Source organism: Macrosteles quadrilineatus, unplaced genomic scaffold (assembly GCF_028750875.1).
Source record: "Macrosteles quadrilineatus isolate MER2022 unplaced genomic scaffold, UCM_ALF_1.0 Scaffold_8__2_contigs__length_117827958, whole genome shotgun sequence".
In the NCBI taxonomy this organism is placed as follows: domain Eukaryota; kingdom Metazoa; phylum Arthropoda; class Insecta; order Hemiptera; family Cicadellidae; genus Macrosteles; species Macrosteles quadrilineatus.
Window position 1 is genome coordinate 30,103,127 of NW_026542601.1, and position 55,483 is coordinate 30,158,609.

General features: G+C 33.3%; 2 protein-coding genes across 2 annotated transcripts in view; both read right to left on the minus strand.

Moving 5' to 3' along the window:
* Positions 1-13,208: 13,208 nt before the first annotated feature.
* Positions 13,209-27,842, minus strand: LOC129001845 (uncharacterized). Its single transcript, XM_054429299.1, has 3 exons — positions 27,711-27,842; positions 14,415-14,726; positions 13,209-13,898 (listed from the first exon to the last, which is right to left on the minus strand). Exons 2-3 carry the CDS (start codon positions 14,723-14,725, stop codon positions 13,694-13,696), a joined length of 516 nt encoding a protein of 171 aa, XP_054285274.1. The 5' UTR covers position 14,726; positions 27,711-27,842; the 3' UTR covers positions 13,209-13,693.
* Positions 27,843-54,377: 26,535 nt separating this feature from the next.
* LOC128999943 (protein yellow-like) overlaps positions 54,378-55,483 on the minus strand; it is a 17,858-nt gene continuing 16,752 nt past the window's right edge. The window contains exon 9 of the mRNA XM_054426734.1: positions 54,378-55,359. Coding sequence (XP_054282709.1) covers positions 55,096-55,359 — 264 coding nt within the window. The 3' untranslated portion in view covers positions 54,378-55,095. The remainder of the gene's footprint in view (positions 55,360-55,483) is intronic.

The following is a 55,483-nucleotide window of genomic DNA, read 5'->3' on the forward strand; positions in this document are numbered from 1 at the left end:
ATTCTAGAAAGAATTTAATGAAAAGAAACTGAAATGTTATCTCATTGAAAGGTAGGTGTAAAAATAGCTAGATAAAAAAGAAAGAGGAATAGGCTATATGATTAACAGTGATAAAAAATGAGACATTAAAATAAGCATGCATATAAAGTAAACAGGAAAATGAAGTACCTATTAAAATAGGCATGCACTGGATCAGGATATATAAATACAGTTATCAAAGAATAGAAACAGGCAGTAAAGATAATAAGTAGAAAGTTGAAATTAATTTAAAGAGCGAGGAAGACATTTTTATAGGAAGTTGAAGTCAAATAGTGCCTAAATGTGATAGAATAGTAGGGATAGAGAAAGTAATGTAGTTATTTGATAGCACAAGTTGATCAGATCAGAATCAAAGACAAATTTAGATTTAAAAAATTGTAATAAAAATCAAAGATAATTAAAAAGACAAATAGCCTTGAGACAGAGAGATTAACTGAGTTACACAATAATCAAAATTAAATACAGTTAAGAGAAGGAAAAAGGAGAATAAAGCAGGTGAATTCAAGGTAAAAGGAAACAAATAAGGATCAGAAATTTAGACAATCATGCAAAGATGAACAATTAGAAGTTAGAGGAAAATATAATTTGGGTTAGTCAAAGAAAAGAGTTTAAGAAAAAAAGTGTATGAGAAAAAATTAAAAATAATGTATTTTACGATATAACTTTTAGAGTAAGATAACGGTTATTTGCGATTGTTTGAGTAAGATATTGAAAAGCCCTGCAGTTACTATTTAAGATTAGTTGAAGTAAGAAAAGGGAGTTGACAGATTAATGACAGACTAGTAAGATAGACATGAAATATAGTAAATGGATTAATTGTGTGTTAAATTGTAGTAAAAGAAAAGTAAAAGGTGGATAAAAGCAGTACTGACACTGCAAAAGAGAAAAGAACATTGATTGATTTAAAAAAGAAAAAGAAATTGATATTATCAAACTGTTTTAAGAAATAGAAATGCAGTAAGTAAAGGAAAAAAACTAGCTTAGAAACAAACAGTGTTTTAGATCAAATGTTTTTAAAGAGAAAATTAAATGTCAAATTAAAGAAAAAAGTAAGAATGTAAGATAAAGATATAAACTCTGGATAGTAGAAATAGAAGTGCATATTGAACCAAAAGATAGGAGAAAAAACTAAGAAAAACTAAAAGGGTAAACAAAATAATTGAAGGGAAAGATAGATATATAAAGAAATATGTAAATAAAACATTAACACTGTTAGAAAGGAAAAGAATGAGAGAAATGTTGTTTAGAAGAAGAAAGAGGTAAAAAAATCTCAAAAATTGGATTGTTTAAAAGAAGAAAATTAATTTATAAATAATATGCAAATTGGTAGTAAAAAACAGGAGAAAATTCTGAACTTCTGATAAAGAAAGAGATCAGTTAGCAGTAACACTAAGATAAAAAAAATAGAATGAGAGAGTCATGCAGTTTTAAAAAAAGAAATAGAAAGTTAAAGATAGGAAGTGCTAAAGAGAATAATAATGAAATAGATATAAGAGAAGGATTGGAATTATAAAAAAAATATAGTAATAGAGGAAGAAAAAGAATAGCTGTATTGGGGATTGGTTTTAATGGTGAAAAATATAATGAGAATGTCATGCAAGTACAGTATAAAGAGCTGTAAACAGGTACAAAAATAAATAACAATTTAGTACCTATCAAAGAGAAGAAAAATAAAATTGAAATTAAGTTGAAATAGATTTAGAAATGCAGGAAAAAAGTAAGAGAGTAAGGCAAAGCAAAATAGCTTTGATAGTGTGATAGTAAAAAAAGAATTTAGATATTCATATGCAGTCTTTAAGAAGAAGGTAAAGTAAATAAGTCATGCAAGTATAAGAAATAAAATCAATTAAGAAAACATGAAATGGAAAATAGGAAGAGTAAAAGAGGAGGATAATAGCCATGCAGCTATAAAAAATGTAATGTTGATAGATAAAGAAAATATAAAATGAAAGAGATTGAATAAGAAGAGAAGGGAAATAATATAAAAATAATCTTCAAAATAGATGCAGTGTAGAAGTACAGGAAAAAGAGGGTGTGAGAAAATAAAGAATATTACAGTGTAATAGCGAACACTGAATTTAGAGAGATTGTAATTGTTATGGAGGAATATCATATGAAAGGAAGACTCAATGAGAAGAAAGATATAATAAAAATTTAAAATATATGTATAAAAAGAGAAGAAAATAGGAAGATAATATAGGAATAATAGTAGTATTACAGTAGTGCTATAAAAAAAATAGAATGAACAATTCATGTAGCTGTAATATTGATCAATAGGTAAAAAAATGTCAATTTAAAGATGGGTTAAAAAACTAAAATAGTATTGCATACAAAAATATTAACTAGCAATGAAAATATAATATGAAAGATAGTAAGAGTTGAAAATAATAAAATTTAAAATGACATGAGATTCATCATGGATCCAGAAAGGAAGGTGAAAAAGTTATAAAATAAGATAAAGAATAAAGCATTGCAACTGTGATAGACAAAATATATTGAGATGACTCAATTATTAAACAGAAGAAAAGAGAACAAAAGATAGGCCTGAAAAATATTGGTACAAAAAGTTCCAAATAGATTTATAAATAGAGGAAAAGAAGATTCATAGAGTGAAATAAAGAATCATATCATTGACACTGTGATAGAGAAAATAGTTGGAGGGAGTCATGCACTTATAGTGAAGAAGAAAAAGAGAACAAAAGATATCTTTGGAAAAATAGAAAAATAAATGTATAAAGGGTTAAGAATACATTTTTAATCAAAGGAAAAGAAAAGTCACAGAGTGAAATAAAGAATAATAGCATTAACACTGTGATTGATAAAATAGATTGAAAGGACCATGCACATATCAAGAAGAAGAAAAGAGAACAAAAGATAGGTCAGAAAAATATAGGTATAAAAAGTTCCAAATAGATATATAAATAAAGGAAATGAAAATTCACTGAGTGAGATAAAGAATAATAGCAGATTGAAAGAGAGAGAGAGAGCAATGCACATATCAGGAAGAAGAAAAGAGAACAAAAGATAGGTCAGAAAAATATAGGTATAAAGAGTTCCAAATAGTTTTATAAATAAAGGAAAAGAAAATTCAGCGAATGAGATAAGGAATAATATCAATGACACTGTGACAGGGAAAATAGTTTGAGGGAGTCATGCACTTATACTGAAGGAGAAAAAAAGAACAAAAGATATCTTGGAAAAAAAATTTGAAAAATAAAAGTATAAAGGATTCAGAATACATTTTTATTCAAAGGAAAAGAAAAGTCACAGAGTGTAATAAAGAATAATAGCATTTACACTGTTATAAATAAAATAGATTGAGACCATGCACATATTAAGAAAAAATGAACAAAAAAGAGCAAAAAACAAAAAAGAAAACAAAAAACAAAGAGAACAAAAGATAGGTCAGAAAAATATATCTATAAAGAGTTCCAAATAGTTTTCTAAAGAAACGAAAAGAAAATTCACAAAGTGAGATAAATAATAATAGCATATTGAGGGGGAGAGAGAGAGCAATGCACATATCAGGAAGAAGAAAAGAGAACAAAAGATAGGTCAGTAAAATATAGGTACTGTATAAAGAGTTCCAAATTGTTTTATAAATAAAGGAAAAGAAAATGCATAGAGTGAGATAAAGAATAATAACAGATTGAGGGGGAGAGCAATGCACATATTAAGAAAAAGAAAAGAGAAAAAAGATAGGTCAGAAAAATATAGGTATAAAGATTTCCAAATAAATTTATAAATAGAGGAAAAGAAAATGCATAGAGTGAGATAAAGAATAATAACAGATTGAGGGGGAGGGCAATGCATATATTAAGAAAAAGAAAAAAAGAACAAAAGATAGGTCAGAAAAATATAGGTATAAAGAGTTCCAAATAAATTTATAAATAGAGGAAAAGAAAATGCACAGAGTGAGATAAAGAATAATATCAGATTGAGAGAGAGATCAATGGACATATTAAGAAAAAGAAAAGAGAACAAAAGATAGGTCAGAAAAATATAGGTATAAAGAGTTAAAAATAGTTTTATAAATAAAGGAAAGAAAATTCACAGAGTGAGATAAAGAATAATATCAGATTGAGAGAGAGAGAGAGCAATGGACACAAGAATAAGAAAAGAGAACAAACGATAGGTCAGAAAAATATAGGTATAAAGAGTTCCAAATGTATTTATAAATAGAGGAAAAGAAAATTCATAGAATGAGATAAAGAATAATAGCAGATTGAGAGAGAGAGCGATAGAGCAACGTGCATACTAAGAAGAAGAAAATAGAAGAAAAGATAGGTCAGAAAAATATAGGTATAAAGAGTTCCAAATAGTTTTATAAATAAAGGTAAAGAAAATTTACAGAGTGAGATAAAGAATAATGGCATTGACACTGTGATAGAGAATATAGTTTGAGGGGGTCATGCACTTATAGTGAAGAAGAAAGAGAGAACAAAAGATATCTTAGAAAAATTAGAAAAATAATAGTATAAAGGTTCCAGAATAGATTTTTACATAAAGGTAAATTAAAGTCACCGAGTGAGATAAAGAATAATATTGACACTGTGAAAGATAAAAGAGATTGAGAGAGGCATGCACATATTGAAAAGAAGAAAAAGAGAACAAAAGATATGCCAGAAAAAAAAAAACAGAAAATTAAAGTATAAAGTTTTCAGAATAGATTTTTAAATAATGGAAAAGAAAAGTCACAGAGTGAGATAAAGAATAATATAATTTACACTGTTATAGATAAAATAGATTGAAAGAGCCATGCACAGTTATTGCACATTTTAAGAAGAAGAAAAGAGATCAAAAGGTAGGTAGGGTAAAATAATAAATATGTAGATATAAAGAGTTTAAAAATAGATTTATAAATAAATTAAAAGTCAGAGAGTAAGATAAAGAGTGGTAAAATAGTATTGGTATTGTAAGAGTAGAATAGAGGTTGAGAAAGTCATGCAGTTAGGTCTTAAGTACCTAGAAGTGGAACGAAAATATTAAATAATAAAGGTAAATATAGAAGGCCAAACCTACGTAAAAGTAAAGGATAAAAAAACAGAGAGGAAGATAAAGAGTACTCATAATGTTAGTGTGATGCATAACTAAATAGAGATACAGTTATGCAGATTTAAAATAGTAGAAGTAAGAGGTGATAAATAAAATATAAAATAGAGGCAAAGAAAGCAATGAAAAATAAATGAAAAGCAAACATTATTAGGAAGATATAAAAACGTAAAAGAACAGTCATAAAGATTTATTAATAAATTGATATTGTGATAAAGAATTGAAGGGAAAAGGAAAACTTTGATTGTTTTATGTTTTAATAAGTATGAATTATAGAAACAAAGAAATTACCTTAACATAGTTTGAAACAAGAACAGTGAGGAGAACATTGACATTGGACAATTAACAGGGTGTAAAATAAAGAGGACAGACAATAAAGAGATAAGAATGGAAAGAAAATGTTTAAAGAATGAAGATAAATAGAGTGGAAACTGTGATGGAGATCTCAAGACTGACAGAGATAGGTAGTTATTGAGAAATAGAAATGGAAAAAGTGAACAAAAGAGTACAAGAACAAAGTAAAGACTGAAAGTTTTAACTAAATATAAAGAGAAGCAAATTTAGAGATGATTACTTTTTAATATTACCCAGATTGTGATCAATTACAAAGGGTTTAGTGGTTTAGATATATATACAGTTTCTTGAAGACAAGTAATTAAGAATTAAATCACATTAATTCCAATAAAGAATTGGACTTTTAAAAGGTAAAAGTCACATAGGAAGATAAGGGAAAAAGGTGAAAATTAAAATCATAGGAAATATGAGATTACTTGGTTCATGCAAATATAAAGGAATGAGAGAAAACAAGATAAAGTAAAAAGGAAATAAGAGATTACATCCTACTAATATTATAAATGAGAAAGTTTGGATGTATGGATGTATGGATGTATGGATGTGTGTTTGTGACAAGTGAACGCGAAAAATACTGGTCGGATTGGGCTGAAATTTGGCATGATGATAGCTCACATTCCCGATTAACATATAGGCATATTCTTATTTCAAAAATCCTTTCGGGCTCCGCCCCAGTGGCTCTGGAGTTTCCCATGTTAACCTTATGAGAAATGGAATTAATGAATCTTAACAGCTGTTTCAATTAAACAAGTTGGTTCTGTTCTATGATGTTCAATAGCATTAAAGTTACAAGGATTACCAACAGGGTGCAGCACTATTATTTCTTTTACATTTATGACAACAGCTAATTTGCAACCAAAAGGTGAGTGAGCGTAGCGAACGAACTTCAACCTGGAGGCGAGTTAGCGTAGCGAACGAGCTAACCTGAAGGCAAGTGAGCGCAGCGAACGAGCTCCAACCTAACGGTGGTTGAGCGTAGCGAACGAGCTCCAACCTAAAGGTGAGTGAGCGTAGCGAACAAACTTCAACCAGGACGTGATTGAGCCATGCGAACAAGATAATCTTGAAAATTAAGAAGTTAAACGGGGCAAAGCCCGCAGGTTACAGCTAGTAGTTCATAAAGGATTGAAAAAGAGAAAGTAAAAGAGCAGTAAAAATATCCATTGGATAAAAAAATAACCAGATAACAAAAGTATTCAAGTAAAAGGAGAAGAGACAAATAATGAAGATAAGTATAATTGACAATGTGGTGTGCAAAAATATTTAGAGCCATGCAGTTTTTAAGAATTAGAACTGAGAAACTTCAGGATAACTGAGAAAACACAGCTAGTAAAAGCAAGAATTAAAAAGAACAAAATTATAGTGTGAAATCAAAGATAATGAGAATAGCATTGAAACCTACCAGAGATATAGAGAGTGGTATCATGCATTACCAACCATTACAAAATGTGAATTAATATAGATGGAAACTACAAAAAAATATGCCCTGTGTTTTAAAAATACTGTAAATACAACAATCAATTTTTGTTTAAGCCAGATAAGTTTAAAGAGATAAAATTAAATTAGGCATGCAATAAATAGGAGGGAAACACAAAGAAAAAATCAAGATTTGAAATACTAAGACTCAGTAGGTAAAGAAAGTAAAGGCAAAAGGTTTTTAAAAAATAGGATGGAATATTTTATGAATAGGGGAAAAATATCACAGTAAGGAAATACCGAATTAGAAAATCATAGTCATATATCATAAAATAAGTGAATGATTATAAATAAGTAAGAAAACAAAGAAAGTGAAGAATATGAAGAAAGGTGTGAAAGGGTTCAACATATAATCCAACTGAGGGAAATTAGTATTATTCAAGTTACCAAACTAACATAGGCTAAAATTGAAAAAAAGAATCATGAAAAATAGTTGTCTTCAGTGCTTGTAGCACATATACATTTTACATCAGTACAAAACAAAAAATATATCAATTAAGTTATAAAAATGCCAAATAATAACAATACTTTTATAGTTTTGAAGTTCTTTGCAACTAAACTATGCTTACCTTACCCTCCAATACTTATAGAAATTTAGTATCTGAACCGGCAAGTTGAAGTACGGTACCTAATAGTATCCAAATAAAATAAAGTTTTCTTTTCGAATTTCCATTAATATCTAAATAGTTATAGCCTATGTAAAAAAGTTATTTTATTCAAGCTAAACATAATTGTTTGGCTCAAGCTATAAAGTACATAAAATCTTCTTAATTAGTAGGAATGTAATGTATAAAACATTGGAATTAAAATCCTCAGTACATAGAGGTGCATTTAATGTGTAAGAGATCAGTTTTTAAGGCTTAGACTAAGTTAGATTTTTAAAGCTTTAACCCATAAAAATAATGACTTGTCAATTAAAGGTACAGTATAGTAGTAAAATAAAAAAAAACATAAAATGAGTACAATTTTAAATACTCTAGATAATTGTTATGCTTGCTTCTTATAATAGTACAATCTTTTAAACTAATAAAAATATATTTCATTTAAGAGTAAACACATTTTCAACATCAACATAGCATGCATGTTTTAAGATAATTTTTGAAAAATACAAAAACTAGAAAAAAGTATAACAACAAATATAACAACATTAATAACATTTTACAATTTATTAACATGCAATTAATTAACATTTGATGTATGCAACATGCATAACAATATTTTACTAATTTGGGAGAACGAAGCAATGCACAGATTACAAAAAACATGCTTTTCTTTATGGTTAACATACAATAGGTAACTGTTTCCAAGAAGAAAGTTGAAATCCATTTTGACATGCTTCTTTTCAATCATGCAAATTAAAACCAATACATTCTTAAATATGCTATACAAAATTGTAGACATGTATTAACAGTTGTTCAATCATAAAAAAAAGTACCAAATATAAGAAATATGTTTATAACTGAGCTGTATTTCTGTGAAATCCACATGAACATGTACATTTTCATATAAACAAATGCATAGCTGAGCAATGCAGAAATTGAAGGTTAAAGATAGGTAGAATAATTAAAGATTTGACCAATGTTTGCCATAGAGTAAAAAGGGTCTCCACACAACTTACTAATCCAGAAACCAAGATGAATGTGCACCAAGATGCATGTAATTAAAACATTATTCAAAGTAAACTGTTTGGATTTAAATTAAGTGGGAGAGGAAAGAACGAGAGAACGACAGAACAGTTAAATTGTAGAAGAAAAAGTATAAAAGTTAAAAGAAACAAAAGTTGGTTTTGTAAAGTATAAACAAGATTGCAACTCATGGCAGTTCATGCAGAAATCTAAAAAAAATAAGTATGACAGTGCATGCCAAGGAACTTGGGGTAAAAGAAAGAAAAGTACTGAAGTATCTTCAAAGGGATTTGTGAATGTTATACAGGGTTGTTGGATTTAAAACTTAAAACACAATATAAATGCTATGAAGTCTAACATTATTGTGAGGCTATGATAAAAGAAACAATTCGAAGGAAAAAACATTGAAAGTTTATAGGCAATAAAATGAACAGAAAAATGAGTACTAAGAGGAAAGAAATTAGGAATTAAAAAGAACAATTAACAGGTGCATAGAACAGAATATAAATAATGTAATGCTTTGCAATGGTTCAAGTGTTAACATGAGAGAAAACCTCTAAAATTAGAAGAAAATATAGAGCAGAATAGTACAGAAAAGTACCTGGAAAGAATGTAGAAAAGCCATTATGATATAAAAACAAGTGTGATAGAGAAAAATTATAAAAAATAGAAAATTTGAAAGAGATTCTGCGAAACTATACATAGCTGAAAATTACATGTAAGAAGTAAAACAGCAAACATTTCTGAATGGAAAATACTTTTAAAAATACGGAAATCATGCAAACATTTGAAAACATACAAACGGGAAAGGTAGTAGGGAAGAAAACATTGTAGAAAGTAAAAAAATATAACAAGAATTTAAGAATTGCAAAAACTTAATGATGTTTTCAAAGAATTAGATAGTAGAAAAATACATTGAAAATAAGTGTATAGAATAGAGTGATTAAAGAAGAGGGAATAGAATAGTGAATAAAGTTAAAACTCTGTTAATGACATGCAGTAAGATATTTAGCATATTATATCTATATAAAATCTTTCAGTATTAATATATTCAATAGTATAGTCTATATAGTCAAGAATATAATTCAAATATTGAAACTTAAGTGGAAGGCCAGAAGTTATAGAAAGTTACATGAATTTAAAATAATTGAAAATCATTTTAGTATGCTTTAAGTATTTAGGCATGCTTTAAATTTGTAATATAAAGTAATAAAAACATTATTGGAAGAAGAAAATAACTAAAGATATAACAGGAGTTGAAGGAGGTTTTTTGAAAGAAAGCATAATATAAAAAAAAGAATTGAATAAAAAATAGAAGAAATACATTTACTATACCAGTAGAGATATACATCAAACCAGAAAATATATTAAAGTATCTTTGAGATATTCACATGCTCCAAATTAAGAGACAATAAAAAGTAGAAATACAGTAAGAAGTAAGGAAAAAATAATGAGACGAATAGATAATCATTTTAAAGAGTAAGTAGTATTGATAGCATGCTCGTGATACCAAGTGTAGTGAAGAGGTCAAGAAAAAACTGTTAAGAAGAGGAAATTAAAATATGTATAGTAAAAGTGAAGAGACAGAAAATTTAGTTCAAAAAATGTTAAGCATTCACATGCACATACACAGATGGTTTTGACAAGAGAAAAGATATTATATAATTATTCTGAGAAACACATTCAATATCTTTATAACTGGTGCATGCATTCCTGTATGAATGAATGTATGCATCATATTATAAATTATAATAAAACAGATAGAGGTTGTAGAGAATTGGATTGCCTAAGGAAGAGATACAAGAAATAACTTATCAGCATGCTCTTAAGAGTTATAGTAAAAGGGTTATAGTTTAAGGTAGAAAAGAAAGGGTTATAGTTTAAGGTACAAAAGAAAGGGTTATAGTTTAAGGTACAAAAGAAAGTAATATAGTTTAAGGTACAAAAGAAAGTAATATAGTTTGGATGGTATCATGCATCATAAAAGAGAGAAATGTATAGCTTTGAAAATATATATGGCAAAACAAAAAAGAACAGATATAGATAAAGTAGGTGGAAAGAGATATGTGTGCTATAAGAAAGTACATTCTCAAAAGCATAAGAATAGGATACCGGTAATCCAAAGGTAAAGAGATAGTAAATTAAATTACTAATTAATAATAAATAAAATATTACAGCATGTTGGTAGCAGTATTGGTAGCAAAAGTACATGTGAAAGTTAATGTATAGCATAAAGAGAATGAGGCTGTGAAAGAAAATATGAAGAAAGACAGTGATTTATTTTTTAAGTGATATAAGTAAAGACAGCATGCTTTGCTTGGATACTTGGGTAAAATTATGGACAGAAAGGAGGCAAACATTAATCGTGCATTTAAATATACAGTAGAAGTAACACAAATAAAGTAGTTTCAAACTGGATTTGGTATTTCATGCATTAAACAAGTGTCATTCAATTGCAGAAATCTGGTAAGGACGTAATTAAAATGTAAATAGAAACAAGTCTTGAGTAACAAGAATAAAGCTTGAAATTGTAGAGGCAGAGGCATGCTGTAAAGTGTTTAAATAAAAAAATGTAAAAATATTTTAAAGATGATAGAAAAACCTTGAATTATGTAAAGTTTTAACAATATAAAAATTTGAAAATTTAAGCAAAAGTATATTCATCAATGTATTTAATCTATCAATCAATTTATTCATTAATTAATTTTATGTATTTCACGGTCAAAACTAAATTCTTAGCCGTGTTAAAAAAATCATGCATTTAGTTTCTTAATATTAAGATACATTAATAGTTGACTATAATTACATTGCGTACTAATACTGTGCTAGGTAAAACTATTCTTAAAAACTTATAGAGTTTTTAAAGAAAACACACATTTATAAACAAATAAAAGTCAGAGTGATTTTTTGCCAAAATCTAGTAAATATTTTAAAGTGATTTCAGAAATTTTGAATTGCAAAATTTTATACACTTAACAAAACTCAAAAGTATCCAAAAAGTCTGAATATAGGATGTATAGTAAATGATAACTTATCTTGTTTTATGGATTTTAAAAGATTGTACTAATATTTTACTAAATAAATCTACAGATTTTCCAAATGGATTTACAATTTTTACAATATTCAATTAAAGTGCTCCTAATATTAATATCACAGTTTTATTTTATGGTGAAATCCCTTTAGTGTAGAGTATAGTTTACAGTGAGCAAAATAATTGCCATAAACATTTAATATCACATAAGCAAAAGTGCTGTCAAACCAAAACCAATATTTCACAAGAACATAAATTAGCTCAGCATGTCGGTAACCAAATAACACAGAGTATAAAGAAGTGTTGTTAAAATCGTAAATTTAGCTCGTGACCCAATCGAGTTTATTTACATGCAGTTGACATTAACAACTCGAAAGCAAAGTGACCTTTCGAAAGCGTTTGTGGAGCCGGCATCAAGCGTTGTATGCGAGAGTAATGGACCTTAAAGTGATGTAACTTTCCCAATACGTCCACGCCGCCATCTTGAGATAGGTTATACAATCTGGAAACACGTGGTATGCAACTGGGTACCACCAGAGTGCAACAGGAAGTGATATGGAATTATAATTTGTAACACTTAATATTCATTGTAGTTGCTCTGTGCCAGCGAGTGATTACTCTAAGCTTGATTTTGGCAATGGATCTACAAGTACAATTTCTCTCAGTAAGCTCAGTGAACCGCTAGCCTATATGTAAACATAACACGGTGGTGGAAACTTCGAAAAGTCTGGTAACCTTTTTTTGTAAAACTTCAATATCATTGAAATGTTAGACTTTTTACAATTCTATATATGTAACAACACAACCTCTGAATAACCCCAACTACAGTATATAAAACGAAGAAAAACAAATAGTTGAAAGGTAAATGTATAAAATAATGTTGTTGTATTAACGGATTTAAAAATCTTTCTAACCGAAAATCTTAAACCAGCTAAATTCTAGAATAACTAAGCACAACTTAAAAACGAAAGATGAACTTCCTAAAAATGTAAAACTATCTTAACATCAATTGCTAGTTGTACCCTGTTATCAAAATAGATAAACAAACTAGTCCCGTAAGCTATCAATTTAGACAAAAATACAATCATAAGGAAAGATATATTAAAAAATATGTGAGCTTATCTTATTGCATTTTCTATGATGTGAAGCGTGAAGGCTGTTTTTGTTGGTTGAAGGTGCTGGCGGACTGCATCCATCTTCCATCTCACGCCAAGAAGTTGAGATTCAAGGTCTGGAGTTTTGAGACCCAATGTGTGCTTTGTAAATCTACGGTAAAAAGTTTGCTTTCAGTTAAGATTCAGTAAAGTATGCATAAGACTGTTTTCAACGTGTAAGTTCCCTGATGTGCTACCGTGACTGATAACGTGATAACCAATGATGCAACAGGAGAGCCTGCGGGTGAAGTCGTCAAAAGGTTGTGATTGCGGCGTCCACAGAGTACAGTGCGGAACCGCCAATTTCACAGGGTAATAGATTTGTCGCACGTTCCATTAAGCACTTTCATTCTCGTCCTGTAGAAAGCTCCAAAAAAAACTCCTCTGAAAGCGTGACTAGAAACAAGAAAGCACTACAAGAGCCAAAACCAAAAGTGAGCCCGAAATGTTAGTGAAACAAGAATAAGAATACAGAACAAGTTGTGTACAAACATTTAATCACAGGAACACAAGTTTACAATGTGCTTGCACCAGAAGAGATATACTACAGGGACATGCCAACTACAACATGCAAAGTCAAGCATTGTCCGTGAAACACTGAACCACTAGATTCACACTGACTAGGTTAAACACATCACAGTCGCTCGCTGCGGTTGACGTTATTTTGTACTGCCGAAGAACGTGTTTGAGACAAGATGGCACAAGATGTTACATACACAGCCATGCGATTAGGAGGAATGGAAACTTAAGGTGAAGCGCTCGTAACATACGTTCACACGAATCTTGTTAGGAATATAAAATGCTGTCCTAGCTGAGTCCCTTGAAGGACACAGAACATTCAAATTCGTTTTGTGTATTTGTCATAAGTCTTGAACGCATCCGTGCGAGACTGCATGTTTAAAAACGTGAAAAAAATCCTAACACACAGCCTTCCGGTACTCCAGATCCATCTTTCAACTTCGCGTCTATTTCTTTATGATCCTGTAGCCGCAGAAGCTGGCTGAAGTGGTGTCCTGTAGGAGATTCCCCTCCTGCAGGAACACAGCTGTGACATCACCGACCTCCAGGTCCAAGAGAGCGACGCTGGAACCTCCTCCGGAGTGTGGACCTCCAGCAGCGACGACGTCCGTCCACTCTGTAGTGTTGGCAACCCTTTTCTTCAGCATCAGTCTGCAAGGAAAGTTACCCTCTATAGCGAAAACCAATCATTCACATTCAAAAAGGTAATTGGCAACTGGATTAGACAAAGCTATGGCACCAGATTGATTAGTTAAATGCTTTGAATGTTAAAAAGATAGGAATCTAGTGAAGAAATAAGGTTACGAATGCGATTGTGTTATTAAGGACATCTTAGGTAGAAAATACACATGGAATAAAAAAATGTGTATACTTGAATCATGAGTGCTCAATAACAGTTAAATTAACCTTTAACTGATTTTTAATATCTGGAAGATATACGATTTTCTTCCCTGTTACATAAACCATACTTTAACTGCATAATTTTAACTATGCAGTCGTTCAAAACCTGACTAACACGTTTGACTGCCAATTGAAATAGAACCCTAGCGTATTGATTACAGCCAGGCTGTTTGGCAATGACTTGTCCTGCAGGAAAATATCAGTTGCCGAACTCCCATTGTAAAAGCAATATGTTATGTGTACGTGTATCTTTCATAAATTGTTTACCTGGTGTCAGGTTTCTCGCCGTAGCCAGAGAAGGCGAAGTGGTAGAGTCCGGGGCAATGGCAGGTGAACTCCCCGGTCTCCAGGCTCCAGCCGACTCCTCGGTCGTTGAGAGGACGTTGGTAGCTGAGCTGACCCCGGGTAGAAGAGGGGTTGACACCGGCGGCGGAGAAGGCGACGGCCCCGCTACAGTCGACGGCGGTGGCTAGCTTGCGGGCGCCGACTACCCCAGGGTTGGGCTCGGCCGGGTCCGAGAGTGATGGGAGTGCAAGTGCTATCAGTAAAATCCCCAAGAGCGGGAGTGACGTCTCCATTCTGAAAAAAAGAGATAGGTTGGTCTTTGGAAAGTAAAAGAAGATATAGGAAATCATGATCGTGCAAAGATCTCTCCGGGCCTTGAAAATAATAAAGTAGGTTTGCGATGGCTGGTGGCAGTGCACCTATCGTATTACCTAAATGGAAATTTAAATTCTTCAACATACCAGCCATCATATTGAGCGATATTTCCTCGTTCTTTCCATTACTATTCAACTACGTCACAATTGTACATGTAAATCATATGAATATGCCCATTACTAGCGTACACCATTACTCACCCACCAAACGACGTTTTAATGCACAAACCCAAATATGACTCAAAGGCCATTGATCTATACAAAAAAACATTGATTTGCTTCAGCTGCGTGACGTTACCTCAATATTGGTTTTGTTCCAACAAGCATTTCAAAAAGACAATGCCCTATTTTCTTCAGTGGGTTTCATTGAAAGAAATAACAGTAGAAAGTCGGAAAATCTATATTAAACCGAGCAATTGTTTTCTGCACTGGTTACAGAGATATAAAAAGTGGACAGTTCTTGTTCCGTCGATAGCTTTCCCCTCCAACAACACTCGGTCACGACGCTCGGCTTCATAACTTCCGTTAAACTGCTGATTACAAAAACCTTTCACTACTTCCCCACAATCATGACACTTTCCTAAACGTGGCCAGAAGTGGAATAATCTCAATGAGTCGGTCCTTGGTTGGAACTGGTTATTGAGATCTGTAGAGTATCCGACGACTTTAGTGTAAAGAGGTTTCCACCATTGCATGAGTATCGGGCAGACGTAAAGTAAAGATCAATAATGTAAACATTCATATAGTCATAATTGAAAAAGTTTGCAAAGGAATGTATCAACAAAAATGATTCTACCAATAATAATGACAAATTAATCGTGTACGCGTAGTTGTAGTTTGTTATGATCAATTAACTTCATTTGTACAATATACCTACAGGAGGCAGTGATTTATAAGTAGTAAGTTATACAGTGTTAACAATGTACTTAACTATTCCACTTTTGAGATATAACTATGGTATTTACCTTGTTTGTAGGTTTGTCATGGTGCAGTTTAAGTGAATAATTAACACGTTTGATAGTTAAGAGGTTTTCTCAGAAACCAACCATAGTTACGTGGGAATGTGACTTTCAAAACAACACAGGTTTGTGGTGACCGAGTTAAGAAAGTAAAGAAGACAACCTTGGGGAACTATTGCACACTAGGAAGTGTTAATCCAAATCAATGCTAAGAATAACTTCTTCAGTTTATTATGCGATTTACCAATTATATTGCAATTATTATTTTAATTTACCGTCAAAATTATTATTTTACCGTCAATTTGTAGGTATTATTGAAATAAAAAAATAGCCCCCTTTACAAATAGATACAGGGATCTCAAGCAAGCAAACACATTTGTAGGATAAACTGTGGTCAAAATAATTGTAAACTATACAACTGATTGTAAAGAGCTGTATGATGGAACGGGGGTACGTTAGTTCCGCATTTGCTACCTACACTAATCCGGGTCCCGTAGGGTGGGTTATAATCCGGTAGGTTAGTTCCGCAGTTGACGGCTTTAAACAATAGATGTCATGAAATTCTAAAGAGCAGTGAAGCGTACAAAAAAGCCAGTCAACTTCGGTGTACCGCTATTGTAACTTATTTTTATGGATTATTTTGATAATCCATAAAAATAAGCAAGTTCTGATTGAGTTAAAGTTGAAGTAGCATGTTTCAGTTGTAGCGATGTCTCTATAGTTTTGTACCAAAGCTGATGCAGATATTTTGTTCACCGATCCCAGCCATTCAAATCATTATCAACTCGGTATGTACCAAAGTACCATTAAACTGTGTATTGCCAGCAACCTGTCCTGTGAAGCCGCAATCTTAAAACTAACAATCACACTACACCAGCTGTTGCTTAAATACGTATATGTTACAAAATGCTAATAACTCCAAACTTGTCCAACTCCAAAAACGCTGGTAAACTAGAAAGATTCTCGCAGTAACATTATACTCTAGCTATGTATAATATAATGTAGTATGTATGTATAGTATAATGTATAGTATAATAACAACACTGCGTTTTTCGACACAAATTCATCCTTTGGATGAAAATGAAATGGCATACGTAGAATTGACTTATTTATACTATGTGTAATGATATAACCATTGATAGGTTTATGTAATCGATAAGGGAATGAAAGTTTATTTAAATATACATAGTAAAATAATAGATGTTTTAATTTATTTTTTTGAGCAGTCTTTAAAATATTTAGTTTGTTTAGTGAAATATAATTAGTTATAACTAACAGCTGGTTGAATAAAAAATATTCTATAGATTTACTCTGAGATTTTGTCATTGATTATAGGAAATCAGTAAGATCATTCTTTAACCATTGCTGTATACAAATCGAAGCTCACGAATCTAAAAAAAAAAAAAAAAAAAAAAAACTTATGAGAATTATTTTACTATTCAACTTTTTGAGGAAAGGTTGGGAAATAACAATGATCACATGTTTTAACTCATCTTGGAAGCTTTTTCTTTACTATAAATTTTGAACTGCTTAAACCATGCCTGAATTAGTAATAGATACACTATATACAGTTTAATGGACTGCTCGATTCCCGTACGTAGGCCGCGCCAACAACTCGTTATTACTAAAAAGTCAAATCAGTATTATTACTAAGGTAATTTGTTTTTAACATTTATGAAACAGGTGAATTTCCTTACATCCTTAACCTAAAATTTGTAGAGTTTGTATCATTACTATTCCGAATTACTTATCGGATACAAGCGTATCCAATCTTTGGATATTTAACATCAATATGTTCAATATTCATTCTACGTCGGCTTTTCGTGAGGCTAATTACGTTTATCTAATGAAGTGTAACCCACCTTTGTCAATATAAATGCGGAACAAACCTACCTACTTAAGGGGTCCACCAGATTCAAATGCGGAACTAACCTACTCATTTATGGTCCTAGGGTCATTATCTGCGGAACTAACCTACCACCCATAGTTGAGTTGTAGATTCCGCATCCGAAAAGTCGGTCACTATCTTCACCAATTACACTGTCATCTCCCCGAAGACCCAAACTCTACAAAAACTACGTATTAACGAGCAGTTCTCCCAGCTATCATGTGACCGTCTGCAACGCCGCCTTACATAACCAAGATAGGGTTACAACCAGTCTGCCCACGTTGGCAATTTTCTTTTGTTTTCGCGGCCCGCGCCCATCGGGCGCTCCATGTAAGGCGTTGGGTAGGTCGGCGCCTAGGCGCGCCTTGGACCTGTCTGAACCACACTTTGACGAGCTAAGCTGGAAATCTTATGTGGAATAAGTTAAAAAAAAAAAAAACTACGAGATTAAAATCAACTTATATATCAATGAAAGTAGGGGTTTATATTTGTTTTTAATGTTCTATCTCAATGTTATACTTTGGAAATATCCTAAGTCGTTAAAATGTCGTCTTTTCAATTTAGAAATTATACGAGTATAAATGAGTTTTTTGAGGACGAGAATAATCCTGTTACAATATTGGATTATTCATCCATAACTAGTTCTTATTTCGAAGTAATTCTATCTTAAAAAAGTAGATGAAAACTGTACAACTATAGAAACCATCTAGCTTTATTCTATAACAAATATTCTACACAGTATATTGTCGGGCAATATTATTTGGTCATAATGAAAATTAAATGAAAACTCGTTTATTTTTTCAGGCAAATTCTTACACTTAACCTGAAGCTACTGTAGCTAGGTTTATATTCAAACTATATATCTCCATTGGTTGCATTGCACATTGAGGAATATTACCATAGAACGAAAATACTGTATTTCGTATTTAAATACAGACTTAACCTCAGATTTAATTAACTAATCATAACAGCTGGCCGAAGTGTCGCAACAGCTGATTGTTTGATCAGCTGATTACAAGAACTGTCTCGCTCGTGCCTTGCTCGTCCTTGGTAGCCGTTATAGTTACTTTCTCTCCCGAGGTTGGGCAAGTCTTTCCTGTCCCTCTAATTGCTTGGTTAATGATTGATTAAGTCAATCAAACGAAACCTTTACAGCATTAGAGAGTTTAATAGATTAGTGTGGTCAAGAATGAAATATTACCTTGGATGACAAATTGTGTTTCTGTAATGACAGATGTATTAAGGGAAAAAATACATTATTGCTTTATCCTTAAGTTAAGCTTTATTCAATGCGTATTTCATTTAGGCCTACTGTTATGTTTTTGCTGTTTGCGTTAAATTTAGTGTTAACATTAGTGTTAACAACAAATTGCAATCAGTGAAATTGAGATAAAAATCAGTGTGCCTCACAAAAACCGGAATATTCTCTGTACGCCTACATGTGTCGCATAAGTAAACAGCCAATCTCCAGGAAATGGTTCTGTGGGGCAAACTAAACAGAAACTCAAGAATTGATTTTTTTTCTAAATCGCTTTGTTAACCATATATCCATATCCATCATTCTGTATTTTCTATATAAAATTTGTTATCTTTAGATTGGTCCAACTGATCTTAATGTAGCATCATGTCAAGGTAAAAGATACCTGTGTTGGAACAGAAATAAGCTTGATCCAATTAAAAGTTTCAAAATGAAATACATTTTATTGATCTAAATTACTGAAAAAATCTGATTTTATGAATATATTTTAATAATCAGTTTTTTCTTTTACAATTTTCAGACGACAAAAAGTTCAAAGAGATAGAATAAAATTGGCTGGACCATAACGATTTTTTGGTTGTAAAATATGGCAAAAGGTTTATCTGTTCAAATGGAAAAACTAAAGAAATTTTCCTATCTGAAAAAAAAAAACTGTTCATTTAATTATTATTGACAACAATGCACGTATGAGTCAGCTATAGCTATGATAGTTAGCACCCAAAGAGTGAATATTCACTTCTTTGCGTGTCTTAGCTATACTATAATATGAGTAACGTTTGCGCACAATGATTTCAAAAACGGCTCCTATGATTTCCTCCAAAAATTGTTAGAAATATCTTAGTTTTAGGCTAAAAACAATATCCAGTTCTGGAAAAATTCGTTTTTCGTTAAAAACTTAATCAGTTTTAAGAAAATATAAATAAATGAATTGTAAGATATGCTTGTAACAAATCATCTACAGTACAGAAGCAAATAATTACTAAATACAGTACCAAAAAGGATAACTCTAACATTGCTCAATGATTATGATTATAAAATACACTTGGATTGTATTACTAACCAAGAGATGATTACGACTATTCAAAAACGCAGTCTCTTAAAACCGCAAAACAATATACACCAGCACTAGACTATTATTGAGTTAAAACTCTCAAGGAAAAGTAAAGGACGTTTTGTAGTTCTCAACGATGCTAATTAACGATTCAGAATGGGTGGTTTTTTTATGATTCCGCAGCTTATAAAATAGAAATGGTATGGACCAAAAACATAAAAAACAATGACCTGAAAATAAACATGTTTGTATTATTATTTCAATGTAGCCTAACTCACAAAAAACGTCCAAAGCAAATGTAGATATTATTAGTATAGATCTTATCCAGTGACGTAATCTTTTATGATTTTGGTCCATACCGTTGCTGTTCTAATATCCGTTCCGCGATGCTAATGCCAAACATGATATCGCAACCAGAGAACACACATAATATTCGTAACTTGCAACAATGCTGGTCAACAGCTGATGTTGAATATCATTTGGAGTTTGTTATTGAACAGAAATTTTTGTTGAGTAAACTAAGAATGAAGAGGGAACGTCTACCGAAGAGAGATTTGGCTTGACAACTTAATTAAACGGGATAAAAGTGCAAATGAAGATGATTTACACGTAAAACAAGTAGGTTTAAGGTAGTCCTATGTTTTAATAAGTTAATATAGAGTTCTAAATTAGGCCTAAAAGTTTTATTTTAACATGTTTGTTTTATTTTAACTTATTATAAATGTGATTCAGTATAAAAACTTCCTGCTTCACACTCGTGTGGATCATAATATGCTCTAGACTCTATCGTAGGCCTTTTTATTTAGGGATTGATTTATATAGTCTAGACTCTAGAGCATAAAAGAAAAGCTACGCCATTTTTATCTCGCAAAACCTTAAATTCAACCTTTGAAACTTTCCAATTGTATGAGGGGCAGAAGATTAAGTACCTACGTGGAAAAAGATAAAGAAAATTTTGACGATTATATGACGATTAACTTTGAATACACTTTAGATTATGAAATTAAATGAAAAATAATTTATTTACACAGGCAAAGTTAGAGCCACATGGCCCATTCTTACACTTAACCTGTACCATACTTTAAAATATGATATAAATATTTCAACAGAATCAGTTTAATATAAGTTCAATAATTATAAGTAAATTATAAGTTAATGTACTCGCACAGATGTTCTCTGAAATAATTGCAACATCTTGTGTGTAATTGACGTACGTATTTCCAATATACAAACCACGATTACTAAAGTCTCATTTATGGCACGTCTATAAGTTGAAGCCCGAAGTGCCTGCCCTCCCCCACCTTAGCTACGACTCTGACAACACCAATAAATAATTTCATTTATAACACATTCTTATTATTTTGAAACGCTCAAATTTGGGCTTACACGACGAAAGGTTTAACGAGTTTAAAGAAAGTGTTCCACGGAATGAACGCAGCCCACGGCCAATGAGAAGTCTGTTATCCACTTGATGTCAAGGCTTTAGGCCAATCACGTAGCCTACAAGGCCTAACATCTAACATCCTCGCTGTGCTGGAATACTAAACAAGTTTCATTACATTTGGCCTAATTTACCATCTGTTTTTGAGACCTTCTTTCCGCTTTCTACGTGATTACCAGTAGACGAATATGTATTACGGACAAGAGTGAAAACAGTTCAATTGGATTCATGATTCGAGGAGAGTGGTAGTCAGATGTCACGTCGTGTGTCATATTTGAAATGATGATATAGAAATTATAGCACTTGGGAAGTTTGATATTCCGTGTTACAAATTAATAATTTGTTTTTGTCTTCTTAACCAAAGAGTTGTCTGTCCTTGTTTTAAAAAACGTCCAAATTCACACACTTCTAAATTAACCTGTATTATCATCATCACTAGATGCGAGTTAACGTAAATTTTTAAGAAGATACATTCAAATAATGATGATTGTATCATTCGTCAAACTGTACAGCACTGGCTTGATTTACTATTTTTTTGCGTTATCATTAGTTATATCAAAGTCAACAGTTAAACCTATATTCCGTTAACCTCGACAATTTAATCAGCACACGAACATGTTCCCAATCTTCACCACATCGATCAGCACCGGTTCAACATAAATCACTTTGGTTGATTATTCATATTCGATTCATTGAAGTATCGAGTCCAAATCTATTATCAGAACCGTTCTACCGTCTATCTGACCTACTGATCTTCCACCCACCCTTGTGCCTCATTGTCCTGTCAAACAGTTGGGCCAATGGTCCATTAATGTCGAGGCAGCCATTATCCAGTTTCACCTCTCCCGCCAGATCCTCGCTTTTCCCGCCGACGCGCCAAATGGAGCGGAAAACTGTTTCGGTAATTACAGACCGATTTCTGTTTTACCGACGTTTTAGAAATTTTAGAAAACTCAATATTTTGTTGGTTTATGTCCAAACTGATCGCAAAAGAAATCACTGTTCTTGTTCATGTCACTGTTTGTCACAGTTTTTGATCAATTGGATTGCAAATACGAAAACGAAAACGCTTAAGTTTTTGTTTGCAAGGGCACAACCAATCATACCGATTTTAAGAACGGTTTATGGGTTGAGTTCAAGTTGCATGGAGTGTAGGAGTATTTAAGGGCAATCCATGCATTTCATATATCTTGGGTTACGTTACAAAATTTCCATTCACTTTGAACACTAATATGTTTACAAAATCATCTTCGGTGTTAACACCTTCCTTCAAAATGATTTTGAATGGAATTTAAACTTTACTGTTATTAAAATACGAGAATTTAAACTGCTGTATTGAATAAACGTCGTATACAAAACTGTTGTGAGACCTACAGCATTTTCACAAAACGATTTCAATCAATAATTTTTTATTCAATGATAAAAAAGGATCTAAATTGTATTTAAACGTCACTTATTACCGGTAAAAAACAATATTACTTAAACCCATTAAAAGTGAATCGATGCAACAAGAATGGTCAAATCAAACTTGACCATTTCCTATTGTGGAATTTCCGCTTTACGTGTTCATTTCACAACAAGTTATTCAATATCAAATATCGTCACGCTTTCTGTGCTTCACTCATTCGTCTTGGCTATTGCAATTCAGTGGAAACACCGGATGTATATTTGTATGGACTCGAACCAATGGTTAATTTACCACTGAGCCTCAATTTCATACCCAAACCTCTCTGGATATCAATAAATACATGCTCGAATACCTCTCGGACTTAAAAATGTTAGACCTCACCAAATCAATATATTTTCCTCATTTGAATATCAACCTTCTCAAAGTGAACACCAATTGCTAACCAAACGTGGAACAAGCAATGTAGCCAAACGAATGTGGAGCAGATATTATTGTGATCACAAGATAAAATGAAAGTGGTATTCGCAACCGTCTTTCTCCGGTGAGTTGCGCAATCGCACATGTTGTAACAAGCAGGTCTGGTCAGCGGGAGACTACTACTCCTACACATGGCGGAATATGATGAAGTTGAGGAAGATATGACGTGAAGCTAATGGGAATTGGCAATTGGTGTGATGTTGAAAGGTAGAAAGTAACCGAATACCTTGTCTTTATCAAAAACCGTTTCTTCGCTTTTGTAAGTAGACGGCAATAGATGTGTTAAAATATCGTTTTCCCTTGGGAATTTGTGTTAATCACTTGAAAAAATTGGAAACCAAATTATTATTTTAGAAAACGTTGCCTATTGAATTCAACAGACCAAATTAACAATGGGTGTCTGAAACGTAATTTCTTTCAGTTCGGAAGTATGTTATATCTCGTGAAAAATTCATAGTACAGTACATACATGCAATCAATCATAATTATAACGTTAAAAAACTGCAATTATCTTTAGTCTCTTTGCTAAACTTAAGATTAATGGTTTTTAATGGATAGATATATCTGGGTAGCGAATTGGCTATAGTGCTCGCCTTCAAATATGAAGGTCACCGGTTCGATTCCCAAGTGAGACCGGTTCTGGATAAGGTTTGGACCAGTAAAAAATTATAATTGTGTTCAAAGGGATATAAAAAAATGTGTATTGAAATTAAGGAACATTCAGGGCAGCTGAGGACTATTTCTGCAATGACGGGGACCGAAATCCACACCATAAACATTCCGAAGGCCAAGAGGTTTCTGTTGACTACTCTGAATAGTTCAGATACAATATGACGGGGAATTAAATTTTGAAGGGGATTCCTCAGACCAGTAGCCAACACAAATCTCATTACACAAACAGTTAATGTATTCTAGTGGCGACTCGGACCGAGTGTTTACTAATGTGAGTGGTTCAACAAAGAGATTACCTTGCAGAAACGACAGGCTGTCAAACGGTACATTGTACAGTAATGTCAAGCCACTTCGGAAGCCGGTTTTTGGAGGACAAGTTAATATATACATATAGGTGGGAGTAATAGCTCAGTGATGTGAAGCGTGGGTATATGGTGTTTGCCTTTAGACGGAGACGATTTTTCAATAGAAAATATTATCATTGCATGCGTGACTTATAACTTTTATTCTGGGGCTTAAGAAGGCCTACGAGCCAATGGGATGGACTTATCACCGGTACTGGTGATTGGCTGGTTTTGAACCCAGACCTCTAGACCTGAGGTTTTGATCTCAAACCACCAAACCATCCGTATTACGCCTTTCTGGTATATTTCGAAGAGATGTAATAGTTAAGTCACGATAAGACTCCTCGACTAAATGACAAAATATTTTTTACGCATTATCTGCAGAAGTCCATACACATATTTTATGTCCCCCGCCACAATTTGCGTTTTTTCGTTGATTTGAAAGGAAATTGGTTAAACCGTATACTGATCTTATCTGACGTCGACATCTGTGACTAGAATCGACATATTTTGTAATATAACTACTCGGACCCTCAGATTTGCTGCTTCCAGCATACTTTCAATAATAAGATATATGTTGAGTGCTAAAAAAATAGGTAGTTAAACAAGGATGGTCTACACAAAATTTGTATTAAGGTTCGTACCGTGCATGAAATAATGGCTAGAAGTTGCCGTAGTGTTTTTGCCGTGTTATTTTTACTGAGATATTATGAAAATTGACCCTTCTCTTAGGCTAATGAGCAATAAATAGTTTGTATTATATAACACACCATCTTTATAAGTCATGAATTGCTAAGCTGCATCAGCTCGAATCATCATCGGGAATGTTGGCACTTTTAAAATAATTATAAAACATACTAATTCTTAGACGTTAAAATATACCCATTATAAAATATGTGTTAGGTTGTCAAACCTTTCACAACAAATGTTTAATACTTTTGTTAAATTCATGAGAAATGACAAAATAAACAAAAGCGGTCCCAACACTGATCCTTGGAGGACACCCACGTTATCAAGTTACTCAACCTAAGTGACTTATGATGGCCAGATATGGCCGTCCCACCACTGCCCCCCCCCCCGCAACACCCTCATGGGGTCACCAAAGGTGAGTGGTCGCCCTTGGACCAAGAGTCCTGGATAGCTGCCCAACGTGGACCTTGGACTCCCGTTCCCTGTCTATCATGTTCCGCAACCATCGTTCCCGTTATTTGATTTTTTTCTGTCTGGCAAATTTGCATTTAATGTAGATGGATTCGAACGAAGCTTTCACTACTTTTAAATTAATGTTTTAAAAGGTACTAATTTCTGTTTGGTACAGATTTATTTGGGTTTGGACGTTTAAATTTGGGTTTGGTAATGGTCGGTTTGAGGTTAGATGACGTTTATACTTTGTAAAGCATAAGGCCAAGGCCAAATATTATTTTATCTAATAGTTTTTGCAAGGACATATCTGATGCAATTGCTTGATGTTGTATATTCTGTTGGTTTATTCACTATTAACTACAAGAAGTTCCCCAACAAAGTTAGATTAACATTCGCAAATTCAATTAATTTATTAAAATAACTTATCTAGGAAGATAGGGCAAGACCTTATAAAGCCAAAGTCTCACATTCTGCATCAGACTTAAAACGAAAGTATGTTTGGTTTCCCTCCTTTATTACATTATGAGTAAGACGGACAATCCTCATATCTTTACAAACATAATGTTTACTATCATCCATTCGTAACTGTCAAATAGTTTGCACCTCTTCTCAATTTTCTAAGTGGATTGTACAATTCGTAAAATTCTCTCGTACTTTTTGTCAGTGAATTTAACGCAACGTCTAACATGTGAATGTTCGAGACTAAACGTGTTATTGGAATCAACATCATATTATCATTATTGTCATCAAGGATTTCACCCACCCCAGGCGACCTTGCCAATCTGAAGATAAACAACTTGTTTTTGTGTTTCGCCGAGTCGGGATTTCAGATTTACGAAAATAACTTTAATTATGTTTGTGATGAAAAAATCCCTGAGATTCTGAGACATCATAACAAATTTAGTGAATTTTCAATCGGCATCGCGATTTTTACAATGTTATTACTCAAAGGCAAACGCGCCTTGCGTACAAACGCAACTTGCAATACACAGGAGTGTCTGAATCACGTTTCGCGCCGGGTCATCTGGTTTGCAGTTCAAGGCTAAAACCATTGACTATATATACCTATATATAGTCAATGCTAAAACGTATAATTGAAATAAATCAACTAACCTTCAATATATAATATTGTATATAGTTTTTTTTTTAACATTTGGAAAGCAGTATGAGATTTAGCATATGAAGGAGTAGGCAATATTTGGGCGGAGATAATTCGGCATCGTCGGCAAAATAAGATCCGATTACCTTTTCTTGTGCTATATTTTTATTTTATAAACTATAAGGAAAATTTACAACTGATAATTACAAGTTTGGCTGCAAAATAATCATCCATTTTGTCTTAATGAATTACGGAGCAAAACATAAATTTGCAATTTAAAACGATCCATCTAGATAAAAAATGTTTGCTATGTTTTAGTTTCCGCCAGATAATTTACAAAAATAGCTAACTTACGGGAGGTATATGTATCAAAATGCCACTACGTGAGACTTATGTGGTGGCATTTTAATACAAATGCCTAACAAAGCCTGCTGAAATAACAAACTAACATGAACAGGGTAATTTAAAATTAGTAATTGATCTCATTAGTTTGAAATAATTTGTCAATATTTTACCTAAACTAAACGTGGCACACATTATTATGACGGTGAATACTCAGCACACACTTTGTATTGCAAATACATAAACACTGTGGGTAAAGCAATGCCTACTTAAGTACCTACTTTAAGTAAGTTGTTGATATGTCAAGAATTTGTTTATCTATAATACATGACAGCAAAAGAGTAGAATAATATCTTTGTTGGGTTACTGTTATCTTGTATAAATTATTTGACATCGACCATCATACCCATTAATATAAGCCCTATAATATAGTTATAACCAAGTTTAACAAACAAAACGCACGGTTATTTAACTAGTAAACTAGTTTTCATTTTCTGATTACTGTAGATTCTGAATTGTTTAACCAACTCCCATTTCCACGTCAACACACGTTGACAGACGCAGCTCAAACGACTAATATTAAAGTTCTATTTAGCCATGATCTTATGAAGAAGCAGCATTTTTTATAAAGCCTCCCTTAAAAAATATATGAGTCCCCGAAAGAAAGTCATCCCTTTCTAGATATGTTTTATTTAATTTAAAATCTTTTTAGACGAAGGGGCCTAATTCTTTTGTAAATAACATCTTTGAAAATTCAAAGATTAATGTTTACATTCAATACGTCATAATCACTAACACAGTACAGCAGTTGACAGCACCTACCTGAAGATGGAGACAGGTGGTTCCCGCTCGAATGTCCGGCGCTGAATGCAACTCAGCCCCAGTTGACAAGAACAGCTGTTTTCTCCCTCCACTCGCTCAGCTGTGCTGCAATCAGCTGATCCGTTACTTTTACTTTCCAATTTATGAGCCAATGGCCGACCATGTGTAGCCGTGCCACCTCAATTGCTATGGTTTTTCGTTTTGGTCCGTTGCCAAATGTAACAATTGTTGACTCTTGTGGTTGACAGATTTTCCAATTTAACCATTTGGACAGTTTAGAGTAATTTTATATTTCCGTAAATGGATATGACAGGTGATGTTGGGGGTCTTTGATGTAGATATGGATAAATTGTGTGTTTAGCTCGTAATATGTTTTGGTTCTTGTATATGAAATGATTACATATTACTGAGCTATTGAACTAGAAAACAAAGTATTTCTCTGTCTGTATTTTAACTAAAACATATCAGGAAATTCATTGACAATGATTAACAAAATAAATAAAAGAAATGAAAAAAGTTCTTGTATTACTAAACTGAACACATAACTGGTGCACTGCTCTGAAGGTAAGCTATAGAAAGCCTTACAACGAACTTTGATAAATTTCCAATAATTTAGTTACAATAATTATGCATGTTTCAACACCGATAAACAGAATGAATCACATATACTCATGGATTGGGGTAATTGAAAGTTTGAAACCACAGGTTAAGTGTAAGAGAGGGCCATGTGGCCTTTGCCTGTATAAATAAACAATTGTCTACTCCGTTCTTATGGCCATGCCGACAGTGTGTGCATGAGGGTTGGTTCCGGCATCTTTCTGTTAAAACAACTGATCATTTTTTCGATCATAATATCGTTATGACAGCCTATTATGGGGTCATCTTCCCTTATCTGGCATACGTGGTGAAAATAAAAATAATAATGAGAATAAAAAGAACCCGATTTCTATTGCGACTTCAAAAGAGATGCAGCAATCATTGAAGTTGCAATTAATCCATTGTGTACCCAAGGAAATGTAGACTAATAATCTTGCCTACTCTAATACAAGGCCACAGCGAGACACTTGGCAACATCGCTGCCCCGTCCTACTGAAACAGCTGTTGCACTAATTCATAATGGAGCGTACGAGCAATGTTTATGTTTACAAATTTGTTATTACAGTTGTTACCATGGCAATGGGCCGGCCGGTGCGACGTTATCACAACCAATGCCGTGGCCATGTATTCGAGAAGGCTATATGGTAATATACTTATTATTGGAAATCTGAGTTCCAGTGATTGCTTAATAATCCCAAAAGATCACAAGACTAATGCTTAGAAAGGTCTGGTGCAACTCAACGATATAGGTACAACTGAATTGTATAAATCAGTAGGCGTACTTTTTGGCGGTTCTAATCTGGACCTAACTGTTCATTGTAGTTGGACGTTTAATGATTGGTCCTGACTGCAGTATCGCCTGGTCGTAGTCAGGAACAGTACTTTCACGTAATTAGACATTAGACTCTCATAGCTATTCCTTTTTGCCCTAATCTACGTTCCATGGTGTGCCAGTGTCGTGTTAAACTCAGTAAATTCAATTCATTATAGAATTGAATATATACAGTAATTGACCAAACTATTCCATAAAAGGTTTTAGACTTAAATAATAGTAATTCACCCTATACTAATTACAACGTTGAGAAATTAGCTCAATTATTGTTCTTGAAAACTAAATAAACTTTGTCTCAGTGAGTAACCTTTTATAGTATTACGTAATCCTAAAAACACATGCAGCTATTCTACAAGCGAAATACAAGTATTGTCTGCTTAATAGACCAGAAACACATAGAATACGCCCACGTGAATACAACTCGCCTACATAGAGTAAGGTCATGGTCCGACCACGCCTCTACGATCAAGGCTGCACTGGAACACGGGTGCCAACTTGGCAAGGTATAATATCACGTCAAACAGCTGTTGGTAACAATGATTTGTTGCATAGTTATTTGACAGTGTTATGTTCACAATGGACGTCGAAGTGCTATATTATAGGGATGAAATATTTAGAAATTGGAAAATGATTCGAGCTTTTAATTTCATTCAGTTAGATGCAAGTATTCGTTTAGGTAACATTAAAATGTGCTGTTAAATTGGTAATGAAGGTACATTATGTTAATGTTACTAAAACGATGGCCATTTAAATAACCCTGTGAGGCTGCCGTTAAGTGTATGGGTGTTTTTATTTCTTGCAACACTTTTGAAACTGTTGTAGATTTTTTAGGGACAGTCCTAACCCTGGTACTTTTACTATTTAAATTTCTTTGTCAGAAAGTTTTGTGGCTAAGATTCGTAAAGTATTGTTTTTTGGTCCAGAACGAATCATTCTGATTAAACTGACGGTTTACTGATTGAAAGTTCTACGAGGATAAGGTGAAATATTCAAATGGTGCTAACATGTAAACCAAAATAGGAATGAGTTTGCAAACCAATCAGATAAATATAAAACACTTTATCGCTCGAAAAAATCGTCGTCACTAAAATTAGCCTTAAAATACAAATGGTACAATGTGTCCGTATCGCGCTTTCACTTTGTGCAAACCGCTTACCAAGTATATAAAGTGCTAGCTCAAAAGCTCAGTACTTTTTCCCTTATAGAAATTTGTAGCGTGATTTTTGTAATTCATCTGGAAGTTACATTGATCCGACGCGTTATCCTCCCAAGCAAATTTAGGGGTGCTCCACGTGTTACGGTATCACACATTATCCTACAGGCACGTGGACGGAATTGTATTTTACTAACAAAGACCTTGAATTTGATGTGCATATCAACCTATGATTCTATTAAAGATTTTCTTCCGACTTCTTGTGGGCCATCCCCTGAAGTGGTAGTGGCTCATTGAAGTTAGTTGTAGTAAAATAGCGTTTTATGCCCAGTAACAGTGTAACAACTTGTATAGCTCACTCTGTAACGGTAAAAAAATAATAAGCCGTCCCGGGACTTTTCACCATCCCTGTAGTAAAAATGTTAACTATGATGCTTCATAGGTATAATGTAATATGTTTGTGTACACCAACACAGTCGTATTAGACACAATTATTGAATCACTTACTAAACAGCCGCTTGTTTGCATTAGCAAAATAATCTAAAACAAGTTGGAAGTCGTTTTGGGGAGTTATCTCTTTCCATGGCAAGTATTTTCTTTTTTAACCTAGTTGCTTAATGGTGTAATATGACGAAAGGTTAAAAATATAGTTCATCACACAGGCAAAAAGTGTACTTTCAACCCTCGCACATAACTTAAACTTGGGCTTGGGTTGATAAGAGTCACTTTACACCCTAGTGATTGCATATACTATTTTATTGTACACAGCACAAGTTCAACCTACAAGTTTACTTTTTTCAGTCATGTCCTTGAGCGTAGCTAGGTCACTTTGGTGGTAATCAATTAAATCGTTTAATGTCAAAGTAAATCTGTCACTTCCTGTAACTAAAGCAGCGGTTGACACGCCCAGTCTGAAGGTCTAGGCTACATAAACTTGTAGACATTATAGTGTACATAACCGTGTATAGTATATCCTTCTCTCTCCTGTCAATAGGCAATCAGCTGTTAGTACTGTAACTCAATCTGGGTAAATATTTACACTGAGCTAATCCTAAAAAAAATTATCCTAAAAAGGCTTGTAATTGTAAATGTTTATCAGTGAAATTACAGTAATTTATCAGGCTTGAACCATCTCATTGACCTCCTTGACTAGAATATTCTTATAAAAGTAGTATTATAAGAAATAATGAGAAAAGTCTGTTGAATAAAATAACTATGAATTTTCTATGGTGACATCGATTCATTTCGTGCATTCTACCGCTGACTGTGAGGATACTGAAATAGGACATCTATTTGGACAGGTTGGTGCAGTTTCGTTTATTATTATTTCTTCTATTATTATTTATAATAGAGTGTAGTTGAATAATCCATCCGTAGTGTGCACTATTGTCAAAATTATATTTTTCCGTGTACTAGTTTTGATTACTATGGTGGTTGATTTGACTTAAATGTTAGGTGTGGTCATGTCGGTGTGGTAAAAAAGTTGCCAAATTCTATTTAAAAGAGCAAAATTGAGATCAGTGAACTCTATTGGTGGATCAATATAATTAAGTTAATTTATATTCAAATCCGTCTTCTTCTCGTGGCGTTTCAGTCCAGAGAGCTGAACCGTACTGGACTAAATCTGTTATGTCCTCTCCAGCCAGAAAACCGTCTTAAGCTATAGTTTTAACGTAACTATGCTATATCTACTTTCATTAATAGTCAAAGAGTCTACTCTAGCAGCATAGATGGATGAGAAAAACTAACACTTCTATAACGAAGCTTGGTCCATTAGAATGTTTGGAGCGTTAATACTTCTCAAACATTCTAATGGTTCCACTGATGACCACAGCTCGAGGAAGTTTGCTAAGACTTCGCCTCTTCCAATTAATTTGCTCGCTTTCTCCACTCGACTCAACCGCCCTTCAATGTATGTTACGTAAAACGTTCAAACCCGCAGACGATCTCACATTTCCTGCTCTATTTGGGCTTGTGATAGTTAAAAACTTATGAAAGTCTAGTGTTAAAAAAAATAGTGTTCAAATTCTCATCGCCAGGATGTAAAAATGTAATGTGTTAAAATATCTTTAAAAATGTGGAAGGTGCGTCTATTAAATGTGATATTACATTACAGTAACTATAAAACCCATATCTATGAATAACAACACTTACAACAACTTTTACAAGGTTAATTCCGACTCATAATTCTCACAAATTATGCAATCCCAAATCTCAATATATGACATTAAAATGCATTTACATGGCCTTCAGCTAAACTGAAAATACAGTCATCGAGGTTTGAAGCATTTATTTAAAAAAGTGAACATAAATGATAGGGGACATCAATTAATTTGTTACTTCCTTAAAGCTGTTTCTCGTATTGTAACATGATAAAAAATATCGTAACCTGTTTAATATGTTTTCTTTGTTTTCTAATTTTGTAAAATTGTTTATATTGCTCTCCCTTGCGTATTTTACATCTTCCCCTGGCAAAATGCATTCAAGTCAGCCGATTTCTACTGCAATCTGTTTTTATCATTCACAAAAGTCGCCTTACAATAAAAATTGGCCTGTTCTTAGAAACTTTAACATCATCGAAAGATTTTTGGAAGAACGGGAAAATACAAATAATAGAAAACCATAATTAAAAGGGCATAGAAATACACAAATAAACCGAAGAAAACACATAAGAAAATCAATATAAATGGACATTAGAAATGAATATAATATAAGAATATCCACCTTGTGCAAAACGGAACATAACGACAAAATAATCTAAAAAGTCGCTTGTTCTACGTTTACTGTAAAAACATTGATGCTATGTTTCACGTCGCTGTTGTGTTTATGTTTAACTGTCCATAGCAGCTATATTTATGTTCTACTTTGTAGTCCTCCGCTATGTTCCATTTTACTGCCCAGGCCTTGCTCTTAGCGGTAGTCATTTCCTAACCATCCTTTCCCTAGATAATTACCCAAAGGCCAAGGTCGGCTATTAACCACTGAATCCTTCGACGATCAGGCTGAGGACGAACTGGGTCATCTCAAAGATTAGATCACTAGTGTTTGATAGCTACACTACAATGTACCGTGATTAACAGCTTTAGACGTGGGAAAAGTAAGACTCCACGAGTGTTTCGTGGTGCATAAGACAGAAGAGGTACTGTAATGCAAATTATATTGTTAGCCCATATAAATAACGTATTAATAATGCATATCCAACAAGTTTCATAGTTCCATAGAATCGGCATAAAAATGTTTAAGACTTATGATTACATTTTAAATGTTGTAAAAATAAGAGTTCCGAATGAAGGCATAAAGTTATTTGAAAATGTACCTAGCTTGAGACAAAGCCATCCAACGGTGTATTAAATTTGACAAGCAGCATTTAGTATTTTATGTATAACGAGATGTTACATCTAAATCGAAGCATAGAACAAAGAGCTTCTCTTTATTCTGTAATGAATGGTAACAAAGTTAAAACATAGAAATTCTGAATGTGGAATAGGAGCTTTTACATTTCATACATGCTTCGACATCTAAGAATCATAAAGTAACTGAAAGGAGTTACGTGTTTTTATTCCGTCTCTGTTGCATTAAATGTTTGAATCTTCTTTTTTGTAACCATAAACGAAGCAGATTTTTAGGAGTTAATGTGGCATACTGTATTCTATTTTAAGATTCAAGACTGGACATGTAACTAATTTATTTCACATTGTCGAATGTCCTTTTGGGGGTTGAGGTACACACATTAAATTGTAAATTATTCTCTTGTTTCAAATATTCAAATATACTTTGATTCATTTTCAGTATCAGAGAATCTTTATATATTTGTAAAAATTCTTTTTACAAAGTAGTTAGCAATGATATATTTGCATGACAAATATAACATAAACTGTTTGGATTATTTTCAAAGATCCGTTCAGCCTCCAAATTACTGTGCTATAAAATGGTTTCAATACCTCATAAGATAATCTTTGGTTGAGAGTTTCGGTTCTTAAGTCTGAACCATCATAAGGCCTATAAGAGGTCAAGTAATCTTTTCCTTTAAAGATAGTCAACCGAGTTCAATAAATACCTAACAAACACACGAGAATAAAACGTTCATACTTTGTGAAAAACACGAAATAAACAAAAGGACATTGACAAAAGCCAACATGACCGGGCTGAAGTAAAGTATAGACTGTTTGATTTGTTTTACCCAAACAAATAAAAAAATCCCCAAATAATTTTTTTCCAATTTTCTTAGCTGTCAAAAAAGTACGATCTCTTTGATAAATGCATTTTATGATCTAAATCGCAGTCTATTCAATCGTCCTAAGAGCCCCATTCCCCATGACAAGACACCATTAAAGGTCCCATGTCGTCCCACGTGAGGTTTATAACACTTGGATCAACCTACGTTGTAACATGGCGCAACATTGGACGAAATACGGGTCGATGATCTCCTGAGTTATCAGATGATTTTGACTTGATCCGATCAAATATTAAAATGGCATAATCAGCTGATTTAAGCTACTTTTATACCATTGTTGAAACTGTGATCAGTGTTAATCACAGTTTCAACAATGGTATAAAAGTAGCTTAAATCAGCTGATTAAGTTCGGTAAAATTCTAAATTGGTGAGGGTACTGTGGCTGTTTTTTGTGTTCATAAATTATATAACATCAAAATAATATCTTTAAGAAGCAAAGAATATGAATAATTATAAAAGCAAGCTAACCATTCTGAATGAATAGGAACTTTTACCACAATTTTAAACATGTACCATTGAATTTAATTCATAAATCAATTCTTACATATTAAATATATTTCCAGGAACAATAATGGATCAACTATCTTCATTGAGGATTGGCCAGATAAGGTAATTTTAGTTGGCCCATTTTGGATGTAATATATTGCACCCACTGAATTTACTAAGATTGCCAACTAGAAAATATACTATCCACATAAAAATAGTTTTACTATATACTTTGTGTTTAAAGCGGCTCTTTGCAGTTAGCGATCAATTCAATCATCGTTTGATTATTTCTCGTCAACCTAAAGGAACCTGACCAATGGTTTGTACTCCTTCGATACTACACCGGTGGTTTGTATTTTGAACATTAACAAAGGTCTACTTGGACGGACTTCTACAGGAGGTTTAAACGAAGATGTACTGCGTTTTGAGAATATAACCAACTAACTTTGATAACGACATACAACCACTTTAAGGCACCTTGTGCAGTATGCAACGTAGAAAGTAATGTCTAGGACATCAGAAACCTTGCAAATTTCAAATTTACAAAATAATTTGTGTCTAACGTTACGTATTTGTATTTTGCCCAACTTCATGAGATGCTATGTAAGCCGTAATTTATCAATACCTAACATAGCATTTTTTTCAACAAATCTTCGCTGAGTGGGCTGAGCCTACTCCAGGCTGTTCTGGCCTCAAGATGAGTCCGTAGGTGTTTACATTCCCGGAACGTGTAGCGATTTGCCAGAGACTGAGTTAAGATTTCGAAATTCTCTGAATGGTCTCCAACCCACGACATTGGGGCCGAAGACCATTGCAACTCTGACGCAACACAACCGTTCACATGAAAATGCGTTTGGTTTGCCTGTCATTCACTCCAGTTTATTGTCAGCTGTCAACAATAGGTTGGTAACTCTGTCATTTGACAGGTGTACCAATGCCAATAAAACTAATTGTGTTAATTTCACGGGAAATTGGTTCGTTCATACACATTGTGACTTGGCAAAAGGTTATGTAATGTCTCTATTGTAGATGTAGAAGAGAAAATATCAGGTGATATACTATTTTGTCATCGATAATTTAAATAATGCACTTATTTTCTATATCTTGCTAATATTGATGCTGGGATGTATCAGAATACAAAATATGTATCCTATCAAGACTCTGAAATAGTCACAGGTGCAGTATTCATAATGTACGGCCTCAATATAGAGCCGTTGTTTGGAAATTTATTTTAATTTTACCATGCGTGATTTTACGTGCATAAAGGGTGTAATAATGCTAAAGACTTCTTGTACACCATAAGCAAACCATTTCCCAACTTTAAGTTCTACTTTTAGGTTATTTTTATTTGTTACATTGTTTAGTTTGCCTTTGTAGCTTTGTTCGTCTTATTTTTATTGATTCTGTACAATACATGATTAGTTACAAAATTATTAAAAAACTACTTCACTAGCATTGGTTGATCATATGATACGACAGTGGTAAAATACGTCTTTTGACAATATTATACAGTATATACAAAACTGCAAAGATGTTATATTTTTTCAAAAAATCTTCTTTTAAATGAGAAATTAAAAAGCTATAGTTACCGGTTGCTTTGAGTTGTTAGGCTACTGAACAGAAGTCCAAAGAGATGTGGCCTTTGAACCCACGTTTGGCCAAGCAAATGTTTAAAGATTGCCAAGACAAACAATTAGGAGTTTAATGGGCTTGTTTGTGAACGTTTGCTCTTCTGACGGTAATTTGTTTGCTGATGTAAAAGCTCTACGCAACTCGCTCTGAGCAAAAAAATATTCCTGGGAATCGGAAACATCGTTTGATGGAATGCAAAATATATTTTTTTAAGTTCTGTGTATTTTTTCTCTAGGTTGTTCTGATCTACTATGGACATTTTGCAATAAACATTAATATTTATTTTCTTAATTAGAGAGGTAGTTTCTATCATGAGGGTGGTGGGGGTGTTCTGCAGTTTATATAATCCAAGTAAATCCTGGTTTACAACCACAAACAGTATTTATGGATTTTATTTTTGACCCCTAGTCTTCAACTTTAAAACAGTATCGTAAAAATAGTAGTAATGTAGAAAGTATGTCCCGATGCATATTCTTAACACGACTTGAAGAAGAAGCCCGAGGAATAAATGAACCAACCCTTAAACCCGTTTGAAGGGTTATCATTTTACTACCTACGTAATGATGCATTATTTGGCGAATGTTATTATGATGGCAATTAAAAAGTTAAAAGAAGCTTTAACAATTAGCCTGCTGGTCTCAGTAAATTGTATTCCACAATCATCTAATAAGATAGAAACTGGACTCTCTTATTTAAAAGCAAATTAAAATACTAATTTCCAAAAATTATTCTGAAATTCGTAAATAATACTTCCAGTAGCCATAAACCAAGATAACCATTCATTTGGCCCCACTTCATTTCAGAAGATATTAAGCTCACGAAAAATACCTGAACTTCCATTAGCACGGCTCAAAACAACGACTTGTCATGCATATATTCAACCTCTAACAAACATCTACATTTAACCAAACCTCGCAACGGTAATCAACCATGATCGGATACACAATACGGACATTACTCAAACAAAGTCGCCGTAAGATTTATGACCAGATTATGATTCAGAGACGAGTCCCGATAATTAACAAGATATATTTCCCATCTGCCTACGATTTGGGTCCCACGTGGACATAAATATGAAGTGGTCATCTGAAAAAGGCGGAACCAACAATGGTGAAATACAATCGCTGTTTCGGGACGCCACCGTTGACACATGTAGGCGGTTTGCGGAGGTGGGCTCCCTCAGGGTTGGGTTCTGGGACCAAATATTTTGACTTCGCGAGTGAACTTATGACGTTTCATTTAACGATTGGTGAGTAAATTTAAGAGGAACGAGAAACAGTTTATAGAAACAAAAAGTATCAAAAGACGTTTGGTGAGTAAGAAAGGGCATTTAGCTAAACTACGAGTAACACAAGAAACAATTTATAGGAATATCAAAGTCAATTTAAAATTCAACTTAACGTGGACACACTAAAATTCTAAACATATAATTGTTGAATGTTGATATCAGTATTGATAAATTCTTTAGTCAATTTAATTGGCGTAAAATGAAAAGTAAAGAGACTAATAGGTTGTCCAATCCCAATTTGCTAAACTTATTGAAAAGTCAAAATATTCGTTAAAATATTAACAGGCAAATAGGAAAATAGGGTCAGGGGTCAGGCAAGTTTTAAACAATTTTAAAACAGAAGTTTCATAATGTATACTACCTTAAATATAATTTAATCTTAAGGTAGGAATATATTTTATAATAACCAGATTAGTACTTAAACCGGACAACGCAGCACCGCGAAATGCAATAGCTGAAGAACAAAATCTTTGGTTTAAAATGAAAATGGCACATAAAAAAAATAGTGAACACGAAAAACATATTTAAAACTATCGTGTATGCCTATTTCTTTTATAGGCTACATGATTGAATATTTCCTTTATATACCTTACATAATTTATCACCTTGAATATGGCATGTAAATAATTACAAGTGCATCTTGTGATGGTTCAACATAGAAGGATTTATTCATCACAATAGTTACAATAGTAGGGGTGGGGACTACGGCCTCATGAATATAGTAAACACCGAGGATATAACTTGATACATTACAAACACCATCTATTCAACTCACGATAACAAAGTAGGGAACTCGGTAACTCGGAAATGTATTTGTTGCTCGTAGTGCGGCGAAAAACACTCATTTACTAAATCCCTCTTGTTTACGATTTTCCTCCACTACGTCACACCTTTGCACCTCGCGCTGTATTTCAACGGTTGTTAAGAGTTACAAATTACCTGTTACAAGGAGCCCCGAATAAGGAGAACGCGGAGGCGACGTAGGGACTTTGAACTGCGATCAGGTTCGAATAGTCCAGGTCATGGAACTGGCGAACCCACGCGCAGTGATTCACCCTGGTGCTAATGTTTGGTGAATCAGTTATAGTAATATCGAGATTCACATATTCGCATTGACTTTGCTCTTTGCATATTGCCAGTAGATTTAGGGTAAATTATAGGAGAAATATGTATTCTGTATTAGCACAGTTTAAGCTTCCCGGATATCAGAAACATGCTTCAGATGCAAAAATTGGATGAGGAGTCTGCTAGCAGTATGCAAAATAATGGTTATTTAACTTTTAAAACCTGAGTTTTAATGGGCCAACAAATGCAATATCGGGTCAGTATAAGTCGAATCAAATTAGGTTGAGCTAAGTTGATAATACATTGCATTAGCTAAGGGATACATAAAATATATGCCGTTTCCTTGTCGTTTTTTAGGCTAGAGATGTTTTTAGGCTAATAGAAGTATGTTCCATTTAGCATTGACTTTGAAAGCTGCAAACAACTCGTCGTATTGTTGCACAGTGTTGAAGTTTACGTTTGGGTACGCTGAAGTTAGGTGAATTCATAATGTCAGTATCATTATTTAGTGAAACTTAAGGACAAGTAATTTTTTTACTAGATCGTTGCATTTGGCCACGATAATAATTTAAAGGCCAGGAAATGTTTTAAGAAACAAATAGTTATATAAAATCTATATTTCACATTTAGACCAGAAAAGTTATTTAAAATTGTGTTCAGTTTATTCACAAGGGTGCTAAATTCATAAAAGAATGTGTTAGAGCGAATATTGAGAGTTCAATATTTTGTGAATTGGTTACGACCCGATCGTGATTCGCTGATTTTCACCTGTTGAATTATTGAGTTTGTGTACTTTGGTGTGGGCCAAGATAGAAGGTCGTTTGTGAATTTCTTGTATGATAGATAAGGCAGCAGAAATGTAAAATAAGGAATATTTTCAGTGCTATAAAAATACTTGGACTCATATCAATGGAGTATTCAATGAAATCGTGAATATTAAACGTACCGGTAACCAAACTTGTTGAACAAAACATTTCAAACGTGGTGTCGAAGACACATTTGCGACAATGCCACACTGGAAATTATCATGAATCAAATGTTGAAACTAATGAACGTTGTTTCTTTACTAAAAGTGAACATATGTAGAGAACTGTTCTAAATTTATAAAGTTATAGATAGTGCTGAAAGTCCACAAGAATGTATTCTATTGCTGGAATGGTTTAACAAATCTGTTATAGAGTAGCTTTATATTTTTTTGTCCAGGTTCGTTAAGAGGATTGGTGAATCTACGTGTTAGGACCATCGATGTATAACTACTACCATTGACTATATAACACTAAGTAGTGTTATATAGTCAATGCTACTACTTAGTACAGATTAGTGAATCAGTACGCACGGGACTCGGGGATAAATATGTAATGGGACTAGGAGGTATTGGGTTAGGACGCCTCGCTTCCACCGTCCCTCTTTGAGAGCTCTTTGGAGGCATTGTGGCGGGTTCCTAAGCTCGAGCTAAATACGTTGATCTTTTGTAATTTACATAAAATTACAGTGATTACAAGCTGCATTCTTGGCTAAAATCCAACCATAACAAAACTCGGGTTAAGTGACATAGAATTATGTCACACTGCTCAGGATATTGTGAAATTAATTGTTGGTACAATATTGTCAATTGGCTGATTTATGTTTAAGGTTTTTTGTTAGCATCAGTGACAGAAATAATCCAAATGGTGCTGATTACATTAAATCTACAAACAAAAGTAGAAATATCCTTTAATTGAAGAAATACCGACCAAAAGGTGAACACCGACCAAGAAAATACGTACGACAAACATAATTTGAGAATGTTACGCAATTCAGCTTATTTTTACCCAAAAATGAATGAAGTTGTAGCCTACTGGGGTATGAGCCTTGTGTAGTCTGTTTAAATTAGCTCTTCTTTGATCAGAATTATTTATTGAAAGCTAAATATGAGTACCTATTATGAAGAGTGGCATCATTGTTAGATGGAAAACTGTTGTATAACGAAGAGCGAACATAATAAAATTGATACTATAGAACGAGAACTTCACGGTACACGTTGGTGTTGGTATTGAATAACTATGATTGTTACTGTAGCTCGTTTATAGTAGCCCCTTGCGTAATATGCTGTTACATAAAAAAAATACTAAGAAGAAAGTTAAAAGCTTTGAAAAAATTATTACAAATTGTTCACTCCTTGTTTCTTCTTCTTCCTTTATGCTTATAGACTTTATAACTGATGCGTATCTTCCTAATATAATAGGGTTCAGATTTCTGTACTTTCATTATTCATTTAAGTTACTTTTCCCAGGTAAATTATTTGTTGTGTCGAGTTGTGAGTAAACTTACCTGTATCAATTTTGCACGTTGTTTTATTTCTTCGAAATCCAAATAAATATTGTAGTTGCAAATAAGTATCCTGTAAAACATTTGAAAGAGGATTTCTGCTTTTACACATCCCTAAGATGTTTTGAACTACTACTATTAAATATATCGTAAACAAAACAACTCCACACACTGCAAATAAACCAGACATAAACGCAGCTTTCAATTGATCTCAGCCATTGACTTAATGTAGTGAAAGTCATCATCCAATTGCAAGATCTGAAGCTCATTTTTCTATGTGTCCACGATGGTCATGTTAAAGAACATGTTGTGGATTTTCGGCAGCCAGTGCAATTTTCGATCCAACTCTTGGCCACCAGCACCGGGCGACATCAACCTCTTCTGCACGAGTGGTGAATCTTTCAAAAAGAATGTTGGACTGGAAGGCTCTACATTGATTTGTTGTTGTTTCCAAGCTACAAGTTAAATCTCTCTGTTTATTTATTGATTACTACCGGTATTTATTATTATTGTTATTAATTTAACGACCATACAATTAATTCTATTCTTTGATAACTATTTATACAGATTTATCTATTTGTAGTCTACATCTTGCTCAGGTTTCAGTTTGTTGTCATGTTCTTCCTATTAATTAATCAAGACAAATCCCATTGCATGTTTTGATTGACCCTTAGATGTAACAATCTTAATGAACTGAATGTCAATATTGTAAATTGGTTTGTTTAGGCCTACTGTTGATAGCAAAATAAAAAAAAAACAGTTTCTCCCTATTTATTCTGAAGTAGCTTAGTTATATAAAGGGCGCTAATTCGACTAAATGTTCCTTTATTTTAGGGTGTTTCTTCGATTGTGCTTTGATATTTGGTTCTAATTTCAATGCACAAGATAATGTTTAAACAATTAGATCTTTTATGAGCTACTTTTTTAAGTGGAATACTAAAAACATCTACTAAATAACAAATCGAACTTTGAAATCAATGCCACTATGTGCTATCTATCAAACTGGATAGACAACTCTAGTCTGCATCGTTGAATCCGACGGAAATAACCTTAAAATTAAATACGGGAAAAAATATTTAATTTATTAGCTTATAAATCAATTAATAGATAAATCGCAAAGGGAGTGTAGGTTTGATATATTTCTCGGTTAAGGATAAAATAGGAATAATGTTCATGAAAGTTAGTAAGTTAGTATTTTTGTCTATGACTTTACATTGATTCTTTCGACGCCTGCAAAATAGCCAAGCAAACATCTATTCAGAACAGTATAGCTTGTTGCCTACGATTAGTGATGAAGTCGATCTATCAAATTTGCTGTGGTGGCTAACATTGTTTCTTAAATAGCTCAAAAACCGTTGATTTTACTAAAGTTTCAAATAATTTAGAATAAAATAAAATAAAACCATTTTGTTTTATGAATTTGAAAAATTGTCATAATTTTTTTGTAGCTTTGTCTAGTTGTCATGAATGTTTTTGCAAAGTCTCAATTTCGTATCTTTAATCACTTAAAACAAATTATAAGTGAAAACACAAAATGGCGGCTGTGTGAGAAACTAAAGACTTCCGGACAGTTTAAAAACAAAATCTACATATTTTTTTATTCAAACAAATTCTAATACTAGACTGACTCTTCTCCATCTTGATACATGAGATTTCAAATTAGATGATTCAACGTATTGACCTCAGGTTTAAAAATAATATTGTGATACTTGTTATGGAAAAAAGAGTAATAGTATTATTCCTATGCCAATATGATGAATTGAAAATGAAAGGGCTATAATTGAATTGGTTTTTATAATACACGTTGGCTAGTTAACGTTAATTAAGACGGGCGTGGCTATAATTAAAAACATTTACTATGGACTAGCATGTCATATTCTTGCATTTGTACCATCACAATGTAACATGAGTTTATTGCTTATAAAGACGAGTTAATTTCTAGGGATCGACATTTTGTAGTTCATTTTAGATCAATAAAGCTATTTGGTACAAACATATCTCTATTTCTAAAGATGGACATTGCATCATCATCCGAAGCAAATCAAGATCAAAAATATTCAAACGAAGACATAATGAGAAGGGTTATTCAACTAGAAGATTCTGTGAAAACAATAATTTCAAGCTTGGAAACCAGTAAGTCACATAATCCTACAAAGCTTAAATCTTCAAACCATATTGAGCTAGAAATGATTGACCGAAAACATGAACTTGATCATTCAATTCATGATCAGAATTATTTTCCAAACTTTTTCATTTGAGAGTTGTTTCAGTCATTGAGTCTACCGGGCATAAAGTTTCTTGTAGGGAAGAACCAATGCTGGCTTCATACTTGTTTGTGGTTGTTTGTTCATATTCTTGCTTTATTAACAAGTTTATCCCTCATCAAGATAGAGTATGACAGATGGCAGGATTCCCCTGTTGTCACAATACCTTCTGGCAACGTAACCTATGTCAAGGAAGTTCCATTTCCGGCGATGACGTTTTGTTACCAACCATCTCCCAACATCAACTACAACTATACACAGATTTTGGAAAAATGTTTTCTGTGCAACGAGAAGTTTTGTCATTTCAATAAAACGTGTAGTTTTGAAGAAAAAACAACACTTGCTGTTTTTTCATTGATTTCTCATCAATTGTGGTCAAAGTTTACTCCATGGGCAGTGTATACAAGGTATAGAAGATCAATACAAAGTGAACTATTTTCAACCTACTTTACAAACAGTTTTAAACTTAATGATCTCATAATAGAACAGATCGCAAATGATAAATGGAGTGAGAATGAGTGTCAAAAGTTTTTATCACCCTTGGGTTTGTGTTGGACCATGAATGGTCTCTACCATGAAGATATTTATAAGAAAGAGGTGATTAATTCTTTACCAATTGAAAAGTATGACTGTAATAAAAAATACAAATTTAATTACTTGGGAAAAAATTTGACTTTAGACAATATGGTATATCATGGAGGAAACATTTCTACGACACCGGTATACACAAATGAAACTATTATGTTTCACATTATGTTCTTTTATTTAGATGATGAAAATGACCAAGCCTTGTTTAATGTAAGAAAACCAGGTAAAATCTTTATACACAATCCGGTTGAAATTCCTTTCACATTTGAAAATCAAATCCCAATTGAATACAACAACTTTCAACAGATAACAGTAATTCCTCGCCTAGTGACTTCAGAAAAAGGTCTTGAGAATTATGATCCATCTGTTAGAGGATGTTATTATACAGATGAGCACCAGTTGTCAATGTTTAAGCATTACAGTCAGACGAACTGTGAGACGGAATGTCTTGCAAACTGTTCACTCACATACTGTGACTGTGTCCCTTATCATTTACCCAGACACAACAGTTCTGTACAGGTTTGCATTGCAGAATGTATTATTGTAACAAAATGTGATTGTGATTGTTTGCCTAGCTGCAATTCTCTATCTTATGATTTTAAAGTAAATACAGAGCGTGGCTTTTATTCTATTACATTGGGTTTTGAACGAAATAGATTCTACAACTCAAAACTCAGAGTCAGTACTAACAGCCTGACTCAGTTCATGGCGTATTCTATTGGCATTGTTGCAGTTTTTAACGGCTTCAATATCTTGGTTGTCTTTGAACTGTTATACTTGTTGACATTTAAGCTATGGAGTTGTATCAAGGGCTATTCACACTAATGTATTGAATGCATGTAAATTTTTGGCAGTAAAATAAATGTTCAATTCTGTATTCCTTTTTTTTTATTTTAAACCTTAGTGAGATTACCTATCTATGCACGACATCTTCAACTTAACAAACCCTAGTGTGTCCGTGTCACATGGATCTTATCTGGTATGTTATAATAAACAGTATCAGCAAACTGACACATACTTTCTTCCATAAGCTTGTAAACAACCTTTATCATGGGTAAGCGGTGGGAGTAAATATGATATTTTATAATTAAAATCACAAAAGTTGCAATAACTTTTGAACCGTAATTGTTGCAGCAATGGAGGGTTGTTCAATTTTTTTAGAACTATAAGGACCATAACAAATTAATTTGGATCAAAACCAGCTTCTTTAAAAAAATCCAATTTTTTATTATTTTATGGGGTTTTTATGGGAAAATAACATAAGTTACAATAACTTTTGAACCGTAAGACACACACACAGAGAGACATCACTTCAAAAACCACTTTTTTGGGTTCAGGGGGGCCCAAAACGGAAATATCCACTCAAAACTCAAACTCAAAAATTTTGACGAAAACAATGCTTTCTCCGTATACTATGTATAGGGGGAGAAAGTAAAAAGACCTTTCCATCACTGAACACATAAAAATCTGGAATCACACATATTACTAGAATGAAGACATCATTATGATCTTAGAGTTGAAACTAGTTGTTGATGAATAATACAAATGAATTTAAGAGTGTAGCCAAGACCCACTAGAAAAACCGGCCTTGCTGCAGGATCCATGACGTCACATTAGTGGATAGATTTCATTGATAAATTCATTGCCATCACCATTCCCATATGTTTTAGTTAAATAAACAAGCTGGCTGTTTGTAAGATTTTAATGGTAAGAGTTTAGTACAACTATCCACCACTGTGACGTAGTGTTGCGCTGCCCGTGCTGCAGCATGGCCTGTTTTTTGTAGTGGGGCGTAGCCCACTAATATTTATAAATATAAAATGATGCTAAAATGTTATTTTATTTCTATTTTGGCATCTATGGAGAATTTTTAGATATGTGTTTATAGTGGAAGATTTGTGATTGCTGTTAATTAAATTACCTGCGATGTTTGAGTTATTTTTGTTTTTGGCAGGTGTTTTGAAAGAACACCTAGTTTGTCCATTGTAATAAAAGGAAGTTATCCAAAAGTACTTAAATAAAAAAAAAACATTCTACTTATAGTGCAGGAAAATAGTGTTGGATTCCAGAATTTTAATTTATCAGGCTGAAAATTTGTGGAAATGTTGTACGTACAGCTGGGAACATCATATTAAAATTCCCAAAAATTCCCACTTGGGCAACATGCCGCCATCTTGGAAAATGGCCGCCATAATGGATTTTCCCCCTTGTGTCACATATTCAAGCATAAAACCACTCCTAATTGTGATAAAAACGTGCAGTTTCTTCAGAATTATTTGTCGGGATGTAATTCAAATATTTAGAGCCATTATAATAGTTTTGTATGGAAATTGCAAATTTTTATGCTAAGAATTAGACAAAAATAATTGGAGGGTAATACTGGTCTTGCATTTAAATTGATTTAAGACCTTTTTTACTCATCGGGGATAAAACTTCCCTGATTAAATCTTATTACAGAACAAGTCAAGGAACACAAGAATATGTAATTATATTTGTTTTTGGTCTATAACTATAAGTATGCCGTCATATTGACGCTGGACATGTGATTGCAAAATCAAAAATCAAATCAAAATCATTTTTATTTCAGTAAGTAATACATTGTTACAATACTTTGTCAGTATCAATTTTATAGTTATGCAATGGTTATAATAATATACTGACTTAGTAATTAAATATGAAATGCCTCTCACATAGGCTACTGCCCGTGCGTGAGAGATTTCCGCTATCAGGAAATAAATATTAGAAATTGAAAAAAAAATAGATATTTATGAAACATGACATGACAGTTAATTGGTAATAATTTAGTTGAAAGAAAAAGCCAATTCGAGAATAACTACAATAAAAAAATATATTTAAAAATACTGGTAAGACAGCTTTCTTATTTGGATGCAGCCTACGTTTTATACCGCATCATGGTGGTGACTGTGATAAAATTCTGTAAATGGAATTAAATTACTAATAGTAAATTAACAGTTGTGTTAGTATTACTTTTATAGCTTACTTTCATTTGATACATAATATTTTTCTTTTTTATATAAACTCCAAAAAACTGAATATATTCTGTTTGACAATTGATAAGTTTGTGAGTTATAAAAACTATTTTCTTTGATGTGACTTTTTCCTCTTGCTGCAAAGTGGAATGGAATCATTTGCATGTTGGTTGTGTTGACTTCCCGGTCAGAACGGGAATGGGTTGGTAAATCAGTTATACTAATGTCCCCTTCTTCATTTAGTACTGATGTGGCATTGATCCTGTTACCACAACCATTGGTGCAGTAGATACACAATCGTGAACAAGATAACCCATTTTCAGACATCCACAATACCTGTTACATTTAGTCTTACATGCACATCTTATCAAGTTGAGGAGGTTGTCAGGTAAAGCAGACTAAGGGGGGTTGTAAGGGGCATTGAAGTAGGAATTGGAGTAAATGTACCTATTTCGTTCTTTTTCCATCCCAAATGTAGGTGGAAGAGGAACCCCTAGCCATTCTTGAACCTGGTGGTACACTACACTCTAAGGTTGTGCTATCTAGCAGCTTCAGAAATCGGTAGAAGTGTTGAAAGGTCAAATTAAAAGTCAAGACGTTTTGATATTACTTTCAGGTACTGTTTGTATCGAGTTATTTTGAGTCCCTGGCCACTTTTTACTCCATATATAGGCTACAAGAAATTCCTATCCAGCTTTGACGATTTCCATCTGTGTGGATTCCACCCGATTGAACACATACACTGGCTGGCAAAGAATTGGTGATTTCTCCAGAACATTGAATGCTTGTATCTTCCCTTTCCTGTAGGTTGCTGACGTGGTATCATCTGCAGGAAAAGAAGATGCTCTTTGACATTGTCCATACTATTTTGCAGTTATGTGGATGAAAATATCTTTTGCAAATGAGAATTTTTGAAAGTGGAACGAGCATTAAGATATTTTTGTCAGGGTCAGTAAGGGTCAATAACATGACGAATGCCTCAGTGTTCCTTCCAACAATTGCAGAGTTTTTCTTCATTGGCTAGTAGGATGGCTGTTTGGACAATTAGACGGTCTGCATCAGCTTTCGCATGGACCGCTTGTATTCAGTTTCTGTTTGGATGGCTTACTAATTGATCAATAAGCCTTGTTTTGTTGATTGCGTTGGCTAAGAATGGATGCTGCTGGGATACCACCTGCACATCAGAACCAACAAGAACTTTGGCAGATGTCGCTTTAAACGTTTGCTACATCCTTCATCGTACTTTCCTGGATTCTGTCGGAAACAACAATGACTTGATTTCCGTAATGTCTGGTACGCCTTACAAAAATGTCAGAAAAAATAGCCGGTTTTGGCCAGACTATCCTGTGAAGAAAATGCCCACCATCTATTACAAAGTTTGGAGCTAGTGGAAGACAATCCGTAGGAGGACACAATTTCTCCCTCGTGGTCCTTAACGCAGCCTTGTTGGTTATTCTAATGGTCACATCGTTGAATAATGCTTGTGGTTATGGTGCCAACTCGTATTCAAAACATGTCTACAACTGTTAATCATTACGGACAAGACACATGATTTGATAGAATAGCTTAATGTAATTTTGAGTTTCACCCCGCACAGCGACCACATTTCCCATGGCTAAATGTCACTGTACCATGTCTGATCTCCTAAAGGGTTTTAATGTGGAAACATATTCCATCACTTCAGCATGCTGCATGCGAACTCGTTTCCTTTACAGCATTCTATTGCAGTTTCCACCACGACACGGTCTAAAACGTAGGCTGCAATCACATGTTCAGCGTCAATATGACGGCATACTTATAGACCAAAAACAAATATAAATACATTTTCTTGAGCGTCTTGACCTGTTCTAAAAAATTTATGCTGGTAAGTTTTTCACCCGATGAATAAAAGAGGTCTTAAATCAATTTTGAATGCAAGACTAGTATTGCCCTTAAATTATTTTTTGGTTATTTTATTTAATGTAAAATGTAAAATTACTATACGCAATTATTTACATTGGCTCTAAATATATGAATTACATCCCGACAATTAATTTTGAAGAAACTGCACGTTTTTATCACAATTAGGAGTGGTTTTATGCTTGAATATGTGACACAAGGGGGAAATCCATTATGGCAGCCATTTTCCAAGATGGCGGCATGTTGCCCAAGTGGGATTTTTTGGGAATTTTAGTATGATATTCCCAGCTGTATGTACGACATCTCTACCAATTTTCAGCCTGATAAATTAAAATTCCACTATCAGGCTAAATTTTACACTTTTTTCCTGCACTATTAACCCTTTCAGTGCTATGCAACAATATATCATTGTGAGTCTTTTTCCCGATAAGTGATATGGAACGATATATCTTTGTTCATGTTTCATCCAAAAAGCGCTAAGTGACGATATAATGTGGGTTTAAATGAGCATATCGGTTGACTCGGTTGTAGTTTCGAAACAGCGATGGTTTCTTTCAATTCCTTATATGATCGAGGCCTGATATATCGTTCCTTAGCACTTTTCAGATGAAAAATTTTACTTTTACTGATTTTTTTCTCGCACACTAGACTTCACCCCCGTGGCAAGCCTAGCACTTTTCGGACGAAATAAGTAAATAACTCGTTTACTTAATCGTTACTTTTTGTTTGAAAGATATTTTTACACCCTATCTTTCTTGTATTTACACTTTTGTTGTAAACTTAATATTTATCTCACTATATTAAAAAACGTGTTATTAAAAAAGGCCAGAAGTACCAAAAATGAAAAGAAACGCTAACCGTTTTACATTAGGTTTCCATGGAAACAACCCATGTTACGATCATAATTTTAACTATTTTTTCATGATAATGAACTGAAACACACTTGATAAATCTGCGCCAAGATGTATCGGCTGCAGGAACATTTCCGGTTCCCACATAACCCCCATTAATTTTCTCTCAGCACAGGGGTTGTTGCTGACCACAGGGTTGACTGCTATAGTGCTTGAGAAAAAAGGATGAAAGACAATGAAAGAGTAACTTCAAGAACGTAAAGTAGAATAACTTTAACTTTGGTAACGTTAGACAAGCAGACCGAGTCCAGCCACTTGTCATAATGAACAACGCGATAAAAGTAGAGAATTCTTACCCGTAAACCCCACCACATTGTTTTAACATATCAGCGTCGCTAAGAATTCTGATGAAGAACTAGAACACTTCCTGTCCTACGACCTGGGTCCATACTCTTTCTCGTTGTTTGATAATAATGGTTTGTGCAAAAGAACCAAATCAAATCTTTATAGGCCTAAAGCACTTGTCTCCATTGAAAACAAGCACTTCCATGGGAGTGTGCAGTATGTTATTGATGGTGGGTCCCTACTACATAAAAGTGTATGGCCAGAGCATCAACCTTTGCATAAAAAATATAGGCCTAACAGTACATGGACAACATTATAACCAAATATAGGGATCAGACAAGTTGGTTTTGACGGCTACCCTGAACACCAGCAGGGTGGAACAAAAAGTTCCAAACGACTGAAAAAAGCAATAAAAACTACTTCTGCAGACATTCTCTTTGATGAAACTATGATCCCAACCACAACGAAAGAAAAAATCTCCTAGCCAACCCTAATAACAAGGAAAGACTAATTTCCATGATAACAAGTAAGATCATCTCTTACAATACAACAATCTTGGAAACAACATATGAAGATGGGGACACATTGATAGTGACAGAAGCGCTGTCGTTGGCTAGCACTAATGACAACGTTGTCGTTGTTGGAGAGGATGTTGACTTATTGATTATTCTAATCAGTTTGTGTAAGGAAAAAGTTTTCTTCTTGAACCCAGGAAAGGGAAAAACTTAATCAACAACATACTCTCCACTCCTTGCTGTAAAGAACAAAACTGTAGCTGAGAATATTCTAAGATAAACTTGGTCCTCAGTTTCTTACCCTTGAGGAAGCCTTAGAAGCAAATGAGAATGTGGAAAGATGAAGATGCTTTTTTCTCCTCTTAGGCCCACCAAAAAAAGGATGTATGAAACCCGAAGAGAGTGAATTGCATGATCCTGCCAACCAACCTATTTCTATTCATGAGGTTATTACCATTATTTAAAAAAAAGATTGTCACCATTTTCCCAGATTTGATCTTAAAAGGCAGATATTTCTTTCAGGTGGAGGCTTGTGGTCAGTGGACACACTAGTTTGTTTCTTTTCAAGTGTGTTACAGTTTATTATCATGACTAAATACAAAATTATCGTAACATGGGTTGTTTCCATGGAAACCTAATGTAAATTGGCAGCATTTAGCGTTTCTTTTCATTTTTGGTACTTCTGGCCTTTTTTAGTGTGCTCTAGTGGCGTAACAGTTCATCGTAGAAACAAATATTATATACGAAACTTGTGGTAAATTTTGTCCTCTTTAATTGTACAAAGCAAGGTCTTCTCAAAAACCCATAATTACCGAGATTTATCCCAAAAACCTAAAAAATTGCCCAAATTTTCAGGTTTTTGACAAAATAAACAATGTTCCGGGCATAATATCTGTCAGCAAACCTCATATTCGTGTTCAGCGACCCAAAAAACATAAAGTAAAGTGGTGATTAGGACTGTACCTAAACTTTCCTCTAACTGCTACTTTTATTCCTAATATGCCTGGACTATTTTAGTTTTATCAATTTCTAATAAATGTGTGATTAGTGTTGAAGAAAGTAGAATTGAACTTAGTTTTTATTGCATTTGAATTTTTGAATTTAAGATATTGTTCTGTTAATATTTTTGTAGTTGTTTAAACCGTCTCATAGTACGGACACTGAGGTTTTAAATGCAAATGGCGGGTTCGTTCCACACAATATCATTCACATCACAGGAGATGGTGCGTGTTTATTCTTAATTTACCTTACACACATAGATTCACTAATGTGCGCGTTGAACATGTTGTGAGAAACTGGGTCTACTTCTCAGTCTTATCTCACAACAGTGACGGGGATAATTAACTTAATTCAAGAGAATACTTCAATGAAGTGTATAAGCCGGTTTACCTTCGGTGGGTTGTGTGAGCTGGTTGACAACTATTCACATATTTGATTTTGAGGTTCATCGAAATGGTGAATTGTATGTCAAGTTTGGTGATGAACGTAATCCATTGAAAAGACTCAGATTTACACGATCCCTGTCTAGCGGGCACTTTGACGTTTATCTTCACAAAAATGTAATTGATGTGGGATGATCAATAGTGATCACCGGATGTGCCCAAGGGGAATCGGTTTTTATACCACGACTTCCCCTGGTTCCTATGGAATACCCGTTTAAAGGTTGCAATTCCCTTTGTGTGCTTCACCCTCACCATCAACAAAGTGCAGGGACAGTCACTTAAGATCGCAGGACTAGACTTGAGAGAAGATTGTTTTTCTCATGGAGAATTTTATGTTGCATATTCACGGGTCAGCTCAGCCACGAGTCTGGTGATGCTAGCACCTTCTGAGAAAACAAAAAATGTTGTATACAAAGAAATTCTGTAAATAATCAAAAATAGTACGATTATTGAACAAACTGTTAACAGCAGTTTTAACTATTATCGTAAAATGAAATACAAAAATTAAAATAATTTATTGTTTATTTAATGTGTTTTATTTTATCATAATCTGGTATTTAAACGCTTAAACACTAATGTATTAAAATTTTCAACCAATTTGAAAGCATCCGTAGCCAACACGGGTTTTCCCTTAGTTAAGTATAAAAATAAAAATGGTAATAATAGTGCAAGTTTATAAAACAAAAAAAGAGATTTAATTATTTTACTCCTATAAAGCTGTGTGCACCATATTGGAATTATTATTATAACTAACTCATATCACATATCAAATTGAATCTTCAAAGATAATCCAAGCCTCTTGATCTTCATTATCTTCCTTTTGGCTTGTGATGGCAGAGTCAAATAATTGGGTGGGAATTTCATTTTCACTTTCACTCCAAACCCCTTCATCTGGAAATACCAAGTCCGATTCAAGTGCCCCCTAAACAAGGAAAATAGATCGTTTCAGTCTTTGCTTGTCCCATGTAGTTTTTTTAATCTTCAAATTCAAGGATAGGAGGAAAAATATACTACAGTATTGCTATTTGAAAACGTCTGTTTTTTACACTTTTAACAAGAATTTGTAACTGTTATAATCTAATCAAGCTCAGCAAAATATTTTTATGTTTAATAAAATGGCTTCCTCATCATAAACCTTTCAAATCAATTTAATAAAATTACAATGTATGTAAACATTGTGCCTCTCAGATTAAAAATATTGTTAGAACATTAAATACAATATTAAAGAAATCTACAATAGATTAATCAACAACATTCTTCAAGAAAAAAACTTATAGTTCAGAATTCATAAATAGCGGGATTTCTACCTTTACAGGCAATAAAAGTAAAGGTGGTAAATGAAGAGGGAAACAAAATCATTAATGTTGATGCCATGTAAGTTGAGTTTCTAAATAAAGATGTTTGGTCTGCTATCTTCGGTACAAAAATATAATTATGTGGATGTTATTCCCTATGATTTTAAAGTCACATTATACCTAAATCTTTCTTGAATCTGGGAAAATCTGAAATATATTTATTTTACTTCCAACACTTGAGTTTGTTAGGACATGAAACACATAAAAGCCAATCCCCACAAGAATAAATATTGACCAGATCTATAGCGCAACAATTCAACAATAATATTGAAGTTTTCATCGTAAAATGAGTATCCATCATAAGTACCCATGGTTAATAGCATATGAGTACTAAAGAGTTATATTCTTTTAAGAAAACGTTTGACTAAATTATGTGGCATCAATTTGTACTAATCTGTTATTAAATTATTAATAAAAAGATAAATTGCAGGTCCACAAGTGTTTAGAAGTGTGAACTATCAAATGACTACCTACTTCTACTTGTCAAAACTATGAACCTTATTTTGGATCAAAAACTGTTAACATAAGAACAATGATACAATGTGCTGAAAAGCGAAGCAAAACAACAGCAAACAAAAAGCACCTAACTATAAAAACCACACATTTTTCATCTTAATTTGCATTATCTTGATGTAAAGATTTTATAGATCATCCCTCTATGGCTGGGGATTTTGGCATGCTAGTTAAATTAGATTAGGTCAAGAAAACAATAACTTGAACTTACTTACATCATTATTGTCAAACAAAGCGTAAGAGAAGGCAAAAGAGTAATGACAGATATAAGAATATTTAGTATTTATTTTAAGAGTACATGCTGGATGTCTTAAATAACTTATTCTGTACCGTATAAAAATCTGAACAAAAATTTTATTAGTCAAAGGTTAAAATCTAACTAAAAATTGAAACATTAAATGGGAATTTTCTAAAGGACAATAAATTATTGGCACATCCCATAACATATGCCTGAGACAAATATTACTGCTATACATCTAAAAACATGTGTCAGAAACTTCAGCATTGAAATGCAGAAAGTACAATAAATTACTAACTCAAATTACAATGTGCAAGCGAAGAAGATTCCACAAGTTTTTTAAACTATTTTAGCAGCTTTAAAGCAATAATTAGTGCTTACAAGTTGTGACGAAAAGCAGTGAAAAAAGCAAAACCAATGAGCATATAGTAGATATCTGATGTAATGTTTCCATCTAAAGTGATAATCGGAAGCTATTCTTAAACATTCATAAAATATATAATCATTCCATCAAAGTTCACTGATATAAGTTATTCATTAAATCCATTGGGCCATTAAGTTCAATGGTTATATTTACAGTCTTATTGTCATGTCAAATTTAATTTTAAACTAAGTATTACTCTCACATACTCTACAGTGAACATTTTATTTTAACTACAGTCCCCAGTGTTCAACCAATGATTTCAAATCCTATTCAGGCTTAAAATTTGCATAAATCTCCTATTCACGTTCAAAAAACTAAATGTCTTTCCTTCCCTCACTATTTACTATACACTCAATGGTATAACAGCCTAATCTTCAAAGCTGAAATTGTTGTTGTCAAAATCAACACTTTCAGAGTCAGGCATGTATTCATCCTCAAAGCGATTGTTTAGAGGATCTACTTGGCAACTTGTTCCTCGGGTGAGTGAGACGACATCGCCGACCAACACTCGGTAGTTCTCCTCGTTCTGTGGAACCCTCTGAGTAACGTAGTTCTGCAGTCGACTGGTCGCTACGTACAACTTGTCTCCGTACACTTTGATCCCAGAGTTGAACTGAAGCGTTCGATCATCCTGGAAATCAGTTTTATATACCAAACAATTAAAGAGAGTGATTGTTATATTTCTTATACTATATCCCTATATTTTTTTATACAAATATCGCTACAATTGTAATATTTCAATTTTGTATAGTATA

What these genes read in the sequence shown, in the direction of transcription:
- LOC129001845 (XM_054429299.1), bottom strand. Translation starts at nt 14,725, where the DNA reads ATGGAGACGTCACTCCCGCTCTTGGGGATTTTACTGATAGCACTTGCA. An exon ending in GGCGAGAAACCTGACACCAG is followed by an intron (nt 13,899 to 14,414) that starts GTAAACAATTTA and finishes CTTTCCTTGCAG; the next exon opens with ACTGATGCTGAAGAAAAGGG.